The sequence below is a fragment of the Elephas maximus genome, chromosome 4 (assembly GCF_024166365.1).
Source record: "Elephas maximus indicus isolate mEleMax1 chromosome 4, mEleMax1 primary haplotype, whole genome shotgun sequence".
Taxonomy (NCBI): domain Eukaryota; kingdom Metazoa; phylum Chordata; class Mammalia; order Proboscidea; family Elephantidae; genus Elephas; species Elephas maximus.
In genome coordinates, this window is record NC_064822.1 from 63,559,861 (window position 1) to 63,621,432 (window position 61,572).

The 61,572-nt window shown below is 42.2% G+C and overlaps 1 protein-coding gene across 1 annotated transcript; it reads left to right on the top strand.

Annotated features, from left to right (window-relative positions):
• The first annotated feature begins 11,654 nt into the window (after positions 1-11,654).
• CD4 (CD4 molecule) lies at positions 11,655-60,322 on the top strand. The gene is made up of 10 exons (XM_049882316.1): positions 11,655-11,750; positions 38,402-38,506; positions 38,633-38,809; positions 53,589-53,747; positions 54,177-54,410; positions 55,695-56,024; positions 57,220-57,420; positions 57,884-58,002; positions 58,344-58,411; positions 58,770-60,322. Exons 2-10 carry the CDS (start codon positions 38,458-38,460, stop codon positions 58,798-58,800), a joined length of 1,368 nt encoding a protein of 455 aa, XP_049738273.1. The 5' UTR covers positions 11,655-11,750; positions 38,402-38,457; the 3' UTR covers positions 58,801-60,322.
• The last annotated feature ends 1,250 nt before the right edge of the window (positions 60,323-61,572 follow it).

The window sequence follows — 61,572 nt, forward strand, 5'->3', positions numbered from 1 at the left end:
CCCTTTGAAGGGAATAGGGTTGAGGTGGGGATGGGTTCCATCTGCTCCACTCTGTGGCTGACAGTTTCTCCAAGGGGCTGCAGGTGTCAGCTGGCTGAGCCTAGGCTGGGCTCTGAAATTTGCAGTCCAACTCTCCCATGGGGTGGGGGAGGTCCAGGAACCACCACTTGAGTGCTGCAAAAAGTAAGTGGTCATGGAGCTGGGGAAAATATGGCCATTGGTGGAAGTGGGGTTAGCCCTCCTAGACCCTGTCCCAGAAAACAGCCTCTGTGACCCCTCCTCCCCAATCCCAAACCCTGCCCCTCCCCCTTTGTAGAGGGTGTCAGTGCACTGCAGATGCTTCTGGTAAGGAGGCCACCGCAGGACTGCACCTGGGGCTTCCCACTTCCCTGCTCTACAAGCTGCCCCACCCCTTCTTAGTAGCCTGGTCTCCAAAACTTTGTCAGGAGCTTCCGAAGCTGACTTCCCTCAGATTCTCATTTCTTTTCTCCCCCTAGGCCTCCTCTCCCCTGCTCCAGCCTGGAGACACAGAAGACATGCAGCAAAAATATCTATCAGGAACCAGAAGACCTCTGGATATCCCCATGCTCTGTGTGACAGTCACAGGATTGGGGACAGATAGCTTAACTTCTTCTTCTGTAAAATGGGAATAGTAATACTTACCAAAAAGGCTTGGCATGTGCTCATGGATGTGAAAGTGCTTTGAAAATGGAAAATCACTTCACAGGTGTATGGGATTACAGTGGTGATCAGCCTCAGGACCTTCAGGTGAGGCTGTCATCCTCTTTTCCATTGCTGTAGGAGAAGGCTTCTCTTATCCATTATCTGGGGCCTTACTTCATGCAGAGGAGAGGCAGTAAGGCAAGTGGGACAATTAAGGGATAGGAGTCAAGCAGATAAATTTAAATCCCAGTTCTACAAGTTATGGTTACTAGCTCTGTGACCTTTAGCAATTTTCTTAAACTCCCCAAGCCTCAATTTCCTCATTTGTATGGTGGGGAGCATGATATCTATGCCCTAACAATATTTGATGACCAAGTAAAATACATAACCATATGCAGCACATGGCAATTTTAAATGTTCAGTAGAAACTCACTCTCTTTTCTCTTTCCTTTTTCTGTGTGGAAACCCCAGAAGGAGAACCTGGTTCTTGGGGCCTCTTGAATCTGGGGCCCATCTTCACAGGAATTTACAGATCACAGACCCACAGAGGTGGAAGGCATCACACTGTTTATCTGATGCATGTGTTGTAAACCCAGCTAGATCCAGTCCTTAGAATGCTTTGTTTGATCTGTCCAGTGTCAAAACAATAAAACACAAAATTAGTTGCCAACATTTAAATTAGGAGATATTACATAAATGTCTGCTTTGCCACCTCCTCTCGAAATTTTGGCAGAGCTGGCAACTCTGGGTTCACATTCTGGTATAAGCTCTACTATCAGCTCAGCAGGAGTTGTGTAGGTAGTGGCTGCCCTTATTAGATGAGACAGGTATTTTCTATTTTATCTCAGTTGCTACCCCCTCTATTGCTTACACCCTGCTTATCTCATTTACATTACCCAACAGGCTCCTATAGGCATTTAAGTTTGAGGGCCCTGATCTAGTCCAACCCTCTCCATTTGTTCATTAATTAAGTATTCAGCAAATATTAAGTGTCTACCAGGCCCTCCACATTCTGCTAGGTACTGGGGGTATGGAGCTAAGTCAGACAGACATGGTTATTGTCTAGTCTGTGAAAAAACAAATAAAAAATAAACCCATTGTGGTCGAGTAGATTCTGACTCATAGTGATCCAATAGAACAGAGTAGAATTGTCCCATAGTGTTTCCAAAGAGGGGCTAGTGGATTTGAACTGCTGACCTTTTGGTTAGCAGCAGAGTTCTTAACCACTGTACCACCAGGGCTCCAGCCTGTGAAAGAAACATTAAATAATTAGGTATTTTATTACAACTGGACAAGTGCTACAAAAGGAGAAGCAAGGCGAGCTGGGGGATTGTATCATAAGGGAACCTTATTTCCACTGAAGAACTTGAATAGCCTTCTCCAACTGTGAGGAAGAAGTCACGTGTGAAAGAATAGCAGAACAACAAGATACAAACAGCCCAGATCCTGACACTGGGGTACAGTGTGGTACCCCATCATTTCTGAACCACTTACCTCCAGACTTCTTTCATATGAGAAATAAAACTCCTATCTTGTTTTATTTGAGCTTTCTTTCACTTGTGGCAGACCCCAATCCTTATTGATATACAATTCTGTGTTAGTCATCTAGTGCTGCTATAACAGAAATACCACAAGTGGATGGCTTTAACAAAGAGAAATTTATTTCCTCACAGTAAAGTACGTTAAAAGTTCAAATTCAAGGCGTCAGCTCCAGGGGAAAGCTTTCTCTCTCTGTCGGCTCTGGAAGAAAGTCCTTGTCCTCAATCTTCCCATGGTCAGGGGCTTCTCAGGCACAGGGACCCTGGATCCAAAGGATGCGCTCTGCTTCTGGTGCTGCTTTCTTGGTGCTTTGAGGTCCCCAACTCTCTGCTTGCTTCCCTTTCCTTTTATCTCTAGAGAGATAAAAGGTGGTTCAGGCCACACTCCAGGGAAAGTCCCTTTACCTTGGATCAGGGAGGTGATTTGGATAAGGGTGGTGTTATAATCCCACCCTAATCCTCTTTAACATAAAATTATAATCACAAAATGGAAGACAACCACAGAATACTGGGAATCATGGCCTAACCAATTTATACACACATTTTTTGGGAGGACATAATGCAACCCATAACAACTTCTAACGGAAGTCTTCCTTGATCTTCCAACTGAAATATGATTTCCTTATGATCTCCCAGCATGCTGTGCTTCTTCCTTTGTAGAACTTGTCCAATAATAATGAAATACTTGATTATTTAATATCTACCTCACAGCTAGAGGGTGACCACAACTATCTTACTTTGCACCATATCCCCAGCATCTAGTGCCAGATTAGGAGTCACAAACTTAAATGCCTACTGAAGCCTAGTAAACAAAAATCAATTCTGATTGTAGAACTGCCCATAGGGTTTTCAAGGAGTGGCTGGCTGATTTGAACTGCCAACTTTTGGTTAGCAGCCAAGCTCTTAACCACTGTGCCGCTGGAGCCTACTAAAAAACCAACCAAACCAAACCCCTTGCCATTGAGTCGATTCCGACTCATAGAGACCCTATAGAACAGGGTAGAACTGTCCCATATGGTTTCCAAGGAATGCTTGGTGGATTCGAACTGCTGACCTTTTGGTTAGCAGCTGTAACTCTTAACCACTACACCACCAGAGTTTCCATTAGGTAATATAAATTAGGAAAGCAGGCTGGCTGTAAACAATAAGGAAGAAGGTCTGAGGGAGGAGAGTACAAGCCTTGCCTATAAGGACTCACTCCAGAGGTTGTACCTAATACTTTCACTTACACCTGTTCACCAAAATTAACGGGTATAAGTGGCCACATTTTAAGAAAGTATATCTTAAAGCAAAAGCTAAGTTTGGACACATCCAAACACTTTGAGGGATAGAGTAGCTGGGACTGGGGCCTGGGGACCACAGTTTCAGGGAACAGCTAGGTCAATTGGCATAGCAAAGTTTATTAAGAAAATGTTCTGCATCCCACTTTGGTGGGTGGCATCTGGGGTCTTAAAAGCTTGGGAGTGGCCATCCAAGATGCATCAATTGGTCCCATCCCATTTGGAGTGAAAGAGAATGAAAACACAAGGAAAATATTAGCCCAAGAGACTAAAGGTTCACATAAACCAGAGATTCCACCAGCCGGAGACCAGAAGAACTAGATGGTGCCGGCTACCACCAGTGACCACCCTGACAGGGAACACAACAGAGAGTCCCAGATGGAGCAGGAGAAAAGTGTGGAGCAGAACTCAAATTCACATAAAAAGACCAGACTTAATGGTCTGATAGGGACTGAAGGAAACCCCAAAACTATGGCCCCTGGATGCTCTGTTAGCCCAGAACTGAAACCATTCCCAAAGCCCACTCTTCAGACAAAGATTAGACAGGACTGTTAAACAAAAAATAATACATGTGGGGAGTGTGCTTCTTAGTTCAACTGGACACATGAGACCAAATGGGCAGCTTCTGTCTGGAGGCAGAATGAGAAGGCAGAAAGAACAAGAACTGATTGAATGGACACAGAGAACCTGGGGTGGAAAGCGAGAGTGTTGCTGTCACATTGTGGGGATTGCAAATAATGTCACAAAACAATATGTGTATAAATTTTTGTATGAGAATTTAACTTGAGCTAAACTTTTACTTAAAGCACAATAAAAAAAATTAAAAAAAAAAAAAAAAAAGAAAGTATACCTTAAAACCTGGCAGCCACAAGCTCAGCTAAAAATTGAGGGTTCTATTGGAACCCGATGACACAGAGGTTAAGAGTTACGGCTGCTAACTAAAAGATAGGCTGTTTGAATCCACTAGCTGCTCCTTGGAAACCCTATTGGGGCAGATTTACTCTGTCTTACAGGGTTGCTATGAGTTGGAATTGACTCCACGGCAGCGACCTTTTTTTTTTTAATTACTAAGGAAAAACTCTGGTGGTGCAGTGGTTAAGATGTACGGCTGGTAACCAAAAGGTTGGCAGTTTGAATCCACCAGGTGCTTCTTGGAAGCTCTATGGGGCAGTTCTACTCTGTCCTATAGGGTCGCTATGAGTCAGAATCGACTCAATGGCAGCGGGTTTTTTGGTATGATAAATGCATCTTTAACTTTATAAGAAAGTGCCAAACTGTGTTCCAGACTAGCTTTACCATTTTGCATTCCCACCAGCAATGTAAGAAAGTGTCAGCTGCTTCACAAACTCTCTAGCACTTGATATTGTCAGGTTTTTTTGTTTGTTTTACTATAGCCATTCTAATAGGTGTTCAGTGGTATTTCATCATGGCTTTAAATTGCATTTCCCATTGGCCAGAATTGACTTGATGACAATAGTTTTTTTTTTTTAATGACTAATAATGTTAAGCAATGGGTTTTGGTTTATTAATAAAGAAGAAGAGAAAACAGATCTGGAAACAACTAAAGGTCTGTGCAAAGAGATAGCTAAGATCTGTAGAATGAATAAAAATTATCAAGATCAATAGTTCTCAAAGCGTGGTCTGTGGACCCCCGGGGATCCCTGAGACACTTTTGTAGAGTCTGTGAGGTCAAAACTATTTTCATAAAAATAATAGGATGTTATCTGCCTTTGACACTATTTTGACATTTGCATTGACATTGCAAAAGCAATCTGGATAAAACTGTTGCCTTGCCATAAATCAAGGTAGTGGCACCAAACTGTGCTAACATTCATTGTGTTCTTCACTGCCAGGCACTTGCAGTCAAAAAAAAAAAAAAAAAAATTAGCAACAGGTTCACTTAAGAGTGCCCTTGATGAGGCAGTAAGTGTTAATTTTATTAAATCTCAATTCTTGAGCACACTGTGTAATGAAATAAGAAATAGCATAAAGAACTGCTGCAAATGAAGTATAATGGTTATCTCCAGTGGAAACACTTGTGTAGTTGTTGGAGTTGCAAGCTGAACTAGCCACTTTTTTTTTTTTCCAAGGGAAAACTACAGTTCCTTGTAAGGACAACTGACAAACTACAGTTTTTCAGACTTGACTATTTGGCGGACAGTTTCTTGATAATGAACAAAATGTAGCTTCAAGGAAAACAACTGACAGTATTTGTGGCCAATGGCAAAATTTGAGATTTCAAGTGAAAATAAGAATTTTGGAAAACTTCTCTGTCACCCATGTGATGCCATCCCAATACTTAAAGACTTTTCTGATGGACTTGGTGGCAATTTAAACTAATATATAGATTTTTTTTTTTTTTTGTAGTTTAATGAAATGTATCAACTTTTGGAAGATCTGCATCATTCAGTGAACCGATACTTTCCAAGTGGCCAATGATGTCATAAAATCATATGTGCGTAAAAGCTGTATTCAAAGTACAAGATAGATCAGAGGATTTTAATGTAACAGAGTACAAAAAGTTAGCTGATATGGTTTCAGGTTACACATTGTAGTGGAATTCCACACTGCAGTTAAGAAACTACCACTTATTGAATTTTAGTGTACTATTTTTTATTAGAATATCTGGGAACCCTGGTGGCCTAGTGGTTAAGTGCTATGGCTTCTAACCAAGAGGTCGGCAGTTTGAATCCACCAGGCACTCCTTGGAAACACTATGGGGCGGTTCTACTCTGTCCTACAGGGATGCTATGAGTCGGAATCCACTCTATGGCAGTGGTTTTTTTTTGTTTTGTTTTATTAGAATATCTGGAAACCCTGGTGGAGTAGTGACTAAGAGCTACAGCTGCTAACCAAAGGCTGGCAATTCAAAACCACCAGGAGCTCCTTGGGAATCATGTGAGGTAGTTCTACAATGTCCTGTAGGGTCACTATGAGTCAGAATTGACTGGACGGCAATGGGTTTGGTTTTTTGGGGGGGGGCGGGTATTAGAGTATTCTGGAGCCCTGGTGGTTAAGAGCTACAGCTGCTAACTAAAAGGTCAGGATGTTCAAATCCACCAGCTGCTCCTTGGAAACCTATGGGTTAGTTCTACTCTGTCCTATAGACTGACTATGAGTTGGTATTGACTCTATGGCAATGGGTATTAGAGTGCCCACAATGATCAAAAAAGCCTTCAAAATGATCTTCCCTCTTCCAACTACATACCTGTGTAGAGCCAGATATTCTTCATATACTTCAACCAAAGAAACATATTACAAAAGATTGAATGCCGAAGCAAAAATGAGAATATGAGAATCCAATTATCTTCTACTAAGCCAGAAATTAAAGAGTTTGCAAAAATGAAAAACAACACTATTCTTCTCACTCAATTTTTTTCTTTTTGGAAAATACAGCTATTTTCATAAAAAATATTTTATTTATGTCAATTTATAATGGATTTAAAGGAATCTTGGTGGTGCAATGGTTAAGCATTTGGCTGCTAACCAAAAGGTCTACAATTCAAACCCACCAGTGGCTCTGCCAGAGAAAAGACCTGGCAATCTGCTGTCATTAAGAATACCATCTAGGAAACAATATGGGGCCGTTCTACACTGACTTATAGGGTTGCTACAGGTTGGAATCAACTTGGATTTATTATTATTTTCAAATAAATTAACAAATACAAATTTGAAAACTTTTCCAGTCTTAATTTCTAATAAAAAAGCCTCTTGGCTTTCAGTCAGAATCAACTGGATGGCAATTAACAACAACAAAGGAGGTTCAAACAAAAGAGGAACAAATTTTGAAAACCACTATTCTAGACAAAGGGATAGAGAGGAGGGTAGAGGAATAGCTTACCAAGCAGAGAAATAGTTTGTGCGGAGACTCCAGGGTAGGAAAGGAGTTAGTACCTTTGAGGAACTGAAAGAAGACCAGAGTGGCCAGAGTATAAGCGAGTTGAAGAGTGGCTGGTACGGGATGCAGCTGGTGAGGGACAAAGGTACCAGCTCACACAGGGCCCTAGGGCGGGTTGAGTTTATGGCTTTATCCTAAAGAAATGGGAAACCACTGAATGTTTCATTTATTAATTTTTACCTTTACCAAAAAAAATGATTTATTTGGCAATACATGCACATTGTTCCTGTCGTGGATTGAACTGTGTCACCCGAAAATATCTGTCAACTTGGCTAGGCCATGATTCCTAGTATTGTATGATTGTCCACCATTTTGTCACCTGATGTGATTATCCTATGGTGTTAATGAGGCAGGATTAGAGGCAGTTATGTTAATGATGCAAGACTCAATCTACAAGATTCGGTTGTGTCTTAAGCCAACCCCATTTGAGATATAAAAGAGAGAAGCGAATAGAGAGACATGGGGACCTCATACCATCAAGAAACAAGAGCCAGGAGAATAGTGCGTTCTTTGGACCTGGGGTCCTTGAGCTGAGAAACTCCTCAAGCTGAGATTGATGACAAGGAACTTCCCCCAGAGCCAACAGAGAGAGAAAGTCTTCTCCTGGAGCTGGCACCTTGAGGTTGGACTTCTATCCTACTAGACTGTCAGAGAGCACATTTCTCTTTGTTAAAGCCATCCACTTGTGGCATTTCTGTTGTAGCAAACCAAAACCCAAATCCATTGCCGTTGAGTCTATTCTGACCGTATGGGACAGAGTAGAACTGCCCCATAGGGTTTCCAAGGAGTAGGTGGTAAATTTGAACTGCCAACCTTTTGGTTAGCAGCCGAGCTCTTAACCACTGTGCCACCAGGGCTCCTCAGTCAAAGATGAGACAGGCGCATAAAACAAAGGGAGACTAAATAGGTACACCAATCCAGGGGCAAGGAAGAGAAAGCAGAAGGGGCAGGAAAGCTGATAATGGGGAACCCAAGGTTGAGAAGGGGAGAGTGTTGACATGACATGGGGTCGACGACCAATATCACCAAATAATATGTGTATGAATTGTTTAATGAGAAACTCATTTGTTCTATAAACCTTCATCTAAAGCACATTAAAAAAAAAAACCTCACTGCCCCCTAAAATGCCTACCTAATCTTTTGAGTTGTTGTCAGTTTGATCCCATATAGACAGTTCTTAAAAGAGCATAATGCTCAGGGCAGAGCTTTTTAACCACTTTAGCTAAACTATTGCTTGCTTTCAAGATGACTTTAAGGGACATTTTCAGTTTATGGTTTAAGGATTATGTTAGGGCAATATTTTCACCCTCCATGGCTCCAGAAAGTTAAGAATTCATGAGAATTTGAAATTCTGTTCTGCATTTTCCCGGTTTGGCATTTTTTTTTGAACACGTGGGAGCAAGCACTTATATTTTTCATTAATGATCTTTCTTGGAGATCATTCCACATAAGTATTAAAAGAGCTTTTCGTATTTTAAAATGACTGCATCATAATTACAGCCCTGGTGGCACAGTGATTAAGAGCTGGGCTGCAAATCGAAAGGTCAGCAGTTTGAATCCACCCGCCGCTCCTTGGAAACCCTATGGGGCAGTTCTACTCTGTCCTACAGGGTTGCTATAATTGGACATCAACTCCACAGCAAAGGATTTTGGGCATCATATTCTATGGTATGGATCCACCATAATTTATTTTACTAGCTGTGGTGTCACTAGGGCTGGTATCACCCAGCAAGGCAACTCAGGGTGTCACCCTGCCCGCCCATGGGTGGGGTGGAGTGGCCCAGCCTGCTCAACCCCCCACACAGGGCCAAGAGCTGCATTGCCCACTCCGCCTGCCCCAGCCCTGCCTCCCAGGGCTCCCCCAGCTCCTCCTCTCTTTCACTGGCCAAAGCGGAGACGCTCCTCTCTGCCCAGTGGGGGGTGTCCAGATGACTGGTAGGGAGGAGGAGGGATGAGGACGGGGGGGTGAGGAATGGCGAGTTACCTCACTGGGTAACTGGTGGCACCAACCCTACTGATTCTACTGCCTTCGTGGCCCCTCCTCTGGCAGCGCTGGCCTGCCCACAGCCACTGACAGACTGTGGAGTCATTTTGGTGGCACTCACTCTGACAGTGTCACCACCACTGTTAGCTAGTCTCCTCTTAAGAAGCCCTGGTGGGGCAACGATTAAGTGTTTGGCTGTTAACTGAAAAGCTGGCTATTAAAACCCACCCAGCAGCTCCAGGGAGAAAGACCTGGGGATCTGCTTCCATAAAGATTACAGCCTAGAAAACCCTATGGGACAGTTTTACTCTGTCCCATGGAGTGGCTATGAGTAAAAATCAGCTTGACAACACCTAAAAACAACAACAGTCCCCTCTTGATTAGGTTGTTTCTAATCTATTGCCACTATGAACAATGCTGCAATGAAAGTACTTGTTGATATGACATTTCGCACATGGAAAAGAACATCTGTAACGCGAATTCCTGGATCTAGGAATGCTGGCATTGTAACCAAAAAGGTTAGACCACTCCCCCTCCATCCATCACACTCCTGGTCTGTGGTCAACTAGCTCCCAATAAGCCATCCTGTGTAGCAGCCCAAGGCCACTTCACCTCTCCCCTTCCAGTTGGGCATGCCCAATAAGCCGAAAAGCTGTCCTTAGATGAACTTCATGTACCACACCCTGAAAAACACACCCCCTAGCCACCATGACACAGCACCCCCACATATGTTAATTAGTTTCTGGAATTGCCCACCTAGCCTAAGAAGCTTGATGAGTTATGTATAATTTCACAATTCCAATTCCATTAACTACCCTAGAATTTCCAACCATGAGGAACTTGGTTTGAGACTTAGTCTCTGAGCTCCTTGCTTGACCAGCTTACGGTAAAGGTCACTTTCTCCTCCTCAAAGGCCTAGTGTTTCTCAATTGACTGGAGGGCGAAACCCACCTTCATCAGGTCATAGGGTCAAAGATATGTGCATATCATATTTTTACATATATAGCCAAATGGCTGCCATAGAGGTTGTGTCAATTTACATTCTGGCAGCAATGTGTCAGTTATGAAGGGTTTTAGCAGAGAAATGACAAGGTCACACATTTTTAAAAGGTCACTCAGGCTACTGTGAGAACGATGGGTTGGAGGAAGGCAGAATTGGAGAGTCCAGGGGACCAGTGAGGAGGCAGGAGCTGTAGTCCAGGCAAAGGATGATGGTGGCACCTTGGATTGGAATGGTGGCAGTGGGGCAGAGTAACCTGGATAGATTTCAGAGCTATTTAGAAGATAAGGTCCACCAAAACAAAACAAAAACCTGTTGCTGTCGAGTCAATTCTGTTACATGTGTTACAGATAGAATTGCTCCATAGCGTTTTCTTCACTGGTATCTTTATAGAAGCAGATTGCCAGGTCTTGCTTCTATGGCACCCCTGGGTAGGCTCTAACCCTCAACCTTTAGGTTAGTAGACAAGCACAGACCATTTGCACCACCCAGGGACCTTAGTCCACAGGCACTAGTACATAAATGCACGGTAAGGGTTGGATAAAGGAGTCAAGGATTATACCCAATTTATTTGGCTTGTTCAACATAGTAGATGAAGCCCTCCCTGAGTGGAAAACTTGAAGCAGAAGTAGGTTTGAAGAGTAGTGGAGTGCTGGATGGTAAGTTTAGTTTGGGATGTTTAGTTGGGTTTGCTATGTCTGATGAATATCCAAGTGGAGATGTCCAATGGGCAGCTGATACGAATGTTTAGAGCTCATGAGAGGTCTGGACGAGAGGCAAACATCTGAGAGTTTACCAGAGACTGAGGTCCAGAGGAAAAAAGTGTGTCCATGATGACTCTGGGCATTCCAGGTATCCTCCTATTCCCAGTCCAGGCCCTTACTGCTACCCAAGTTCATCTATAAGGCCTGTGGTGCAGGTGGCCCTGGAGGCATTCACTGGAAAATTGCCCTTGGAGCCCTAGATCAGGGAGCTATTTTGGGGCTCAACACAACTGCTCTCATATACTCCCCGACCTGCCTCCCACTACTTTCCCTGAAGACCAGGCCAGATGGCACTATCATTGCCACAATCTTTTTCTTGTCACCCAACAGTGGCAGAGACGCTCTGGGCTGTAGCCTGGCCCTACTGAAATTTTTCCCTTGACTTTGGCATTTTCACTTTCACATCTCCCCCAAAAGCCAGGGGGTGGGGACCCCAGCCCCAGAGGGTGACGTGTGGGGCCGGCCCAAGCCTGGGGTGTAGTTACTTCACTACCCAGCTTCCTGTTTCTCTTCATTTGAGCACAGTCTCTCCAGAGGTAACGAAGCCCTCTCTCCACTGGGCTTCAAACCCTTTCACAGATACACTTGTGCAAGAAGCACAGAAGGAAGACACAGACCCAGAGGTAAGATGGATAGACCCAGTTTCATTTTTTTCCTCAGGGCTGGGAAGGGGAGGAGAATGTGGCACAGATGCACCAAAATATGCTGGATTCCCAGTTCTCTGCCCACAGCTCTGACCATTATCTGATTTCTCTCAGGATGGGTCATGTAGTAGCCTCCCACCAGAAATGCGAGCTTCAAGAGGGCAGGGACCCCTCTCTGCATCCCTCACAGCGCACAACTCATTGTCCAAAGCTGCAGGTCCTCCCGGAGGAGAGCTGAGTGGAATTCAAGGGAGAGTAGAAATGAGGCCCTTGAGACTGTCCCGGGCTGAGAAAGGCAGGGGAAGGCAACTAGCCGTAGGGCAGTGGAGGAGATAAAGAATGGGAGATGAGAAATAAGGAGAAAAAGAGGGAAGAAGGGGCTGGGAAAGAAATAGGAAGAATAAATAAATATTAAGGAGAGAGGTGGCCTATGAAAAAGAAATGAACAGAAAAGAGGAGCAAAAAAGGCAAAAGCGAGAAAAAGAGGAGAACCTAGTCTAAAACTTCTCAAGGCAATTCTCCCAAAGTCAATTCTCCAATGACACAACCACCAAAACTTCACACCAAAAGTCATATTTATCATCCTTGTGGCATTCGTAAGCCCCAGAATCGGCGTAGTCTCTTTCAATGATCTCTGTTATGTGTTTTTAAGTTTTCGTCTACTTTTGGGCATTTTTAGGATTTTTATACATATTGTCTAAAGGCACTTACGCTTTAATTAGCTTGAAAATGATTGAAGAAATGGGAAAGCTAAATTGCTCAAAAAGGGTTGAAACCGAGCCCTTGCACACGAAATGCCATAAAAGGGATAGGTACGTCTTTTTAGGTAAATATGTCGTTAGACAAATTGATTCTAGGAGAATTAGTTTTAGATGACTCAGACTGCTCTGGAAGAGGGGGCCGTTGGAATTTGAAAAGGATTTGCAGACCCTCCCTGGGCTTGGTGGTGTGTAGGGGGGAAGCAGGACTCCATGTCCCTCAAGACTGATGCTGTATAGAACTCCAGCCTCCCATCTTCACCCCCAGCCCTTTTGCCTGTCCTGAGATTTCCGTGGCCTTGGAGCCCTGCTGTTCCCAAGTGTCCTCTGCCTTCCCTTCATAGTCTACTCTGGGAGAGGGGCCTCCTGGAGGAGCCTGATACCTCTAAATAGAAAGTCCCTATTCTTGCTAATTCAAGGATCTCACTCTAGGTGGGATAGCACTTCCCGAATGTCCTGTCCTTGTGGGGCCAATTTTTAGAGGCACAGGCCGAGAGTAAAATCTTATGGGGGAAGATCATTGATATTTCACTTTTGACAAATAATTTCTGTGTGAGATTCTGTAGACTCATGCAAAATGGCCGCCCTCTTAACCTCAAACGACAGAGCTCCCAGAGGGCAGAGTTAGAGATACTCAGGAGATGATTCCACTCTTTCAATTTGGGGTACTTATGTAGAAGAGTTCCACCTCTTAATAAAAGCTACCCACCAGTTTTTGTGTAGGGAGCAGAGTTTATTTTAATGGTGGTGGAATAATTTGGAAAAGAATAGTGATAATGGTTGCACGACACGAAGTATGTAATCAATGTCACTGAATTATACATGTAGAAATTGTTGAATTGACAAGAGTTTGGTTGTGTTTGTTTTCACCTAGAAAAAAAAATTCCCCCCCAGTTAGTTCTTGGCAGAGGCCTGGAAGCAGTGCTAGGCTCTGACCCTGGCCGTAATGGTGAGGTGGCGCTGAGGGGATTTGGATAGACCAAGGGTCTTGCACATTTTGACACTCAATAAATGTTTGTTGAATGAAATAACGGTGATGAGGGAGATGGGGCAGGTACCATAGTGCTGGGAAGGGGTAGTTGTCGTCCTGGTTTTTAAGGCTGTAAGGTTGAACGCTGTTCTGTGCTTTTCAGGGGATAGGGGAAGTAGGGAGGGCACAGCTCCCCCCACGTGGGCGTCTGATGCAAAAGAGAGGATGGTGGAGGTTGTAGCCACCGAACCACAAGAGTCTCCTTAGAGGGGTCATGGTCTCTAGGAAGACCACGGTGTCTAGGAAGTTCATACGAAGCCAGTAAGCAGTAGACAAAGGGTGAGTGTGTGTGTGTGCGTGTGTGTGGCTGGGCTTGAGGGGGCTGGTGGGAGCTACGGGAAGAAGATAAAAGTGCCTGTGGGACCACAGACTGTCACTGTGGTGGGGCTGCGCCCTCTTCCTCTTCTCAACCTCAATCCTCATCCCATCCCCAGGGGCCGGGGGTGAGGGTGGCAGGAACTTCAAGGGCTCCCAGTGTGTGTGGCTGTGTGTTGCCATTCTGGTCTTTTCTCTTTCTTGGTCTCTCTTTGTCTCTGTTTTGCTCTGTGCATGTGTGTTGCCTCTCAAAATTTCTTCATTTTGCTCCTTTTTGTACTTCTCAGAGCTTTGTGTGTGATTGTGCGTAGTGTGAAGTGTAGCTGTTGCTCTAATAAGTTTATCCGAGTCTTTCCCTCCCTTCTTCCTTCTCATCCTCCCTTGGGACCTCTGTGTGTATCTCGGGGAATCTGTCCTTTTCCCTTTGTCCACCCATGTCTTTCCACCTCTTGCTTTCACCCTTGTCTCCAGGCCATGCACTGGGGTCCCCTCTGTTTTGCAGATGGAAAGCTCCCTTTAGATCAAAAAACAAAAAACCAGTTGCCTTCCAGTCAATTCCAACTCATAGTCAACGTACAGGACCCTACAGGACAGAGTAGAACTGCCCCACAGAATTTCAAAGGAGCGACAGATGGATTCAAACTGTCCATTTTTTGGTTAGCAGTGGAGTTCTTGACCAGGGCATCACGATCAAAGCTTGTCAAAAGCCTGCATTCCTGCCAGAGGCCAAGATGCCTGCTTACAGAAGGAGGAACTAGAGCTTAGTGGCAGCTGGAGAGGGGAAAGATGAAAAATGAGAAGAGGAAAGGAGGCAAGCAAAACCAGGAGAGCCAGATTCGCCTCCTGGTGTATGAGGCACAGAGGGAGACACAGACATAGGGAGCTGACGATGGAGCAATCAGCTTGGGGAGGCGCAGAAACAGAAATGCACAGATGGGAGCAGAGAAACAAGCACAGAGAGAGAGAAGCACCAGGCTCGCGGGGTGGGGGCGGGCAGCCTCCAAGCCTCTCTCCCGGGGCTGTGGTACACAGGATGCTACTACGCTAAGGGCGGAGCTCGTCCGGGGAGGCTGAGGATGTGGGAATCAAAGGCCAGCTCTCTGGGGCGGCAGCGGAAGCCCAAGTCACCGAAGCAAGCGGCGGGCTTCTTCTGGAAACCCACAGCCTCCGCCGCTGAGCTGAACCCTGGGGCAGTTTGGGGTTGTGCGGGCGATTCGGGGGAGGGAGGTGGGCCTCCACTCAGACGCCAGGTTCAGAATCCCAGAGTGAGGAAGGAAAAAATGACCACCGTTGTAGGTGGGGAGGGAAGGGTCAAGAATGTCCTTAGCCTTCCTCAGGAACGTTACAAGGGTAAGTTAAATTTAAACCCAAGGGAAGAGAGAGCCCATATGGAGGCTTTGTCCCTTCTCTGCCCTCTGCTCACCAAGGACCCAATGAGTCTGGGATGGGGGACAGTGGGATTATTATCAGGTGTAAGGCTATCCCTACCCCACCCTTCTTACCCCCCTAATGCCTCCTGTTCCCTGTACTGACTTGAAAACAACTTCACCCCAGTGACTGACTAGCCTCCTTCCCTCTTTTCCGGAACCCTCCTTCCTGTCCTCCCATTGCAACTCATAGTGACCCTATAGGACAGGGTAGAACTGTCCATAGGGTTTCCAAGGCTATAAATCTTAAGGTAAGCAGACTGCTACGTTTTTTTCCTCCGAAGTGGCTGGTGGGTTCCACTCGTGGGACCTTTCAGCTTGCAGCCCGGTGCTTTAACCACTGTGCCAACAGGGCTCATTTCCTGTCCTCTTCTCTTCCTATTTCCCTGGTTTAAAAAAAAAGTGTGTGTATATATATATATATATATATATAACCAAAAAAAAAACAAACCCACTGCTGTCGAGTCGATTCCGACTCATAGCGACCCTATAGGACAGAGTAGGTCTGCCCCGTAGAGTTTCCAAGGAGCGCATGGCAGATTTGAACTGCTAACCTTTTGGTTAGCAGCCGTAGCACTTAACCACTATGCAACCAGGGTTTCCTAAGAGGAATCACCCCTGGCCCCTAACACATAGTAGGTGTTTGATATATATATCAAGCACCTACTATGTGTTAGGGGCCAGGGGTGATTCCTCTTCCAGGCAGATGGAGTGACTGGAAGGGACCTTTTCTATCTTCCCCAAACCTTATTAGGAAGCCCAGGCCCCCAGCACCTCCTCTGAGTGCTATACCCTTCTTATGGATTTTGCATCAGAGCCGGACAGGAGCCAGAATCCAGCTCAGGTTGTTCAAGAGCCTGTAGAGGGAGGGTTATTTACAGAGGTGAGAACAGGGTTAAGGGAACCAACAAACATGTTAAGGCTCCCAAATACTAATAATAGTAGGAAGGGTCCTGAAGGGGCAAGAGATGGAAATGGTGTTTGCAGACACCAGTGAGAACTTGAACTGTGGATGACGGACCACCCGACAGGAGCCATAGTCTAAGTGGACACAGGCATTGCCAGAAAACATGCCTCAGTATTCTCTCCCCCAGCCCTGCCATCTTTTGCAGGTACTTCTCGTTGGCTAAACTCAACTGATAGCTGGAGGGCAATGCAACATGTGGCAGTCAGGCTTCTTGGCAGGGAGCAGAGTGGGGAAGGGCAGAGAAAAAATAACGGGTTCCTACGAGGATAAGTAGCATGGATTGGGTCACACTTAAATGACCCATTCTAGTGACAGAATGAACATTAAGCATAGAAAAAGGAACCAGCGATTTCCACTTTTATTTGTTGCCTAGGGCTGCCGTAACAAAATACCACATAGTGGGTGGCTTATAAGAACAAAAATTTATTGTTTCACAATTCTGGAAACTAGAAGTCTGATTCATGGTGTTGGTAGCTTAGGGCCATGTTCTCTCTGAAGGCTTTAGCAGAAGATCATTTCTTGTCTCTCTCAGCTTCTGGTAGCCTCAGGTGTTCCTTCACACGTAGATTCATTTTTACATGACAGTCTTTCATCTGTCTGTCTCTGTCTCTCCTCTTTCATAAGGGGTCACTTAGAATGGATCAGGACCCACCCTACTCTGATATGACCTCATGTTAATTTGACTGATAACATCTTCAAAGACTACAGGAAGTCCCTGGATTACAAACAATTTTCATTCCTAAATCTGTCTTTAAGTAGAATTCAACTTAAGTCAGAACAGTTAGGTTTGTATCTAATGTCAGTCAAATGTTTGTCTTAGTATATAGTGTACCTTCCTATGCATAAAAAACATTAAAGAAACACTTCCCAATACACTCAAACATCTTTACCATAATAATACTGTAATAATAATAATGCTTTGATGTGTGTTGCAAAGTAATGCCCTGTATGTTATTACCAACCATCCTATATACCTTCTCCGCAGTTGAAGAGATAACTACAGGGCAAACGTTACCCAAAATACTCAGATTATGTTCTGTAAAATCTTTGAGACCAATTAGATGCTTTATTGTAGATTCTGAACTAAAAAATCTACCTTGTACCACTAGGCTGCATTTCTACTGAGATTTGAACCTTCCTCAGCAGAAGCAGGGAGGGTTGGGGGTGCAGATAGGATGGCCCTGAGGCCAGATGAATCATTCCCCCATCACCTTCTCACCAGACCTGTCAACCCCATGCACCAGCTATGAGGAATCTCCCTCTTAAGAGGAAGAAAGTGCTGCTCAGGATGTGCGAAGAGTGAATTCAGGGCCCAAGGGTTGGGAAGAGGACGGTTAGGGAAACCCAAGTCCGAAGTTCTCCACGCGCACCCAGAAACCAAGTGGATATACAGAGGTCAGGAATCTAAGACTGCCCCCCTGCTCCTTCCAGCCACCAAGAAGTCAAGAACCCTGCAGTAGTGAAGTCTCACTTGTGTAAAGTACGGGAAACAAGTCCAGAGAGGTGCTGTGATGGCCCTGATAGGTTGAGGTAGGATAGAACTGGGTAAGGGGCGCCACAGAGGCCTGGCCACATGCCAAGTGAGGCACAGTGACTGGTTCTTCTCAGAGAACATGTAGAGCGAGGCACCTGAGTCCCCGCCATCTGACCATCACCATCTACAGGCCCACCATACAGAGCGGAGCAGTAGGGCTTGGGGCATGCAGACAGTGGGGCCAGCCCTTTCCAAGCTCAGAGAGAGGCGGGTGCATGTGGGGTCTCTGCTCTCTGCTGCAGGCCTTGGCTGGGTACACCATATCGCAGGGGCTCACCTGCTGCCAGGGCTGCCCAAGGATAGGCTGTGGCACCTACACATGCAGGAGAAAAGTAGCCTGTTGTGGGAGTCTGGGCGCCTGAACACCGAGTCAGTTTTTTCCTGATAGGCTTTATGAGTTGGTTGGTAAGTCGGCTGTTCATAACTCGGGGACTGCTTGTATTTCCAAATGTCAAAGAATAAGAACTAGTATTTTGCTAAAAAATAGAAGTAAAGAGATTTATTGGAGGATGTTATAATTGCAGTATAATTTGTAAAATTATAAATTGTTTTAAAGTATAGAAAATGAAAAGGGCTTCTATATAAAAGTTTAGGGAAACAGTAACTATTAGTTATACTTAGTAACTGTAAGTCATGCATTAGTTAAGTTGTAGATGTCCTGTCCTGGAGCTTGCCTTAGCAAGCTTTTCGTGAAAATGGCTTTACTTATCTTTCAAGGATAGGGACAGCTTGTGCAAAAATATTCTTTCTAAGAGCAGCTGCATTTCTACCTCCCCTCCTCCCCATCCTCCCTGAGTAAGTATAGATTAACCCGTTTCTGTGAGTTCAGTGCAAATGCCTCTTATTTTTCAGTCCCGCTAGCATAATGCAAAATGGAGTTTGGCTTGTACCCTGGGCAGAAGTCTCTCCTATGCCAAACACTAGATTTTGGTGGCTCTTCCATAATTCCCCCTTTTGACCAAGAATTTGTATTGAAATTCAGTGATCACTGTTATGAGTGTCTTCTTCTGAATGGACTTATTTATTTATTTATTGTTATGTCTTTTAGATGGCTGCCTATTTTGGAGATACGCTTTAAAACCCTAGACACTATCTATGAAAAGTAGCTGGGCACAATCTGTTTTTGTCTTTGCCATGGCATAACTGGGCCTCTACTTCTGTAATCTTTTTAGGAAAGAGTGTGTAAGAGCAGGGCCAAATAAGTAAGAATATTTGACAGAGAGAACCTCTAACCAAGGTGAAGAACTGAACTAGAACAACTTTTTTAAGGAATAGCAGTTTTGTTTTTTTTTAAGTACATGATCTTCTGCAAAGCAAGTGGCATTGTATGGTGAGTACAAGCACTTGATACATACTTTATAAAACATTTAACTAGTCCTACAACAATTAATTAATATAACAATTAAAATAATTAATCTAGTTTGTAATATTGAATATAGCCAAGAACCAATACTATTAGGCAACCAGCTAAAAATGTCTAATCAGGCATAGGCAGTATTGAATGAGTCTGGCAGTCTTTTGGTGAATTAAAAAAAAAATGTCTTGTCAAGAGGTATTAGCTGATTAAGGTTAAATTAAAACATGGTACCTGAGGCTGAGTCAATAATCTAGGGGGATGCCAAAGTCTTACACGTATGGCTCGTTTGAAGGTGAGGCTGGGATTAATGACAGCATTGGGAATGAGGCTGTAGTTTAAAACAGGAATAGGTATATGGATTTTATGCCTAGATTGGGGTTGGGGATGACAGATCTAATATTTAGTTAAATGGCTGGCATTAATTACTGATTGGGCTAGCTTAACAAATGTATTTTTATTAGAAGGAATGACTAAGGAGAGAAGTATAACACAAACATTTTTTTATTATGAATGAACTTCTACAATAATAAAGCACAGCTAATAATAGTATAAAAAAAAGTATAAAGCAAGTCTAAAAATTTTAACAGGCTTTAGGAGTTTGTTCTGTGATCTTGGGATCGGTTTTCTATTTCAGATGTCTGCCTTTTGACCAAGAGGACATTTGAAAATGTTTTCCAGTTTCTGTTTGACCAAGGTGTTAAGCTGTAGAAATTTATATAAAAGGGGCAGCTAATAGAATAATTCAGCACCCACAGTCTGTAATGTATGAACATGTTTCTCTAAAGATGTATAAGTATCAGAGAACTCTTAAAATATGTCTATATTTTGGTATAACAGAAATGGGACAATGTATTAAAATATTTTAAATATATTATTTCTTCATGACTGTTGTTTTGACTTTAGTAATTACAGTATTCATGGTCATTTGGAGTTTAATGTCATAAATAATTTGAAGCTGCTGTAGCAAAGTTAACCTCATTAGCTTTTAAGTTTATATCTTAGACATTTCTTTTATTTCCTGAGGCAGAACATGCATCTTGATTTTCATGTATTATTAAATCTTTTATTTTTAAATTATCTTTAGATTTGTAGTCCACTCTACTTCCTTCTGAATATGATCTTATTTATTTTTACAGCTCTTTTAAAAATTCTTTATTTTAACTTTCTTTAATTCCTATTTTAGTTAGAAATTATCTTTTTTATTTATACAGAGCTTTCTTATATACACTTTTTTTTTTTACTTACACAGACTTTTTTTTTAACGTACACAGACTTTAAAAAAACTTATACAGATTTTCCTTTAATTATCTGGTCCTTTAGCGATGTACATGGCTCTTTGTTTTATTTTAAACTTTACTTTTGTCTTTCTGGTTCTCTCTTATTCATTCTCTTAACATTTTACTGTTTCTTTTTAAATTTATTATTTCCAGGTATTACAAACTGAGGCAAATAAAATTCACTTTCTCTCAAGCCTTCTACAATGTGTTATATACCCTTAAGTTTAGCTTTCTTTATCTTTTATATTGTGGCAAAACCAGACATTTTACTTTAAGACAAACTACTTTCTTTTTCTCTCCTAAAATAAAAACTCATTACCAGTTATTTTGCTGTTGCTTTTTAGGCCATGTTAAAACTTTTTAATTTATTTCTTTAAGGTGGTCAAGTGTTTTTAGTGAATTACTAAATCTCATCTACAAATGACAACTTAAAAATGTCTATGGCTAACTTATAATAATAACTTTTAAAAGTGAAAGATTGATGAGAATTAATTACAAAACTAATGTAAAGCCAAATAAAGTCAATAAAAAGAACTTTAGATAAAAAATTTTAATATAATGATTAATCTTTTTTTAAAATTGAACTTTAGATAAAGGTTTACAGAACAAACTAGTTTCTCATCAAACAGTACACACGTTGTTGCATGACATTGGTTAACAACCTCATGGCATGTCAACACTCTCCCTTCTCATCCCTGGGTTCCCTATTACCAGCTGTCCTATTCCCTCCTACCTTCCAGTCATTGCCCTAGGGATGGTGCACCCCTTTAGTCTTGTTTTGTTCCATGGGACTGTTCAATCTTTGGCTGAAGGGTGAACCTCAGGAGTGGCCTCATTACTGAGGTGAAAGGGCGTCTGGGGGTCACACTCTCAGGGTTTCTCCAGTCTCTATCAGGCCAGCAAGTCTGGCCTTTCTTTTTGAGTTAGAATTTTGCTCTACATTTTTCTCCAGCTCTGCCTGGGACCCTGTATTGTGATCCCTGTCAGGGCAGTCAGTGGTGGTAGCCAGGCACCATCTAGTTGTACTGGACTTGTCTGGTGGAGGCCATGGTACATGTGGTCCACTAATCCTTTGGACTAATGTTTCCCTTATGTTTTTAGTTTTCTTCATTCTTTCTCGCTCCCGAAGGGGTGAGACCAGTGGAGAATCCTAGATGGCCCCTCACAGGCTTTTAAGACCCCAGACGCTACTCCCCAAAGTAGAATGTAGAACATATTCTTTTTAAACTCTGTTATGCTAATTGAGCTAGATGTACCCTGAGACCATGGCTCCCACAGCCCTCAGTCCAACAATTCGGACCCTCAGGGGGTTTGGATGTGTCTATGGAGCTACCATGGCCTTGTTTTGTACAGGTTGTGCTGGCATCCCCAGTATTGTGTACTGGCTTACCCTTCACCAAAGTTACCACTTATCTATTGCCTATTAAGTGTTTTTCCATCCCCACTCCTCCTTTCCCTCGCAACCATCAAATATTGTTTCTTTTTGTATGTAATCCTTTTCATGAGTTTTTACAGTAGTGGTCTCACACAATATTTGTCCTTTTGTGACTGACTTATTTCACTCAGCATAAGGTGCTCCAGGTTCATCCATGTTATGAGATGCTTCACAGATTCATCATTGTTGTTTTTTGTTGCGTAATACTCCATCGTGTGTATGTACTACAGTTTATCCATTCATCTGTTGATGGGCATCTAGGCTGTTTCCAACTTTTTGCTATTGTGAATAACGCTGAAGTGAACATGGGTGTACATATATCTATTTGTGTGACGACTCTTATTTCTCTAGGATATATTCCTAGGAGTGGGATTGCTAGATCAAATGCTATTTCTATTTCTAGCTTTCGAAGGAAGCGTCATATCTTTTCCCAAAAAAGGTTTTATCAGTTTGCATTCCCACCAGCAGTGCATAAGTTTCGATCTTCCCGCAGCCTCTCCAACATTTGTTATTTTCTGTTTTATTGATTTGTGCCAGTAATGCTGGGGTGAGATGGTATCTCATTGTGGTTTTGGTTTGCATTTCTCTGATGCGTAGACATCGTGAGCATTTCCTCATGTGTCTGTTGGCCGCTTGAATGTCTTTTTTGGTGAAGTGTCTGTTCATTTCCTCTGCCCATTTTTTAATTGGGTTATTTGTCTTTTCGTTGTAGAGGTGTTGTATTTTCTTGTAGATTTTAGAGATTAGACCTGTGATTTGTAATAGCCAATTTTTTTTCCCCAGTCTGTAGGTTCTCTTTTTACTCTTTTGGTAAATCTTTTGATGAGCATAACTGTTTAATTTTTAGAAGATCCCAGTTATCTAGCTTATCCTCTGGAGCTTGTGTGCTGTTGGTTGTGATCTGTATCCTGTTAATGCCATGTATTATGCCCTCTAGTGTAGATCCCATTTTTTCTTCTATGAACTTCATGGTTTTTGGCTTTACATTTAGGTCTTTGATCCACTTTGAGTTTGTTTTTGTATATGGTGTGAGGTATGGGTCCTGTTTCATTTTTTTTTGTAGATGGACTTCCAGTTTTGCCAGCACCATTTGTTAAAAAGACTGTCTTTTCCCTATTTGGTGGACTTCGGGCCCTTGTCAAAGATCTGGTGACCATAGGTGAATGGGTTTACATCTGGGTTCTAAATTCTGTTCTATTGCTCAATGTATCTGTCGTTGTACCAGTACCAGGCTGTTCTGACTACCATAGCTCTATAGTAGGTTCTGAGGTCAGGTAGTGTGAGTTCTCCTACTTTATTCTTCTTCTTCAGTAGTGCTTTACTTATCCAGGGTTTCGTCCCTTTCCATACAAAGGTAATGATAAGTTTTTCCATCTCTTTAAAGAATGTTGTTGGTATTTGTATTCGTATTGCATTGTATTTGTAAGTTTCATTGGGTAAAATTGCCATTTTCACAATGTTGAGTCTACCTATCCATGAGCATGGTATGTTTTTCTGTTTATGTAGATCTCTTTTGGTTTCCTGCAATAGTGTTTTGTAGTTTTCTTTGTATAGGTCTTTTACATCTCTGGTTAGATTTATTCCCAAGTATTTTGTTGTTTTAGGGGCTATTATAAAGGGTATTGTTTTCCTGATTTCCTTTTCATCATTCTCTTTATTGGTATATAGGAATCCAACTGATTTTTGTATGTTTATCTTGTATCCTGCAAATCTGCTGAATCTATTAGTTCTAGTAGCTTTCTCGTGGAGTCCAAGTATACTATTATATCATCTGCAAATAGGGACAGTTTAACTTCTTACTTACCAGTTTTGATGCACTTTATTTCTATTTCTTGCCTTATTGCTCTAGCTAAGACTTCCGACACAATGTTAAATAGGAGTGGTGATAAAGGGCATCCTTGTCTTGTTCCTGTTCTCAAGGGGAATGTTTTCAGCCTCTCTCCATTGAGAATGATGTTGGCCATTGGTTTTGCATAGATGCCCTTTACTATGTTGAGAAGTTTCCTTTCTATACCTATTTTATTGAGGGTTTTTATCAGGAATGGGTGTTGGACTTTTTTGACTGCCTTTTCTGCATAGATTGAGATGATCATGTGATTCTTGTCTTTCCTTTTATTTATGTGGTGGATTACATTGATTGATTTTCTAATGTTGAACCATCCTTGCATACCTGGTATGAATCCTACTTTGTCCATATTTTTTTGATATGATGGTGAATTCTATTGGCTAGAATTTTGTTGAGAATATTTGCATCTATATTCATGAGAGATATTGGTCCGTAATTTTCTTTTTTTTGTGGTGTCTTTGCCTGGTTTTGGTATCAGGGTTATGCTGGCTTCATAGAATGAATTCGGAAGTATCAGTTCCTTTTCTATGTTCTGAAATAGTTTGAGTAGTACTGGTGTAAGCTCTTCTCTGAATGTTTGGTGGAATTCTCCAGTGAAGCTATCTGGTCCAGGGCTTTTTTTTGTTGGGAGTTTTTTTTATTACCTTGTCAATCTCTTCTCTTGTGATGGGTCTGTTCAGATTTTCAACATCATTTTGTGTTAGTTTGAGTGGGTCGTATGTTTCTAGAAATTTGTCTGTTTCCTCTAGGTTTTCAAATTTGTTGTATAGTTTTTCATAATATTCTGTTATGATCCTTCTTATTTGAGTTGGGCCTCTTGTAATGTCTTCCATTTCATTCCTTATTTGGTTTATTTGTGTTCTCTCCTGTTTTTCTTTTGTGAATTTGGCCAGTGGTTTGTTGATTTTGTTGATCCTTTCAAAGAGCCATCTTTTGGTTTTGTTGATTCTTTTTTTTTTTTTTTTCTATTCTCTATTTAATTTATTTCTGCTCTGATCTTTATTATTTCCTTTCTTCTGCTGGTTGTGGGCTTCTTTTGCTGTTCTCTATTTGTTCAAGTTGTATAACTAATGTTTCAATTTTGTTTTTTTCTTCTTTTTTGATGTGTGCATCTAGTGCTATAAATTGACCTCTGAGGACTGCCTTTGCTGTGTCCCAAAGATTTTAGTATGATGTGTTTTCATTCTCATTTGATTTAGGAAATTTTTTATTCCATCTTTGATTTCTTCTATTACTCATTGGTTTTTAGCCAGTCCAAGCCAGTGCTGTCGAGTCGATCCGAACTCACAGCGACCCTATAGGACAGAGTAGAACTGCCCCATAGAGTTTCCAAGGAGCACTTGGCAGATTTGAACTGCCAACCCTTTGATTTGCAGCCGTAGCACTTAACCACTACACCACCAGGGTTTCCAGTGGAGCAGGGTATTATTCAGTTTCCATGTAATTGATTTTTTTTCCTTACTCTTCCTGTTGTTAATTTCTACTTTGAACGCACTGTAGTCAGAGAAGATTCTTTGTATTATCTCAGCGTTTGGATTTTGCTGAGGGTTGCTCTGTGGCCTAAGATGTGGTCTATTATGGAGAACGTTCCATGCGCATTGGAAAAGAATGTGTACTTTGCTGCTGTTGGGTGGAGTGTTCTATATATATCTATGAGATCCAGTTGCCTGATTGTGCTCTTTAGCTCTTCTGTATCTTTGTTGAGTTTCTTTCTAGATGTTCTGTCCCTTACTGAGAGTGGTGTGTTGAAGTCTCCTATTATTATTGTGGAACTGTCAATTTCTGTTTTCAGTGCTGTTAGAGTTTGTTTTATGTATTTTGGAGCCCTGTCATTGGGTGCACAGATGTTTATTATGGTTAAGTCTTCATGATGGATCATCCCTTTAATCATTATATAGTGCCCTTCTTTGTCTTTTGTGGTGGAATTTGTTTGAAAGTCTATCTTATCTGAGATTAGTATTGCCACTCCTGCTTTTTTTTGGTAGCTATCTGCTTGATATATTTTTTCCATCCTTTGATTTTTAATAAATTTACGTCTTTGTTTCTAAGGTGTGTCTCTTGTAGATGGCATATTGATGGATCCTGGTTTTTTTTAATCCATTCTGTCACTCTGTGTCTCTTTACGGGTGCATTTAGGCCATTTACATTCAGTGTAATTATTGATAGGTGTGAGTTTATTGCTGTCATTTTGTACGGCTGTTTTTTTGTGGTGCTAACATTTTCTTTGTTCCTTTTACTGTCCTGCGCCGAGTTCCTTTTGTTTGTGGTTTTCTTTTTCATTTCTTTTGTTTTTGTAGATTTTGTTTTTATTGAGACTTTATGCTTTTCTTCTTTATTTTGATGAGTAGGTTTGTTAACTTTCTTTGTGATTACCTTGAAATTTACCCTTACCTTCCTAGGTTTGAACCAGTCTATTATTACTTGGTATCGTCTTGCCTTGCTCTCCATTAGAAAGTTCTATACTGATACTGTTCATTCCCTCTTTCATTGCTCTGACATTTTTGTCATTTACAGATTATCCTCTCTGGTTCCCTGTTGCAACTGTTTTGGTTTTGGGTGGTCCTTGAGAGTTAATTTCCTAGGCTGGTATCTGGCTGGTACAATCTTGCATCCTGGATTCAGGCTGTGGTCTGATGTTGTTTGTTCTTAGACTGAAGGGCTTCCTTTAATAATCTTGCAATTTTGGATATGTCATCCCATAGCCTTCTTGCCTGTGTGGTTTCTGCCAAATAATCAGAGCTTAGTCTTATTGTTTCTCCTCTGTATGTGACTTTTTGTTTTTCTTGAGCTGCTCGCAAGATGTTTTTCTTTGTCTTTGATTTTAGCGAGTGTAATTATGATATGCCTTAGTGTTTTTCTTTTGCGGTCTATCCTATATGGAGTTCATTGAGCTTCTTGGATGGTCAGCTTTTCATCATTCGTGACATTAGGGAAGTTTTCTGTCAGCAATTCTTCAATAATCCTCTCTGTTTTTCCATTTTCTCTCCCTGTTCTGGAACTCTGATCACTCGAAAATTTTTACTTTCAGTTGTATCCCACATAATTCTCAGTGTTTCTTCATTTTTCTTTGTTCTTTTTTCTGATTTTTCCTCAAACAGATTTGTATCCAAGTATTTGTCTTCAATTTCACTGATCCTGTCTTCTATCATTTCAAACCTGCTCCTCAGCCCTTCTATGACACTGTCCATTTCTGAAGTCTTCTTGTTTATCTTTTGGATTTCTAATTGGTGTTTTTGAATGATTTCTAGTTGTGAATTTATTTTGGCATTTTGTTCCTGTATTATTTTCCTGAATTGTTCCATTTTTTGGTCTGTATTTTCCATGAATTTGTCTGCCTTTTCCATAAATTTTTCTATTTTTTCCTCATTTTTTCTGCTTTTTGCTTCAACTCATGGATTGCTCTGAATATTAGAAATCTGAATTCCCTATCAGTTAGTTCCAGTGCCCTTTCTTCTGCTGGAAAATCATCCGGTATTTTATTTTGGACACCTACTGGAACCATCCTGTCCTTTTTTTTTTTTTTTAATGTTTTGATATTGTCTGCTGTCTTTGGGACATTCAGTAGTTATTTTCTTCATTTTGTGATTGTAGATTTGTTTGTTTCATCCCGATTTTTTGTTTTATTTGGTTATGTCTGAGCAGGCAGGCTGTGTATTCTTTGTTGTTTGCTTGTCACGGTACATTTCACCTCCTTGTCCAATGGGCAGGGTCAGTCATTCCACTGTGGTGCAGCAGGGCAGGTCCAGCTGAAGGAGAAGGGCTGGGACAGATTGTTTGTCGCATGTACTAGGGCCAACAGGGCAGGCCAGGAATCAGTGCTGGGCAGGTTCCAGTAGGCTGTGCATGTGCTGCTCAGGGGTGTGATATTCAGTGCGTGGTGCAGGTAGGCAGGAAAGAGGGGGGAGGTTGTGATGTGTGGAGCTAATAGGGGTTCAGGAAAGAAGAGAGAGAGAAGAGAGAAAGAGGAGCCAAAAACAAACAAGCAAATAAACAAACAAACAAAAAGACTGATAAGGGAGCTTGCTGTTGGAATGGATAGATGAGAAACGGAGAAATTGAGAAAATCAAAAAGAAAGAAAAAAGGGAAAAAGAAAGAAAAGATAACTAGGTAAAAATTTGGAAAAGAAAAGAAAAGCCCCCAGGAGTCCTAGAGTCCCACCAGTGGGGCTACTAAGAGTGGGTAAGGGGCTCCCAGGCTGTGCACTATAGCCTGGCTAGAGGGGGTATAGATGTTATACAGCACCAGGTATTCAGGAGACAGGAAAAGAAGATAAGTGCAGAGAGATGAGAAATGGAGAAAGACAGAAAGGGAAAAAGAGAGAGAAAAGAAAAAAAAAAGAAAGAAATGCCCCCAGGGACCCCACCTACGAGGCTGTGCAGTTTGGGGGAGTGTCTCCTAAGCTATGTAGTGCAGCCTGGCTAGAAGAGGTTCCCAAGCTGTGAGAAGAAAAAGTAAACAAAACAAAACAAGGGGAAAAAAAATCCCAGGGATCCTACCAATATGGTGTTGTGGGCCAGGGGAGTGGTTCCCCAGATGAGCATGGCTTCACAGCCTTTCAAGAAGTAAAGATGGCACATGGAGCCAGGTATTGCAGAGAAAGGAGAGGGAGGTGGTAGGAGTCATAGAAGAAACCAAAAGAGATGGAAAGAACCAACACCAGCTCAGGGGCCTGGCCACTGTGGGCAGGGCAAATCCGAGCACCCTGAGGCCAAAGCAGTTGCTTCCTGGCCAAAAGACTGTGGGTGGCAGGAAGCAGAGGAGGCCAAGGGTGGGGAGGGGGAAAGGGCGGGTTAGGAAAGCATACAGATCGCTCATTACCAGGTGCTCTGTCTCCTGCTGGGAACATCATGAAGCTGCTTTCCAGTATTCCCCGTCTGCTGATCTCCAACATGGGCAGGTGGGGTGAATCCAAGCAGCATAGATGCTGCACTTCCTAGCTGGCCGAGCCACTGCAGCCAGCCAGGAAGCTTGGAGGTAGAGCAGCAGGGAGAGAAGCGGGGTGGGAAAGCGTGTATCACTGGTTACCGGGTGCTCTGTTTCCTGCTGGGAGTTCCGCGAAGCTGCTTTCCCGTGCTCCCTGTCTGGCGATCACCAACAGGAGTCCAAGATGGCAGATCCGTGCTACGTTAGCTGATGGGGCCTTCAGCACCTATCTCTCCTCATTCTCTGTCCTCCGTCAGCTTCTTATTCCATTTGGTACTTGGCTGAATTCTTTATCTCGTCATTGGACACTTCAGGTTCCAGGAGTGACATTTGTCTCTGTTTTACTTAGTTTTTCCAGTCTTTGCTGTGGAGAGACAACGTGGTGCTTCTGTCTATGGTGCCATGTTGGCCAGAAGTCTGATTCATCTTATTTTTAAAGAGCTTTAGATATATAATAATTTTGAGAATAATATGAAATAACCAGGATATACTAAGAATATACTAAGATTATCAAGTCTCTAAATATCTGAATTAAAAAAAAAAAAACCAAACTCGTTGCCATTGAGTTGATTCTGACTCATAGTGACCCTATAGGACAGAGTAGAACTGCCCCATAGAGTTTCCAAGGAAAAAAATCTATGGGTAAATGATGTGAATTCTCTACTTAAAATCATTGGCCTTGGTGATGCTAGATTTTATTTTATTTTTATTTTGCTTTAAGTGAAAGTTTACAATTCAAGTCAGTTTCTCATACAAAAACTTAAAAACACATTGTTTTGTGACCCTAGTTCCTCTTCCTACAATGTGACTGCACATTCCCTCTCTCCACCTAGTATTTCCCGTGTCCATTCAACCAGCTCCTGTCCCCCTCTGCCTTCTCATTTCACCTCCAGACAGGAGCTGCCCACATAGTCTCATGTGTCTATTTGAGCTAAGAAGCACACTCCTCACCAGTATTCTTTTATGTCTTATAATACAGTCTAATCTTTGTCTGAAGAATTGGCTTCAAGAATGGTTTTAGTTTTGGGCTAACAGTCTGGAGGCGATGACCTCTGGGGTCCCACCATACCATTAAGTCTGGTCTTTTTATGTGAATTTGAGGTCTGCATCCCACTTTTCTCCTGCTCCATCAGGGATTCTCTGTTGTGCTCCCTGTCAGAGGAACCATTCGTGGTAGCTGGGCACCATCTAGTTTTCCTGGTCTCAGGCTGATGGAGTCTCTGGTTTATGCGGCCTTTTCTGTCTCTTGGGCTCATATTTTCCTTGTGCCCCTGGTGTTCTTCATTCTCCTTTGCTCCAGGTGGGTTGTGACCAATTGATGCATCTTAGATGGCTGATTGCTAGCTTTTAAGACCCCAGACGCCACTCGCCAAAGTGGGATGCAGAATGTTTTCTTAATACATTTTGTTATGCCAGTTGGCCTAGGTGTCCCGTGAAACCATGGTCCCAGACCCCTGCCCCTGCTAACCTGTCCCTCGAAGTGTTTGGTCATATTCAGGAAACATCTTAGCTTTTGGATTAGTCCAGTTATGCTGACTTCCTCTGTATTGTGTGTTGTCCTTCCCTTCACCTAAAATAATTCTTGTCTACTAGCTAATTAGTGAATACCCCTCTCTTCCTCTGCACCCTTGTACCACCAAAGAATGTTTTTTCTGTGTTTAAACCTTTTCTTGAGTTCTTATAATAGTGGTCTCATATAATATTTGTCCCTTTGCAACTGACTAATTTCACTCAGCATAATGCCTTCCAAATTCCTCCATGTTATGAGATGTTTCACAGATTCATCATTGTTCTTTATCGTTGTGTAGTAGTCCATTGTGTAAATATACCATAATTTGTTTATCCATTCATCCGTTCATGGGCACCTTGGTTGTTCCCATCTTTTTGCTATTGTAAACAGTGCTGCAGTGAACATGGGTGTGCATATATCTGTTCATGTAAAGGCTCTTATTTCTCTAGGATATATTCCAAGGAGTGAGATTGCTAGATCGCATGGTAGTTCTATTTCTAGCTTTTTAAGGAAGTGGTGAATTGATTTTCCCAAAGTAGTTGTACCATTTTACATTCCCATCAACAGTGTATAAATGTTCCAGTCTCTCCACAACCTCTCCAACATTTATTATTGTGTTTTTTGGATTAATGCCAGCATTGTTGGGTTGAGATGGTATCTCATTATAGTTTTGATTTTCATTTCTCTAATGGCTAATGATTGTGAGCATTTCCTCATGTTATCTGTTAGCTGCCTGGTGATGCTAGATTTAAAGGAAATAAAGCTGTGATTGAGTTAGCAATTGAAATAGTAAAATTATGACATAATATTATGTGCCTGTTGCCTAATATTAGGTATACATTACTGACATATAAGTATTAAAGAAAATTTGGCACTTCTCCTGATTTGACAGTATGTTTTATATATTAAATAAATCTTTTTGAGCACTTTTCTCTTTATAAAGTAGAAAAAAATTTTTTGTGTCTTTTCATGAAGTTTCAAAGTTGTTAGGAGTTTATCATAGGTCATCAAGAAACAATACTTAAGTTATTTTACCAAAGATCTTAAACATAAAAGCTTTAGCTTTTCTAGAGCCAAGAGATTTAGTTTTTTAGTCAAGGGTATAAAAGTTAACATAAACTCAGAAACACAGAACTTTTGCCTCCTAGGCAAATTATACAGACAAAAAAAAAGAAAGCTTTTTATATTATGAAAAAAAAAACTAAACCCGTTCCTGTCGATTCGATTCCCACTTATAGCAACGCTATATGACAGAATAGAATTGCCTCATAAGTTGTCCAAGGAGTGCCTGGTGGATTTGAACTGCTGACCTTTTGGTTAAGAGCAGTAGCTCTTAACCACTACGCCACCAGGTTTTCCTTTTATATTATAGGTGAAGGCAATAGACAGTAAACTAAGGAAACAAGACTACTAAAATTAAGTAAATTTTGTTAGGATTTTAATATATATCATACCTTTTTAGACCAGAGATTTATTTTGCCAAACATTTGCCTTTGAAGTACATTGTACAGGGAAAAAAATTAACTCTTTAACCTAGTAATTAAAGAAAATTTTGTTATTTTAACAGAAAAATTTAATTCTTTGCTATTTGAAGTTAAAGCTTTTCAAAATTCTCATGTATTAACCTATTACACTTCTAGTTGTAGTAAATAAAAACTTTGAAATTTCCTTTAATAAACCTTTCAAATTTCTTGTTTGTTACATATCTCTTATAGTACAACCTTTTAAGTGGTAAAAATGAACACTCATTACCAGACCTAAATATGTATATATGTATATATATCTTTTCTGTGTGGCAAAAAAAGTAAGAGCCTATAAACTTTAATTATAATGAATGTCTTTTAACTCAACTTGCTATCAGTAAGTTATTTAAAATTTTTAGAAATTAATTTAAGCCTATGTATTACAAAGCATGATTACACTGAAGTAAATTCATTTAAGTAAATTCATTCTATATTTCTATTTAAATCTTTACTATTTCTTATATTTTCTCAGTCTAAACTTAGATTTGTCTATGAGGTTATGTTGGTGATCCACTCAATTCCAGTAGCTGTATTAAGACAGCATTTTTCTTATTTTAGACTTTATTAATATCTATACTATTTATTTTATTTTGTCTTAAAAAGGTTTTCACTTGGTTGGGAGGGGCTTTTTAAAACCTTCTGTGGAGCAGTGTGGGTCTCAGAGGCTCATTACTAAGAAAGAATTGGTTAATCTTGATTCATTATATATGTTTAAATTGGCTTAGGTATTTTGAAGAACAGGAGATAACAAAATTATTTTTCTTCTGATTTTTATAATTTTCTTGGTAAATAGTTTAGCTTTTTTCCATGTTCCAATTTCTTCTGTTTGACTTAATTATTGATGTTTTAAAAGTTTTTCTAAAGTTAATTCAGGAAAATTAGATAAATTAATAAACAAATTTGGGAATTTTTTTTCCTTACTCATCGTAAGGACAAGAGAAATTTGAGAAGCAGCTCGTTTAGCTGCCTTGTCTGCAGAGATTGTTTCTCTTAATTTTCCCAGTCTTCATTATTTCTGCAGGTCATAAGCCCTGGCAAAGTTGGCAGAACCCTCAGTCATTTGCAGAGCCACTTCTCCACTAATTTTTTTAAAAACATTTTATTGTTCTTTAGATGAAAGTCTACATAGCAAATTAATTTTCCAATCAATAATTAATTCACAAATTGTTCTGTGACATTGGTTGCAATCCCTGTGATGTGTCAGCACTCTCCCCTTTTTTCCCCTTGGTGCCCGTTTCCATTCCTCCAATTTCCCTGTCCCTTTTTGCCTTCTCATCTTTGGTTTTGGGAAATGCTGCCCTTTTGGTCTAGTATAGTTGATTGTTCTGAGGAGCACATTCTTCCCGGGTGCTACTGTTTATTTTATAGGCCCAATTATTAATTGGCTAAAAGGCGGCCTCCAGGAGTGTCTTCAGTTTCAAGTTAGAAGGTTGTCTTAGGACAATAGTCTTGGGTGTTCCTCCAGTCTCTTTGACACCACTGAGTCTGGTCTTCTTTGAATTTGAATTTTGTTCTGCTTTTTTTTACCCTTTCTAACGGGGGGTATTTCTGTTGTGGTCCTGGTCAGAGTGGTAGTCAGGCACCATCTAATTCTTCTGGTCTCAGGTTATAGAGGAGACTGTGGTTCATTGGTTCTAATTGCTTCCTTGAGTCTTCAGTTTTCTTCATTCTCCTTTGCTCCAACCAGGAAGAGAACAATAGTTGTTTCTTTGATGGCCACCGGCAAGCTTTTAAGACCCCAAACACTACTCACCAGACTAGTAATGTAGAACATTATGTTTATAAACTTGTTTTGCCAATTGACCCAGATGTCCCGCAAGACTATGGTCCTTAGCCTTCAAGTCCAGTAGTTCTAGGCCAGTGTCTAAGTAGTTTCTGTAACTATGCCCCATGTGCTCTAATATATAAACAAGTATACATACAGCATTTACAAATTTGTATGTAGAAATATCCACAACCATACCTACATATGTATGCAGGTGTACCCCTGCGTGACTTCCCTCATCTATTTATACACAGTATTTAGCATACATAAATACTTATCTATCTATTCACAAATTACTATTTGTTATTATCATTGTTGCAGGAGTATATATGTTATAGCATTTACTGTAGTTGTCCTTTATTCTTGCATACCTCTCAGTGTCTTCCTTTGCTTTGATCACATTGTGCCAACTTCCCCCAAACTGTATATTGCCTTTCTCTTCACCATAATTAACGCTTTTGCACTATCTAGTTAATGATTTTCCCTCCACCACCCCCATCCCTGGTAGCCATCAAAGAATGTTTCTTTCTGTGTGACTTTTCATAATAGTGATTTCACACAATATTTGTCCTTTCATGATTGACTTATTTCACTCAGCATAATGTCCTCCAGATTCACTGTGTGATGTTTCACAAATTCATAGTTATTCTTCATTTTTGCATAGTATTTCATCATATATATATATACCACAGTTTGCTTACCCATTCATTCATTAATGGACACTTAACATTGTTTTCATCTTTTTGCTATTGTATATAATGCAGTGATGAACATGGGTGTGTATATATCCATTTGTGTCACAGCTCGTATTTCTTTAGGGTATATACCTTGAAGTGGAATTGCTAGGTTGTACAATATTTCTATTTCTAGCTTTTTAAGGAGGCACCATACTGTTTTCCATAGTGGTTGTACTATTTTCCAGTCCCACGAGCAGTGTGTAAGAGTTCTAATCTCCCTACACCCTCACCAGCATTCATCGTTCTCTGTTTTTTGATCAGTGCCATTATTGCTGGTGTGAGATAGTATCTGTTTTAGTTATCTAGTGCTTCTATAATAAAAAAAATAATAGAAATACCAAAAGTGGATGGCTTTAACAAAGAAAAATTTATTCTTTCACGGTCTAGTAGGCTAGAAGTCCAAATTCAGGGTGTCAGCTTCAGGGGAAGCCTTTCTCTCTCTGTCGGCTCTAGAGGAAGGTCCTTGTCATCAATCTTCCCCTAGACTAGGAGATTCTCAGCACAGAACCTCAGGTCCAAAGGATGCGCTCTGCTCCCAGTGCTGCTTTCTTGGTTTTACGAGGTCCCATTCTCTCTGCTCACTTCTCTCTTTTATACCTCAAAAGAGATTTCCTTTTCAGAGTGATTTAAGGCCTCTTGCCATTCCATATAAAATTGAGGACTGGTTTTTCTATTTCTGTACAGAATCATTCAATTTTTAAAAAATAATATATATATATTTTTTAATATTTTATTGTGTTTTTGGTGAAAGTTTACACAGCAAATTAAGTTCCCATTTGACAATTTCTACACAAACTGTTCAGTGACATTAGTTACATTTTCCACAACGTGCCGACATTCTCTTTAATTGCACTCTGGTGGTTCCATTTCCAGTACTCTAGTTTCCTTGTGCCCTTATTTTCTTATCTTTGCTTTAGAGTGATAGTTGGTCTTTTGGTCTGATAAAAGGTTTTTTAATGGAGCACCATACGCATGGATAATATCCTTTATTTTGTGTGCTAAACTGTTATTTTGCTAAAAGATGGCCTCAGGGGATAATTTCAATTCAAGGCTTAAAGAGTATCTCAGGGTGGTAGTCTCAAGGAGTCCTCAGTTTTAAGTTTAAGAATCTGAGTTCTGTTGCCCTTTTTTCTCCCATTCTATAAGGGTTCATCTATTGTGGCCCTGATTAGAGTAGTAGGTAGTGGTAGCTGGGTGCCATCTAGTTCTTCTGGTCTCAGGGTACCAAAACAAAAAAAAAATTAAAACCAAACCCATCTGTTGAATCAATTCTGACTCACAGCAACCCTATAGGACAGAGTAGAACTGCCCCACAGGGTTTCCAAGGCTGTCATCTTTATGGAAGCAGACTGTCACATCTTTCTCCCTTGATGCGGCTGATGGGTTCAAACTGCTGTGGATCACTTTAACCACTATGCCACCAGGGTTCGTGGTAGATGAGATCAATTCAATTTGGTTTGAACAAACCACATATTTAAATGACTCATTTAAGTATTCCTTCTCTATGCTCTGGAGTCTCTGGGTGGTGCAAACAGTTAATGCACTTGCCTGATAACAAAAAGTTGGAGGTTCAAATCCACCCAGAGGTGCCTCAGAAGAAAAACCTGGTGATAATTTTTTTTTGAGAAATTGTTGACCTTTTGGTCTCATACTGATGGTTTTTAAGAAGTGCACCATTCTCATGGGTAATATCCTTTATTTTGTGTGCCACTCTGGTATTTTGTTAAAAGGTAATCTCGGGATAAGCTTGGTTGTAGGTTTAAAGAGTGTCTCAAGGCAGTAGTCTCAAGGGGTCCTCTGTTCTCTACTGTTCCAGTTTGTCTGACTTCTTTCTTTTATTTTTTAATAAGAATTTGAGTTCTACTCCATATTTTCCTCCTATTCTATCCAGAACCAACTGTTGTGATCCCTCTCAGGTCAGTGGTGGTAGCTAGGCACTATCTAGTTCTTCTAGTCTCAGGGTAGATGAGTTGTGGCTCTTGTAGATTTGTTTCTTCTCTGCGCTTCTGGTTAACCTTCTTACTGTATTGCTCCTGGCAAGTAGAGACCTTTAGCTGTGTCTTACCTGGCTGATGGAAAGCTTTTTTTTTAAGACTTCAGATGCAACTCATTTCACTAGGATGCAGATCATGATTTTTGTGAACTATGTTATGCCAATTAACTAAGTTGTCCCATGAGACTATGGTCCTAAGCCTTCAAACCCATAAAACGAATAATCTTGGAAGGTGTTTGATTATGTCTGAGGAGTATCCATATTTGTGTCTTCAATGAATATATGTACCTGCACCCACATGTTTATATTTATACATATCTATAGATACTTCTGGAGTCCTGGTGGTGTAGTGGTTAAGAGCTACAGCTGCTAAACAAAAAGTCATCAGTTTGAATCCACCAGCCACTCCTTGGCAACCCAATGGGGCAGTTCTACTCTGTCCTATATGGTCACTATGAGTTGGAATTGACTTTGTGGCAAGGGGTTTGGTTTTTTGGTATAGATACTTCTATCTGTCCTCACCTATGTACATATATGTACCTACTTGTATATCATTTTGCCTATACCCATTCATATGTGCATAAAAGCTCATTATTACTTTGGTTGTGCTGTGCTGACTATATCCAACTGGTTGGTTTTTGGTTTTGTCTGTGCTCCAGTTGGCACCAGGCCTGCGGCAGCTGCAAACCTACCTGGATCATCATTCCTGTCCTCAAGGAACTTGGGCTAGTGGGGGAGAGATGGGAACTCACATCCTTGCAGCATAAGGTAGAAGGCGGGGCATGCCCAAGTTGGTGCCACCAGAGCGCTGTGGGAGTTCAGAGAGGGTGAATCGCTGCAGAACTCAGATTATCAGGGTGGCCTCCAGGGGGAAAGAAAGACTAGGCTTGAGGTACAGAAAAGTATGGATGTAGGATCTCATCTTGCTAAGTGATGGACTAGGTCCATCCTGTCCTCCCTCCTCACTTCTCAGGCAGCCACCTCTCAGAGGCCCACTTATAGCCTGGGCATGGAGTTCAAAGGACGCTTCAGCTGTGCTTCTTTGAGGTACTATCTGGGTGTCCTTCCTTTAGTCTATACTTTCCCCCGTCATCTGGCCTCCAGTCTCCATGTCAAGCTTCCTAAATCTCTGCATCAACCTACGGCGTCATATCTGTGCTCAAAAATCTGCAGCAGCTCCCAGTCACAAGAACAAAGCCCCAGCTCTCTAGCCTACCTGTGAAGATTTACAATTAGGCCCCCAGTGCCTTTCCCCCATCACCTTCCACTACTTCCCTCCAATAGCACTCTCTTTACTCCCAACCCCTCCCATACACCTTGAGGTGGAAATACCCACCCCCTTCCCTTTCCGTGTAACTTGTGGTTTTCAAACTTGAGCATGCATCAGTCACCCATTTAAACATAGCTGGCTAGACCCACTCCCAGTTTTTCATTCTGTAGGACTGGGGTGGAGCCCGACAATGTGCATTTCTAACACATTTCCAGGTAATACTGCTAATGATCCCACACCACACTTTGAGAATCACTACTCTAGCCTTGTGCTGTCCATTCCTCAAGGTCTATTCAGACCCTTCCTGCACCACCAGCCCCAGCCTTGACTGTCTTCCAAGCCCACAGAAACCATTCTTTCATCTAAACTCTGAAGCTTCATCTGCTTGTCCCACTCCAGGGCCTTATAGAGTCACTCTGATAATGAACAGGGAATTACCTTCTGCTCTCTCTCCTGCACCCCTACTCCTGAGAATTTTACCTGAGAACTGTCTCTCAAATCACTCTCTTTTCCCATACTCCCACAGCTACTACATTTCAGTCTTCATCTTGTCTCACCTGGATTGTTGCACTCTTGCCTCCTCCCATTCACTTTCCCAAGCGGCTGAAGGGACCCATGTTGCAAATCTCTACACAGAATCTTTTAATGGCTTCCTAATGCCCAGGACCAAGTATCAGCATCTTATCATGGTATTCAAGGGCCTTCATGTCCTGGTCTGGTTCTCTGCCCTTAGTCCCTACCAATTTGCCACCTTCTCCATGTATCCTTTCTGATCCCAACTGGCAGAGAACCCACTCCCAACCAGGCAGGGCATTTTGTGGCATTTACTGCAGGGTGTCTGCTTCTAGGTATGCACATCTAGTTCCCTGAATTGACTGTAAGGATTCTGAAGGTATGTATATCATCCTTGTATGCCCCAGACCCAGTGTATGCCTGCTGACTAACAATTGTATCTCCCTCAGGCCCTGCCCTTTCTACAGGGATAGCTCAGGTCCCTGTCCACCTCAGAAAGGCCATAATGAAATGGAGAGCCTCTTTCAGGCACCTGCTCCTGGTGCTGCAACTGGGTGAGTGCTCAGATTTGGGGTGGGATGTAGAGGGCCTGGAAAGCGGAGCTGGTTGGGAGATGCAAAGGTGGAAGATGAGGGTAGAGGGGGACAACATTGAGGCCTGACCCCTTCTTTTCCACCTAGCACTGCTTCCAGCAGTCACTCAGGGAAAGGAGATGATGCTGAGTGAAGAAGGCCAGATGGTGGAGCTACCCTGCACAGCTTCCAAGAAGAAGAGCATGGTCTTCAGCTGGAAATATTCTGATGGGACCAAGATTCTGAGCAACCAAGCCTCCCCCTGGCAAACCTTCTGTACACCAGGTAGAGGTTCTCACTTCCCTGTCCAGGGGGAAAAATGCACTATGAATAGAACACTCTTGGTGTCAGAACTCTGCTTCTACCAAACTCTCTAAAATCCCAGAGGATTAGGGTTGACAGCGACTTTGGGGCACTCTTGGCCTGTGTTTCCCAGTGCCGGGTGCTATCTGGGTGGCCTTCTTCTAGTCTGTACTCTGGGTGGCACATGGGAGCACTTTTGGTGATCTACATTAATTTCAATGCTTTGATACTTACAAACTTATTTTAATGTGTATTAGAAAACTAACTACCATATATTTCATGAATATTATTGCTACAAACTCGTATAGATGATACCTTGTTTACTTTGATTAACAGTGAGAGTGATTTTTTTCTTTTTTAGCTTTTAAATTGAAATCTTCAGACTTAAGACTTTAATACTCCTTAGAAACATATTTTATAGTAAAGAACACATTTTTTTTCATGTAAATTTTCTCCTTCATGTTCTCTTTTAAATAACTCTTCTTTCTTCTATGTATGGCTTCTAATACTCAACACATTCTTGAATAAGGCCTTCCTATGGGTCACAAGGAGCTCTGGTGGTGCAGTGGTTAAGTGCCCAGCTGCTAACCGAAAGGTTGGTGGTTCAAACTCACCACCATTCCACAGGAGAAACACGTGGCAGTTTGCTTTCATAAAGATTTACAGCCTTGTAGGAGCCCTACTACATGGCATAAACAGAAAACGAAACATAACTAACAATGCACAAACACCAGAAGAGAAGCTAGATAACTGGGAGCTCCTAAAAATCAAACACTTATGCTTATCAAAAGATTTCACCAAAAGAGTAAAGAGACAACCTACAGACTGGGAAAAAATTTTTGGCTACAACATATCCAATCAGGATTCGAACTGCCGACCCTTTGGTTAGCAACCGTAGCACTTAACCACTTCGCCACCAGGGTTTCTGATCAGGGTCTAATCTCTAAAATCTACAAGATACTGCAAAACTTCAACCAAAAAAGACAAATAACCCAATTTAAAAAATGGGCAAAGGATATGAACAGGCATTTCACCAAAGAAGACATTCACCGACGGATACAAGAGGAAATGCTAATGATCATTAGCCGTTAGAAAAATGCAAATCAAAACTACAATGAGATGCCATCTCACCCCAACAAGGCCAGCATTAATCCAAAAAAGAGGAAATAATAAATGTTGGAGAGGTTGTGGAGAGACTGGAATACTTATATACTGCTGGTGGGAATGTAAAATGGTACAACCACTTTGGAAATCAACTTGGTGCTCCCTTAAAAAGCTAGAAATAGTTGTACCACACGATTCAGCAACCTACTGCTTGGAATATGTCCTAGACAAATAAGAGCCATCACACGAATAGATACATGTACATCCATGTTCATTGCAGCACTGTTCAAGTGCACATTAAATTTTTTGGCAAGAACACTTCATAGGTGGTGTTTTTCCCAGCAATAACAAGGAACACTCCCCTCTTCCTGTCAGTGGAGGCTGTTTTAGTCATCAGGTGCTGCTATAACAGAAATACCAAAAGTGGATGGCTTTAACAAACAAAAGTTTATTCTCTCACACTTTAGGAGGCTAGAAGTCCAAATTCATGGTGCCAGCTCAAGGGGAAGTTTTCTATCCCTATTGGCTCTGGATGAAGGTCCTTGCCATCAATCTTCCCCTGTCCTAGGAGTTTCTCAGTGCAGGGACCTCAAGTTCAAAGGATGTGCTCCCCTCCTGGTTCTGCATTCTTTGTGGCAGGAGGTCCCCCTGTCTGCTCACTTCTCTCTTTTATATCTCAAAAGAGATTGACTCAACATACAATCTAATCTTGTAGATTTAGTCCTGATTGATTAACATAACTATCTCTAATCCTGCCTCATTAATGTCAGGATTTATAACACATAGGAGGTAGGATTTACAGCACATAGGAATATCACGTCAGATGACAAAATTGTGGACAATCACACAATACCAGGAATCATGGCCTAGCCAAATTGATACACATTTTTTGGGGACACAATTCAATCCATAACAGAGGCCAAGAGAGGAGTCTGGACTTCTACCTCCACCTGGTAGTAATGAGGTTGCTCCCCCACTTCCTCTCCCATAGTAATGTCAAAGAAAGCCAGTTAAAACAGGTTTAAATAAGGTCCAGAGTCTCATAATATAATACAAAAATGTCCAGGTTTCAATAGAAAATCATGCATCATACCAACCCAGGAAAATCTTAAACTGAATGAAAAAAGACAATCAATAGATGCCAACACTAAGAAGAAAAAAATGTTAGAATTATCTGAAAAATATTTTACAGCAGCCCAGATAAATCAAAATGGATTCTAAAGAACGGTCATGTGCCAAAGAACAAATATATACTGACATAAATAAGCGATTAATGCTTCAATGAGCAATTAGAAACCCACTTGAAACAAAAGAAAAAATAGAAGGCCTGAGCAAAGAAATAGAAGATACAAAGGAAACCAAATGGAAATTTTAGAACTGAAAAAATACAATAACTGAAATAAAAAGCTCAGTGGATGGTCTCAACAGCAGAATGGAGGGTAGAGAGGAAAGAATCAGTGAACTGGAAGATAGAACAATAGAAATCACCCAATATGAACCATGGAGAGAAAAGAGACTTGAAAAAAAAAAAAGTGAAAAGAGCCTCAGAAAAAATTGCTTTAAAAAAAAGTGAACAATAGTTTTGTGTGGAACTGTAAAAATGGCACCACGGCAGCATCTGACCTTGTCTAACTTCACAAGAGGGGAGAATCATCAGCATCAGCCTAAGGCGTGGAAGTCAGACGTACCACCTCTCTCCAACCTTTTTACCAATGCTGCCACCAGTCGTCCCTCCCACAGCACTCTACTTCTCTGCTGGGTTTGATAACTTGTAGCAATCGCCACACAGAACTCACAGACAATACTCACGATTATGGGGTTTATTAGGGAAGTAATAGGCTACAACTCAGGATCAGGATCAGGAAGCATGCAGGCAAAGTCTCCCTTCTTCAGTGCAGAGCAGCTCACTCAGCTTCTCTTGGCTTTGCAGGGCTCCTTTCAGCCTCCTGAGGACAGGCTCCTCTCGGTGTCCTGAGGACAGGCTCCTCTCAGGCCCCTCAGGACAAGCCTCCTCTCTGGGCCCTCTGCCTTTGGCCCCGCTCAGGCCTGGCCTCTCCCCTGCTGAGGAAAGTGTTGAAAATCTCTTTTAACTCTGCTGATAAATGCCCAGAGGCACCCCCCTCTGCCAGCAAGCCTCCTGCCGAAAGGCACTCAGCTCTTTCACTCAATGGGTCAGCATGCCCACTGTGGCTGCCTTGCTCAGTGGACTGGGAAGCTCACTGCAGCCATCTCGAGTCAGTCTCCTGGTTCTGCTGCCACCATTTCTCTGCTACCTCTTCCTGCCATCTTGCTTCTCACCATCTCATGTTATCTCAGGTGTTACAAATCTTTCTGCGTGTCCTGGGTCTAGGAAATTCTCAGCAGAAGAACCCTGGGACCAAAGGACACACTGCATTCCCAGCTCTTCTTTCCTGATGAGAGTGAGGTCCCTCTTCTGCCCTGGCATTTGTTCTCTTTTAAATCTATCGGGATGGCAAAACTGATCAATCCCCTTGTTAGGTTCCAAACACCTTATTTGCATGGTCCCACCTCCACAAGAATGCCATGTACCTTATATATATTATTAGCAATGCTATCCAATCCCCTTGGTGTGCCACAAGCACCTTTTTTACATAGTCTTACCCAAACATTTTGTAGGAGTCACAAAATGAGCAATTAGAAACCCACTTGAAACAAAAGAAAAAATAGAAGGCCTGAGCAAAGAAATAGAAGATACAAGCCTCCTCTCTGGGCCCTCTGCCTTTGGCCCCGCTCAGGCCTGGCCTCTCCCCTGCTGAGGAAAGTGTTGAAAATCTCTTTTAACTCTGCCTTTCCCTGGTGAGAAAGGCCATATAAAAGCAATTCATCACGCCACAGGAACTATTCCAAAAGATCTAATATTTGAGACACAGGAATCCCAGAAGGAGAAGAAAAAGAGAGTGGGCTGAAAAATTACTCAAATACATAATGGCTGAAAACTTCCCAATTTTGGCAAGAGATATAAATGTACAGATTCAAGAAGCTGAGCAAACCCCAAGTGGGATAAACTAAAAAAAAAAAATTCGCACCAAGACATATCATAATTAAACTTCTGAAAACTAAAGATAGAGGAAAAACTCTTGAAAGCAGCCAGAGAAAAATGCCAGCTTATCCATAGGAGGAAAACAATTTGAATGACAGTAGATTTCTGATCAGAAACCATGGAGGCCACAAGGAAGTGGCACAATATTTTTCAAGTGCTGAAAGAGAACTGTAAACCTAGAATCCTATACCCACAGAAAATATACTTTAGAAAAGAAGGGAAAATCAAGAAGGAAAACTAAGTGGATTTTATGCCAGTGGATCTACTCTAAAGGAATGGCCAAAGAAAATTTTCTAAACAGAAAGGAAATTATAAAAGGAGGAAACTTGGAATACCAAGAAGGAAGAAAAAACAAGGTAAGCAAAAAATATGGGTAAATACAATAGACTTTCTTCCTCTCTAGAAATTTCTAGATTATGTTTGACAGTTGAAGCAAAATTATAACACTATGTGGTTTTAAATGTATGTAAAGGGAATATTTTAAACAATTATATTATAGATGGGGAGAGTAAAGAGATACAAAGAGAGATAAGGTAAAATGATGATGCTAGTAGCCATCAATTAGTTATGTACATATAATGTAATACCTAGAACAACCACCAAAAAAATATGAGGCGATAAACTCAAAAAACACCGTAGATAAATCAAAATGGATTCTAAAGAGTGGTCATGTGCCAAAGAATAAATAATATCCGTAAATCCATACTGACATAAATAAATGATTAAGTGAATAAATAAATAGAGGAAAAGAGATAAATTTCCCCTGCAGAAGAATTCAAAATAATTTACGTAGATACCCCACTCTCAGGGAGGTAAAGTATAACTCCACTCCTTATGCATGAGCTGCACATAGTTACTTCCTTCCAAAGCATACAATATGGAGGGAGTGGAGAGTAACTTTACAGTAAAGAAACTTGACAAATGCTACCTTAGCTAGATGAGCAAGGTCACATCAACAGTGATAATTCACATTGATAGTATATACGCTCAATATGATGTAATGAAAATAGCACTTTACCTCTCTCCCAAAAACCCATACCCCAGTCTAATCAAGAGAAAACATCAGACAAATCCCAATAGGAAGATATTCTAAAAAATACCTGACCGGTCCTCCTCAAAACTGTCAAGGTCATCAAAAACAAGGAAAGTACCGAGAAACTAACACACCAAGAGATAAATAAGGAGACATGACAACTAAATGTGGTGTGATACTCTGGATGGGATCCTGGAACAGAAAAAAAGGCTTTTGGCAAAACTAAGGAAATCTGAATAAACTATGGATTTTAGCGAATAATAGCGTATAAATATTGACTCATCATTTGTAACAAATGTACCATACCAACTAGTTATGGGGTACTTGGGAACTCTCTGTACTATCTTTGCAATTTTCCTTTAAATCTAAACATTGTTCTAAAAAATAAAATTTATTACAAAAAGATGGTCAAGTAACCCACAGGAAAAAGAAAATAGAAGAAAAAATAAATAAAGGGAACAAGCAGAAAGCAAAAAATAAAATGGCAAACTTAAGCCCTAATATATCAATAGTTACATTAAATGTAAATTGTCTAAATGCACCAAGTAAAACACAGAGATTCTCAGAGTGGATTAAAAAACGTAACCAACCTATACTGTCGACAAAAAACTAACTTCAAATATAATGATATAGGCAGGCTGAAATTAAAAGGATGAAAAAAATATGTTGTGAAAGCATTAATTAAAAGAAAACAGGAGTCGTTATATTAAAATCAGATAAAGGAGACTTCAGGCCAAAGAAAATTACCAGAGACAGAAAGACATTTATATAATAATGGAAAGGTCAGTTCACCAAGAAGACATACCAAAAAAAAAAAAAACCAAACCCACTGCTGTCAAGTCAATTCTGACTCATAGCGACCCTATAGGATGGAGTAGAACTGCCCCACGGAATATCCAAGGAGCACCTGGTGGATTTGAACTGCCAACTTCTTGGTTAGCAGCTGTAGCACTTAACCACTACACCACCAGGGTTTCCATAGCAATCCTAAATGTGTATGCAGAAAACAACAAAGTTGCAAAATACATGAAGGTAAAACTGATAAAACTAGAAGAAGAAATAGACAAATCCACAATTATAGTTGGAGACTTCAACACCCATCTCTCAACAATTGATAAAACAACTACACAGAAAATCAGCAAGGCTATAGAAGAACTCAATAATACTATCAACCAACGGGATCTAATTGACGTTTATAGAACACTCCACCCAACAGCAAAGTACACATTCTTTTCAAATGTCCTTGGAACGTTTACCAATATAGACCATATCCTGAGCCATAAAGAAAATCTTGACAAATGTAAAAGAATTGAAATCGTTCAGAGTGCATTCGCTGACCAAATGGAGTCAAACCAGAAATTAATAACAGAAAGATAACAGGAAAATCCCCAAACCCTTGAAAATGAAACAATAACTTCTAAGTAATCCATGCATGGGTCAAAGAGGAAATCTCAAGGGAAAGTAAAAAAATACATTGAACTCAGTGGAAATGAAAATACAACATATCAAAATTTGTAGGGGATAGTTAAAGCAATGCTAAATGCATACATTGTTGATGTTTTCAGCTGTCATCAAGTCAGCCCCGGACTCATGGTGGCCCCATGCAAAGATGAAAAGTCTTGAATCCATAATCTAAGCTCCCACTTCAAGAAACTAAAAAAATAAGAAGAAGAAGAAGAAGAACAAACGAAACCCAAATCAAGTAGAAAGAAGGAAATAATGAAGATAAGTGCAGAAATCAATGGCATTGAAAACACAAACACAATAGAAAGAAATCAATGAAACCAAAAGTTGATTTTTCAAAGAGATCAATCAATTTGACAAACCTTTAGCAAGATTGACAAAGGAAAAAAAAGAGGGAGAAGACACAAATGACCAATATCAGGAATGAAACAGGGAATATCACTACAGACTCTGCAGGTATCAAAGGATAATAAGGGGATGGTTGTACAACATGATGAATGTAATTGTCTTGAACTGTACATGTAAAATATGTTAAAAAAAGAAAAGAATAATAAGGGACTACTAGAAACAACATCAATTTAGGTGAAATGGACCAATTCCTCAAAAAACACTGCCACAACTCACTCAATGTGAAACATAATTTGAATAGACCTAAAACTATTAGAGAAAATTGAATTCATAATTTAAAAACTCCCAAAAGAGAAATTTCCATACCTAGATGGCTTTATTGGAGAATTCTTCCAAATGTTTAAAGAAGAATTAACACCAATTGTACACAATCTCTCCCAGAAAATAGAAGAGGAGGGACACTTCCGGAGTCATTTTCTAAAGCTAATATTACCCCGACACCGAAACTAGACAGACAGTACAAGAAAAGAAAATTACAGACCAACATCCCTCATGAGTATAGGTGCAAAAATTCTTAGCAAATAGAATTTAGCAATATATAAAAAGAATTATAAAACATGACCAAATGGAGTTTACTGTAGGGATGCAAGATTGGCTCAATATTTGAAAATCAATTGATGCAAATCATTATATTAACATGCCAAAAAAGGAAAATCACATGATCATGTTAATTGATGCAGAAAATCATTTGACAAAATTCAATGCCCATTCATAATAAAAATTCTCAGAAAAATATGAATAGAGGATAACTTCTTCAACTTAATAAAGAGCATCTACAAACAACAATGACAACAAAACTACAACTAACAAAACATTTAATATTGAAAGACTGAATGCTTTCTCCCTAAGAACAGAAAAAAGCAAGGATGTCCACTCTTACCACTCTTATTCACCATAGTACTACAATTCCTAGCCAGTGTGATAAGGCAAGAAAAGAAAGTACAGGGGATACAGATTGGAAAGAAAGAAATAAAACTGTTCTTATTTGCAAATGACGTGGTTGTCAATGTAGAAATTCCAAGGAATCTTAAAAAAAAAAAAAACAAAAAAACTAATAAGTGAGTTCAGCAAGATTGCAGCATATAAGATAAACATACAAAAAGCAATTGTATTTCTAAATAATAGCAATGAAAATCTGGACACAGAAATTAAAAATATAATACCATTTACAATCACTAAAAAATAAATACTTGAATGTAAATATAACAAAACATTTACAGGATTTGTATGCTGATAACTACACAATGCTAACGAAAGAAATCAAAGAAGTTCTAAGTAAATGGAGAGCTATACCATGTTCATGGATTTGGAGACTCAAAGATGTTAATTTTCCCCAAATTCACATAAAGGTTTAACACAATTCCTATGAAAACATCAGTGAGTTTTTTTTTTTTTTTTGGTAGGTATAAACAAGTTTATTCTAAAATTTCTATGGAAAAGCAAAGGAACTAGAATAGCTAAAACAACCTTGAAAAAGAATTAGGACTACCCAATTTCAAGACTTATTATATCACTATAGTAATCAAGACTGTGTGGAGGAGTAGACACATAGATCAATGGAACAAAATAGAGAATCCAGAAATACACCCACACAAATATGCCCAACTGACTTTTGACAAAGGTGTAAGAGTAATTCAATGGAGTAAAGATAAAGATAGCCTTTTCAACAAATGGTGCTGGAACAATTGGATATCCATAGACAAAACAAAACAAAAAACCTGCAACCTAAGTCTCACATCTTATTTAAAAATTAACACAAAATGGATCACAGACTTAAATATAAAATGTAAAACTGTAACATTTTTATTAAAAAAAAAAAGAAAAGCATTGGAATCTAGCTAACGAAAAAGGTCTTAGACTTGATACGAAAAGTATGATCCATAAAAAGAAAAGTTAAAAAGTTGGTCTTCATCAAAATTAAAATTTTTGCTCTGCAAAAAACATTGTTAAGAAGATGAAAAGACAATTTACAGGGTGTGAAAAATATTTGTAAACCACATATTTGACAAAGGACTGGTATCTAGAATAATTTAAAGAACTCTCAAACCAGGTGTCTGGGGTCTTAAACGCTAGCAACTGGCCATCTAAGATGCATCAATTGGTTTCAAGCCACCTGGAGCAAAGGAGAATGAAAACACCAAAGACATACGGTAAAGATGAGCCCAACAGACATAAAGGGCCACATAAACCAGAGACCCCATCAGCCCGAGACCAGGAGAACTAGGTGCTGCCCGATGACTACCACTGATGACTGCCCTGACAGGGAACACAACAGAGAATCAGCTAGTGGAGCAGAAGGACAGTGGGACGCAGATCTCAAATTCTCGTAAAAAGACCAGGCTTATTGGTCTCACTGAGACTGGAGGGACCCTGGAGGTCATGGTCCCCAGGCCCTTTGTTAGCCCAGGATTGGAACCAGTCCTGAAGCCAACTTTCCAGACAGGGATTAGACTGGACTATCAAATAGATACTGATACTGGTGAGGAGTGAGCTTCTTGGCACAAGTAGACACATGAAACTCTGTGGGCAACTCCTATCTGGAGGTGACATAAGAAGGAAGAGGGGGACAGGAGCTGGTTGAATGGACATGGGGAATACAGGGCAGAGAGGAGGAATGTGCTGTCTCATTAGGAAGCCAACAGCTAGGAGTACATAGCAAGGTGTGTATAACTTTTTGTATGAGAGACTGACTTGATTTGTAAACTTTCACTTAAAGTACAATAAATTAATTAAAAAAAAAAAAAAGAACTCTCAAACCTCAACAATTACAAAAAACCCAAACAATCCAATTAGAAAATGGGCAAAAGAGAGGAACAGACATTTCTCCAAAGAGGTTATATAGGTGGGAAATAAGCCTATGAAGGGGTAGGCTACATAATAATAAGTAATATTATTACATATGCATATGAATATATATTTGCACATCCAGAGAAAAAAGTATGGAATGATACACATCAAATTGTTTATAGTAGTTATTAGAAGGGTTGACAATGGAAATAGGAAGTATTGTGGGTCTGTATAATTTTTGTAGTTGAAATGACTAAGTTGAAAAATAAAGATTACTTTAAAACAACTTAAAAATGCATATTATGAGTATTTTCCATTTCATTAAAATTTTCGTAAACATTGTTTTTGGTGCCAACCTAATATTCCATCAAATGAATGTACTCTAATATTCTCTTATCCTTTTGTCTGACATTGTACCCTATTAAAAAAAAAATTATTAACAACACTATAATTGTTATTATTATTTTTTTGGTGCAAGAAGTGCAATTTTAATTTTTTCATTCAGCTCCTTTAAAGCTTCAAAAAGAGGTCTGAACTGGCAGAGCCAATCAAGCTGGCAGGAAAACACTTTGCCTAAATAACAGTATAAAATCCAGGGCGTTTCACATAAAAGGCTAGATTTCTGAACCCTCTTGAAAACATGAAGACCTGAGAACACATGACATTTATCAGATGAGCTGAGTGTTTGTTGCCTCACTGAAAAGGGGCAAAGGCTTTCCAGGTTGTCATAGACCTCCACCCAGCCTCTCCTTACCTTCCTGGCCCCTATAGGCAGACTATCTCACTCTTGCAAGAAATTGGGTCAGACAGTGCTGTCATCTGTTCCAGCACTACTGAGAACCTTGGACTAGCAGGGCAGAGAGCTAAGGCACTGGGGATACAGCAGCAACTGCGGCACCATCCTTCCTTACAGAGCATGAAAACTGGAGAATATTTTGTTTTGTTTTTCCTGGCTTCCTTTTTTTTTTTAATTATTATTGTGTTTAAGTGAAAGTTTACAGTTCAGGATAGTTTCTCATACAAAAACATACACACATTGTTATGCGACCCTAGTTGCTCTCCCTGTAATGTGACAGCACACTCCTCCTTTCTACCCAGAATTTCCCGTCTATTTTTTTTTTTTTTTTATTCAGCTAGCTGCCTTCTCATCTCGTCTCTGGACAGGAGCTATAATTATTATTTTTGTGCCTAATTTTGGTTTGCATTTTTTAATTACTGTTTTAAGGATAACGTTCTAGAAATGAAATGAAGGATATGAAAATTTAAAAATAGTTGATATGTATTGCAAAATGGATAGAAAGGCTCTGTCATTTTATAGTAAGTCTAGTTAATGTTGCTGTGTGCCTGTCTCACTAGGACCCTTGTCAGCACTGAGTATTATTATTTAAAACTTTTTTTTGTAATTTGATAGTTGGAAGGTATATCATTGTTGTTTTAATTTGCATTTCTTTGATCTACTGTGAGACTGAAACAATGTGCTACTTTCCGAAAATTCATCAGTCTTTTGTGTAAATGCTTTTGTTCTGTTTCTGTGGTTTACTCTTTCTCCAGAACAGCTCCCTTCCCCAACTTTCTGAACTCTGACAATGGCGGCATCACCCTCATCATTTCCCCAATTTCTGAACCACAGAGTCAATTTTTTTTCTGTCCTTTAATTCCTGGTTTCAAATCAGTCTCCAACTCTAGCTATGCCTCCCTTTGAAAAAGTTTTCCTGTTTTATCCTCTTCTTTGTTCTGATTGGAATGCCGCCATTACTAGCCAAGTAGTACATTTCACCTGGATTACAGTGAAAGCCTCCTGATGGTTCTTTCTGCTACCACTCTCTCATACGTTGATTTCTCTTCCACCTGAGCAGCACTGCCTTCCAAAGCACTGCTTTACACACATTTCTCCCTAACCCATTAAACCAAGCTTAGAAGCCTCTGCTAGACATTCACACTCCGAGCATTACTTTCGCCAAGTATCCCAGCCAGAAATGTCCACCTCCAGGTGGTTTCCTTATAGCCTGCCTGAACTGCTTTTCTAAAGCATACCTCCCGCCTCCCTTCTTGGAATGTGCTTGCAGTTCGCCTTTTCTCTAGTCCAGTTCCTGTACTTCTCTCAAGGCTAGGTTTAATACTGATGCCCCACATGAAGTTATTCCGGACTCATCCACGCTCTTAGACTGTTTGTACCATCTTGCAATCGCTTTTACAAAGTGTGAGACTGCCGGCACAAGTGAGCCATGGTAGGGAATATAAGAGAAAAAGGGAAGCAAAAAGGAAGAATTATTTTAGGGAATGCATGATGAGTTTCACTTTAGATCAGTTGAGTTTAGGGTGGTGGCAGGATATTCACATAAATCTATCCCTTGAGCTGTTGGAAATGTGGGCCCAGGATTGAGGAGAGGTGTTGGGCTGAGAATAAATATTTGGGAGTCATCTGCAGAGCGGACAGGGGAATGCAGTGGAGTTTGGAATGTCTATAGGCGTGGAGAAGAGGACAAGCAAAAGAGTCTGGGGTGACATCTAAATCTAGATGTCAGAACAAGAGTCCAAGATTAAAGGAATTAAAATTTAAAAAGGAATGGCACTTAGAAATGGAGGAGAGAATCAAAAGAGGTGAAAAAGGGGGCAGAGCTGGAGTAGTCTACTCTTTCAAAAAGTTTGGTAAATTGTGAAAGGGATGTAGTTGAATTTCAGAAAAATTTGGGAAACTAAACCACTGTGTAGAACCAGGGGAAAGAGGAAATAGGGTATGAGTTACTGAACAGATAAATAAAAGGGGAGATTGGGTGAGTGACGGGGGGAAGCTGGGGTGAGGTGTTGCCCAGGGCTACAGGATTATCTGGAAAGTTCTCCAGGAGAGAATGGGCTTGAGCAGTGGGGAAGAGGACTATGTGGTCTAAAAGAAGAGAAAAGGGAGAATGCATGGCCAACATGGAGTCCAGTCTCCTGCACCAAGGCAAAAATAGGCAGAGGGCCAACAATTCCTCAGGAGGCAGAGGTGGTGCCAAGGGGGCTGGGGATGGGGGCTTTAGCTTCAACCACCCTCGCCCCATCTGTCATGGATTGAATCGTGTCCCCCCAAAAATCTGTCAACTTGGCTAGGTCCTGATTTCCAGTACTGTATGATTGTCTACCATTTTGTCATCTGATGTGATTTCCCTATGTGTTGTAAATCCTATCACTGTGGTGTTAATGACGTGGGTTAGCGGTGGTTATAGTGATGAGATCTACAAGATTAGATAGTATCTTAAGCCAAACTCTTTTGCGACACAAAAGAGAAGCGAGTTGAGAGACAGGGGGACCTCATACTACCAAGAAAGCAGGAGCAGAGGTTCCTGTGCAGAGAAGCTCCTAGGCCAAGGGAAGACTGATGACACAGACCTTCCTCCAGAGACTATAAAACCTTCCTCTGGAGCTGACACACTGAATTTGGACTTATAGCCTACTAGACTTTGAGAGAATAAATTTCTCTTTGTTAAAGTCATACTCTTGTGGTATTTCTGTTATAGCAGCACTAGATAACCAAGACACTATCCCTCTAAATATATAATCTAAGTGACAAACCGTGTGTTTGTTATGTAAACCCAGCTTCAAGACAAGTCCTGTAGCTTGCTTTGCAAACCAATTGTTCCTTCTAAAGAAGTTCCTTAGAATTTAGAGAAAGGGCCCTCATTTACAGAAATCTGGAGCTGCCACTACACCCAAAAATAATTGGCTAAAGAGAAGAACTTCCTGTTGGTGATGATGTTAGATACTAAAAGACAAGCTGGAAGATACCACATATCCATGCCTGAGGAGCTTTCCAGAGACAGTATTGCAGCATAGTGTACTCAACAGGCCTGTATTTTAATCCTGGCTCCAACATTATTAGATCAAAATTCAAAAGACAGAAAAGGGCATATTGTGAAAAGTCTCTCTAACGCTTGTCCCACAGGTATTCAATTCCTCTTCCCTGAGGCACCCAAGGTTACCATTTTCTTATGTTCCATTCCAGAAATAATAGCATATATATACACACACATATATACATACATACACATATATTCCAAAACCAAACAAAACTCTTTGCCATCAAGTTGATTCCAACTCATATCAACCCTACAGGATGGAGTAGAACCACCCCATAGGGCTTCCAAGGATTGAGTGATGGATTCTAACTGCCAACCTTTTGGTTAGCAGCTGAGCTCTTAACCACTGTGCCATATATATATATATATATATTTAGCTATTTACTTATTTATTTCCTCTCCCTTTTTAAACAAATGGTAGCATATTATATAGTCTGTTTAATACCTTGCTTTATTCAGCTAATGATGTATCTTAGAGATTGTATCATATCGGTATATAAGCAGCTTCCTTATTTTCTTTGACTGCATAGCATTCTACTGAATGGGAGAACTCTAATTTATTTAGACTATCCCTTCTTTTCTCGGTAGACATTAAGTTTTGTGCATGCCTTTATAATTGTGACAGACATTACAAATTACTTTCCAACGAAATGCACCAGTTAACACTCCCACCAACGATGTTATAAGAGTTTGGGCAATTATTTAATCTCTGAACCTCAGTTTCTTTGTTTGTAAAATAATAAAAACTATATCCATTTTTGGAATTGCTGTGAAGATTAATTGAAATGATGCTTGTCAAGTATTTGGCACATAGGAGTCTATGCTCTCAAATGAGGATATTATTTTTCATTTTGGATTAGTGAAATATTGTCCCTGTTGGGTAAATGAATGTAATGGGACCTCCTCACCAGTCTGGAATTCTCTGCTTAGCATGAGGGGCAGATTCTGCTGGAAATTAGTAACTCAGATCAGGAGGGTTGTGGATACTACCCTCACCAGTGGTGCCATATCTGGTGGTGCCATATCTCTAGAGCTCCCCAACCTCTTCCATATGGCTTCTGCTTCCAGGTCAATCTTGGCTGAAAAGTCGCATTGAATGCAAAAAAAACCTGTGGGACCAAGGATACTTTCCTCTGATCATCAAGAATCTTGAGATGAAAGACTCAGGGAATTACATCTGTGAAGTGGAGAACAAGAAGGAAGAGGTTCAATTGATGGTGTTCAGATGTAAGTGGAGAGGGTCTGGGATGAGAATACCCCCACGCCATCTTCCTCTTCTACACCCATCTCTACACCAGAATAGGGCTTGAGCTGGCGGTACTTAAACAGTCTGGAGATGGATCAGACTGGCCACCAAGTCTCCTCAAGCCCTCCTCAGGGAGAGAGGTAGAGGTTTAGAGAAGAAGAAAGAGAAGGGCAGGAACCAATTGAAAGAAGGAGAGAATGGGGAAGGGAAGAGGGGAAGAGGAGGAGGAGACGGCTGGATTTGGGGTTGGCAGCTGGGTGTTGGGAGGAAAGGAAATGTTGGGACAAGGGTAGAGACCCCCCTGGTTTCTCAGCCTCTTGGGGATGGGGTGTGTGTGTGTGTGTGTGTGTGTGTATGTGTTTGTGTATGTGGGAGTGGGGGGAGACATAGGTGTCCTGCTCCCTCCACAGTGACTGCCAGTCCTGGAGTCCACGTGCTGCAGGGGAAAAGCCTCACATTGACCTTGGAGAGCCCTCCTGATAGTAACCCCTCAGTGCAATGGAACGGTCCATGGGATAAAAGCAAGACTGAGGCTAAGAGCCTCTTGGTGCCCCAGCTGGGATCCCAGCACAGTGGCAGCTGGACATGTACGGTCTCCCAGAACCATAAGACTCTGAAGCTCAAGATAAACATCTTCGTGCTGGGTAAGAGGAGCTCTTCTCCCCTGCAGTCTCCTCCCACCTCAGAGGCTGACAGGCCCTCCCTCTTCTCTCACTGCTCTGCTCCTAGGCCTGGTGCTGGGGGGAGGGGTAGGTCCAGGGACCCAAGAGCTGAGGTCTGTCCTGAGGGTCATCCTGGGCCCTCTCTTCCTCAATGTGCTGAGGAACAGCCAGTCCTTGGGTGGTGGACATGGAGGAATGGGGGGGGGGGAGAGAATATAAAGATGAAGGGAACAGAGGCCCTTGGAGGAGACCTCAAAGGAGGAATGTTGAGGGTATCTAGTTTCTTCATTGCCTCAGCTCCCCATCCCTCCCAGTTTGGCACATCCAGTTACTCAGGACACTAACACCAGCAAGCAAGCCCTGATGAAATTCTACATTGCACCTGTACAGCCGTGACCTAGGCACTGAGGGAAAGACCCAAAGCCAAGAACACAGGTCCCACTCCAGCTTGTGTCCTCCAGGTGCTTATGTGACATAAGGTAGTGGAGTATAGTGGTTTCATGCTTGGACTTTGATTTAAATCCTGGCTCTTACACTGACAAATATATGGCTTTGGGCAAGCTATTGAACCTCTCCGTGCCTTGATTGCTGCATCTGTAAAATGGGGATGATACTGTGACAGTACCCATCTTGTAGAGTTATGACAAGAAATAAATAAGCTAATATATTTCACACACTTAGAACAGTGTCTGGCACATGGTAAGCTCTAAGTGCTTGCTCTTATTTTGTGAAGGGTGATAAATTGCACACCTAAATGGTTGTTGTTGGGTGCTGCTGAGTCGATTCTGACTTGTAGTGACCCCATGTGATGGAGTAGAACTGCCCCATAGGGTTTTGGCTGTAATCTTTACTGAAGGAGATTGCCAGGTCTCTCCCATGGAACTGCAAGGTGAGTTCAAACTGCCAACCTTTCAGTTAGCAACTGAGCACTTAACTGCTGCACAATCAGTGCTTCTTATAAGTAGTGCAAGCCAAATGCCCTCTGTGCTCTAGGGATCCTGAGGAAGGAGAGGTCCCCCTGTGACTGGGCTGCTCTATGAGGCTTCCTGGAGGAGGGAGGCTGCCTTGGGAACATGTTGGGGTGGAGAGACAGGAGAGATTGAAGAGGTAAAAGGGAATTTAAGGACCTGAAATGCTAATGTACGTGTTTGAGCTTATCCTGGTCCCCCTTCCATCTCTGCTGCCCCCACTACATGCCTCCTCACCCTGCCCAGCCTCATCTGCCTGCCTCCATCTGACGCAGGTTCTCTCCCATCCCACCTCCAGCTTTCCAGGAGGACTCCACCACAATCTATAAGAAAGACGGGGAGCAGGTGAAATTCTCCTTCCCACTTACCTTCAAAGATAAAGACCTGACTGGGGAGCTGAAATGGCAGGCAGAGGGGGCTTCCTCCCCCAAGACCTGGATCACCTTCTCCTTGAACAACAAGAAGGTGTCCACATCATATATACAGAAGAGGCTCCAGATGAGTGAGGCGTTGCCGCTTAGCTTCACCCTGCCCCAGGCCTTGCCTCAGTATGCTGGTTTTGGAAACCTGACCCTGGATCTTGCCGAAGGAAAGCTACATCAGAAAGTGAGCCTTGTGGTGATGAGAGGTGAGGAGCCAGGCTGATATGGGGAGGGCGGGGAAGGGAGGTGGAGGGGCCTGGCCCAGGGCTCCCTCTGAGGCAGGGTGGACTATTAAAGAGGATGCCTAGTTAGGCCTTGGTTAGGAGTCTTCGGTAGTCAAACGGTTAACATGCACAGCTGTTAACCAAAACATTGGTTCGCATCCACTCAGAGGCACCTAGAAAGACAGGCCTTCTGATCTATTTCTGAAAAATCAGCTATTGAGAACCCTGTGGAGCACAGTCCTTCTCTGACGCACAAGGAGTCACCGGGAATTGGAACTGACTTGATGGCAACTGGTTTTAGGCCCTGGATGCCTGATCAAGCTGATCAAGGGCCCTCTGGGTTTTGGGCTGATTTTGAACTTAGGCTGGATCCACATGTCCTCCCCCAACAACCCTGGGCCAGCGTGAGGCTGCTTCCACTGAGAGTCCCCAGAGGTCGTGGACTGAGAACCAAGGTTCTAGGTCTGCCTCTGCCCAGCTCACCCTCTGTGACCCTGGCTAAACCCCCTACCCACCCTGGGCCTGCTTTCTCACCTGCCAAATGAGGATAACAAAATCTGCTCCTAGTAAGATAGTAGTGATGATAATAACACTGTGTCAAGCTCTAGGGTGAGTTCTTCACATCTTTATCTTTTTAACTATCATAAAAACCAAGAAACCAAGCTCTTTGCTGTTGAGTCAATTCAGACTCATAGCAACACCATAGGACAGAGTAGAACTGCCCCATAGGGTTTCCAAGGAGTGCCTAGTGGATTCGAACCGCCAATCCTTTTGATTAGCAGCACAGCTCTTAACAATTGCACCACCAGGGCTCCTACTTATCATAACTCCACAAATAATAATGGCTAACACTTGATGTTTAGTACATGCTAGGCCTGGTTCTAAGCACTTTACGAGAATTCATTTAACTATTTTTTTGGCTCAGAGAGAGTTAAACAACTTGCCCAGAGACACGTAGGTAGTAAGCAGTGGAGCTGCGATTCAAACCCAAGACCACTGGACTCCAGAAGCTGTGTGTTCTCTGTTACAGCTGCATGAAAATGTTCTCTGAGAGGCTAAGATAAGGGCACTCATGCAAAGTGTCATTTTTATTGTTCTGCTGAATGCCCTTAGAGCTTGGCAGTACAGGGAACCCAGAGGTCCAGGCTCCCAGCCCCAGCCTCTTGCCTCTCTGCAGTGACTCAGCTCCAGAACAATCTGACCTGTGAGGTGCTGGGACCCATCTCCCCCAAGATGAGTCTGAGCCTGCAGATAGAGAACCAGACGACAAAGGTCTTGAAGCAGCAGAAGCTGGTGCAGGTGTCGAACCCTGAAGAGGGACGGTGGTTGTGTCTGCTGAGTGACGAGGGCAAGGTCCTGCTGGAATCCAAGGTTGAGGGTGAGAATCCAGCTCCCATGCCCTAACCCCAAGCCTCTGCCTCCTCAGCCATGGGACCTTCCTGGGCTTGGCCGAGGCCACCTCCCAATTCCTCTAAGATGGATGGACTATACATATGTAGCCCATGGCACAATTTCCAGTTCCCTAAGGTCTGGAGCCCAGGAATGGGGCCCACCTGACCGAGAGCTACCTTCTCTGGGTCCCCTCCAAACACACACATACACACACAGGGCCTAAACCAGAGTTCTCCAGCATACCCTATAGTCTCTAAAACATAAACTTCCCCAGTTCTTCCCCCTCAAGCCCTGTTGGGGCCCTTAGGAGCCCTGGGAACCCTGCCCCTTTCTCCCAGCCCAAGCACAGTACCCAGTCTGGCTGGGCAGCCACCCTTCCTCAGCCCCTCCAGACTGCCCTGTGCCCCTGATGAAGGGCAGTGGGCTGAACACACCCCTTTCTCTTGCAGTTTTGCCCAAAATGTTCCAGTCCAAAGTGCTCCTGGCTATAGGGCTGGGTGGCGGCATAGGCCTGCTGCTTTTCACTGGGTTGGGCATCTTCTGCTGTGTCAGGCACCAGCGCCGGCGGGTGAGTGAGCCTCCCCAGACCCTCCAACATGAGCAACTACACCCCCACCCCTTATAGGACCCACGAGCACCTGAGGCCTGAACAGCAACAAGTGTGTCCTGGATATATTACCTGCTTCTGGTCCGGCTCTCTCTGCCCCAAGGTTTCTTCACTGGATATAGGGCCCTGTCCCAACTGCCATGCAGAGAGAGAGACAGGAAGGAGGAGAGAGCAAATTCCGGGACAGATGGTCTCAGCTATAGTAACTGCTTCTCTCCCAGCTTCCCCCCTGCCCCCTCCAAGGGGCACCTCCCTCCTGGAGGCCTGGGACCCTCACAACTCCCCTCCTTCTCCCTGGACAGCGCCAGGCAGAGCGGATGTCTCAGATCAAAAGGCTCCTCAGTGAGAAGAAGACTTGCCAGTGTCCCCAGTAAGAAAATGGGAGAGAGGAGAAGGGAGGGGAAGGAGGAGGAAGAGAGAGCAGGGGTGGCAAGAGGAGGAAACAGGAAAGGTAAAGAGGGAGGGGATGAGGAAGAAGGGAGGGAGAGAGAGACTGAGGTGAGGACATGGAGTGCAGGAGGTGAAAGGGATGGCTGAGGTAGGAAGGAGACAGCCTGGAGGGGGTGGAGGGGTAGCAGGCCTGGGATGTTTCTGGATGTGGCACTGCAGCTGTGGCCCAGAGGCCACACTGCACTGGAAGAGAAGGGCAGGTCTGGGAGCCATGGAAGTCCCAGAGGCAAAGGAGTTGGGGAGAAATAGACTTGCTCTCCTATTCTTTCTTCCTCCAGCCGGCTCCAGAAGACGTGTAGTCTCATTTGAGGCACCAGGCCAGGGGGAGCTTCCCACTCACAGCCTCCGCTGCTGTCCACCCCTGCAATTCCTATTGTACTCTAGGGGGCTACAGACCAGGTGAATGTAGCCTATTCCAGTGCCTCTGACCATCTCCTGGTCTCCTCATCTACAGTTTGCCTCTTCTGTTTCTCCTTTCCCATTCCCAGGCCCTTTGGTTAGGCCTCAACCCAGCTGGTAGGATCTTGCTCCCAGCCTTCCAGAGGCTTAATCATGCCATTTCTTTGCCCATTTCCTTCTCACTCACTCTTCTTAACCCTCTCCCCTGCTGCCCACTTGGACCCCAGGGGAAAACACAGGACCAGCCCTGCCTGGGATGCAGGGTGAGGCTAGGTGTCTGGAAGTAGGAAGCACAAGATTGTCCTTTTACAGGAGAGGACCCTGAGACCAGAGAAGGCAGGGACTTGTCCAAGATCACACAGCCAGTCAAGACATACCCAGATCCAAAGGCTCCTGACTGCCCATCCCCACTGCGTTGGCAGGGCCATGGACTTACATCCAAACCTGTGCATAAACAGGCACACCTGGACACACACCCTGTGTATACAGCCACATACTTGTACATAATTCCTTATTACCCAAGCAGCATATCTCAGTTTATAAACCAATTTCACATCAATTGTCTATATGAACCTTATGAAATCCCATAATTCAGACAATGACAGGACAGCTCCAGTTTTATAGATCAGGAATGGAACTCAGAGAGGTTAGCTGATTGCCCAGTGTCACATAGTAAGTGTTGGAGTTAGGATTAACCCAGGTCTCTTGACCCCTAGTCCAGTTCCACTGCTGTTTCTTGAACACAAGGACGAATACCACCCAGATTCCTGCAACTGGCTGGTCATAAGTCCCTAGTACGTACCTTTAGATTCACAAGCCCTCACCATCCACAGGGAGGGCCTGCCTCAGAATTCAGGAGCATGAAGGAAGGCCTCCCTGCCTAAAATCCTTCCTTTATCACCTGCTGGTGGCAGGATCCTGTTACCAGAGGAAAAAGCCTTCAGTTTTCCTAATCAGAGCACAGGCCCTGTGGGAGAGAGTACCCAGTGACTTGACACTTACCCTGAATAGAACTTTCTGGAAGGTGAACTTTGTTAGGGGGAGGGGGCAGTGAGCTAGCCTGAGAGTGAAGACCCTGAGGGAACCCCCTGTGAAGGGTGATAGCCCTGGGCCTCAATCTTCCTGCCCTGCATCCTCCTCCATGCCCCCCAACCATTCAGGACATAGGAATCATGGGATCAGATATGTTCTTCCTCCTCTTCTTGACTCATTTCTAAACTCAGGGCCTCCAGTCTCCTCTGCCTTTCTTACTTCTCTTTCTCATTCCCCTGCCCCCAACATCTTTGCCCTCTCCCTCTTTCTTTCTAGAATGCCTCTTCCAGGAAAACCACCCAATTGTTGCCACAGATCCCCACTGCCTACTTTGTATCCCTACCCATCCCCAACCCATGCCTCCCTGAGCTGACGGAAAATGCAATAAATTTACCATAAAGAGGATGCTCGGCATTCTGATTCTGTTTAATTCTATCAGGACCCATCCTCTCCGAAAAGTGGGGCTAATGCTGTGTGCACAGTCTTTGGGGGCTGGAGAGTGTGTGTGTGTGTGTGTGTGTGTGTGTGTGAGAGAGAGAGAGATAAACAGAGAAAGTGACATACTATCAGACGAAATCTTCTCTGGATGCCAGGAATCTTCTGATCATTGTGATCAAACCCAGAGGAGAGGTTGCCAGGCCTGCCCCAGAAAGGAGATGAAGTTACCCTGGAAAGGAAAAATTCCCTGGAGGCTGATTACCCACCTACCTACCCTAAAGGGCTGTGTATGTAAGGTTAAGGCTTTGTGGTAACATGTGTGTGATATCTGGGAGAGAGGCTAGGGGTTGTATGTGTACTACATTGTGTACGTGTATGATGGGGAGAAAGAACTTTGAGAAACTGCGTGTGAGTGCAAATTGTGTATCCCCAGCATAAGCGTGTGTTCCAGGAGGAGGAGCCTTTTGTGTATGTGTGTGCCCGTATCCTTTTAGACCGGTGTACACACACCCCCCACCCCACAAGCAGCCCCAGTTAGCATCACAGCAGCCCCTCACTCCCAACACACCTCCAGCACATGCCCACCTGAGCTCTACCCAAGGCACAGCCCTCACACAGATACACACAGTGACACACAGTGACACACCGTGACACACGCTTCCTCCTCCCTGAACAGCCAGCTCCTCAGTCCTGAGCAACACCAGCTGCCTCTTCGAGCTTGCCTTCGTGTTGAAAAACGGGATGGGGTGGGGGCAGGACACGACCATCTCACCCGCCATCCTTCTCGCCCCCGCCCCCAGGCTCCTTCTTTGCCCCTCCCCCTCCAAGTCACCTCTGTCCAGTTATCCGCCCTACACTCCACTCCACCCCACTCCCCGAAAAGCTTTCCTTCTGTGCCCCTAACCCGGGCTACCAAACGGGGTGACCCCGGGAGAGAGAGGCCTCTAGAGACCTAGAGGGGCAGAGACCGAGTGAGAAGGGGCCGTGCCGGAGAGGCTGGGACTGAGGGGGGAGGAGGGAAGCCCAGAGGGAGGGAGAGAGGGAGGGAGGAGGGAGGACGGCGCGCTGGAGCTGGCAGGCGGCGGGAGTCCGAGCCAGCCGCCTCGGGAGTGCGGTCTCCATGGCAGTGCTAGGCGCAGCCAGAGGTAAGACGACCCCTACCCCAGCCCCCGGCTTCTCTTCCCGCACCCCAGCTGCCTCCTTTCCCCTCGG

Coding starts and splice junctions, on each gene's coding strand:
- CD4 (XM_049882316.1), top strand. CDS start 38,458: ATGAAATGGAGAGCCTCTTTCAGGCACCTGCTCCTGGTGCTGCAACTG. Junction 53,748..54,176: donor TCAATTGATGGTGTTCAGAT/GTAAGTGGAGAG, acceptor CTCCCTCCACAG/TGACTGCCAGTCCTGGAGTC. Junction 58,412..58,769: donor AAGACTTGCCAGTGTCCCCA/GTAAGAAAATGG, acceptor TTCTTCCTCCAG/CCGGCTCCAGAAGACGTGTA.